Source organism: Silene latifolia, chromosome 11, assembly GCF_048544455.1.
Source record: "Silene latifolia isolate original U9 population chromosome 11, ASM4854445v1, whole genome shotgun sequence".
Classification (NCBI taxonomy): Eukaryota; Viridiplantae; Streptophyta; class Magnoliopsida; order Caryophyllales; family Caryophyllaceae; genus Silene; species Silene latifolia.
Window position 1 is genome coordinate 187,149,363 of NC_133536.1, and position 62,976 is coordinate 187,212,338.

The 62,976-nt window shown below is 36.5% G+C and overlaps 4 protein-coding genes and 1 non-coding gene across 5 annotated transcripts; 1 reads left to right on the top strand and 4 right to left on the bottom strand.

The window, feature by feature from the left end:
- Positions 1-10,863: 10,863 nt before the first annotated feature.
- LOC141614499 (uncharacterized) lies at positions 10,864-11,766 on the bottom strand. Its single transcript, XM_074433244.1, has 2 exons — positions 11,264-11,766; positions 10,864-11,173 (listed from the first exon to the last, which is right to left on the bottom strand). Exons 1-2 carry the CDS (start codon positions 11,764-11,766, stop codon positions 10,864-10,866), a joined length of 813 nt encoding a protein of 270 aa, XP_074289345.1.
- Positions 11,767-28,979: 17,213 nt separating this feature from the next.
- On the bottom strand, positions 28,980-32,565 carry LOC141612169 (protein NONRESPONDING TO OXYLIPINS 2, mitochondrial-like). Its single transcript, XM_074430888.1, has 3 exons — positions 32,363-32,565; positions 31,660-31,778; positions 28,980-29,266 (listed from the first exon to the last, which is right to left on the bottom strand). Exons 1-3 carry the CDS (start codon positions 32,488-32,490, stop codon positions 29,241-29,243), a joined length of 273 nt encoding a protein of 90 aa, XP_074286989.1. The 5' UTR covers positions 32,491-32,565; the 3' UTR covers positions 28,980-29,240.
- Positions 32,566-34,864: 2,299 nt separating this feature from the next.
- Positions 34,865-34,937, top strand: TRNAE-CUC (transfer RNA glutamic acid (anticodon CUC)). Its single transcript has one exon. It is a non-coding gene; the product is annotated as a tRNA-Glu (tRNA).
- Positions 34,938-35,115: 178 nt separating this feature from the next.
- LOC141612170 (SKP1-interacting partner 15-like) lies at positions 35,116-38,188 on the bottom strand. The gene is made up of 2 exons (XM_074430889.1): positions 38,017-38,188; positions 35,116-37,049 (listed from the first exon to the last, which is right to left on the bottom strand). The coding sequence occupies exon 2, from the start codon at positions 36,831-36,833 to the stop codon at positions 35,706-35,708; it is 1,128 nt and encodes a 375-aa protein (XP_074286990.1). The 5' UTR covers positions 36,834-37,049; positions 38,017-38,188; the 3' UTR covers positions 35,116-35,705.
- Positions 38,189-38,642: 454 nt separating this feature from the next.
- LOC141612171 (SKP1-interacting partner 15-like) lies at positions 38,643-40,389 on the bottom strand. The gene has a single exon (XM_074430890.1). The coding sequence runs from the start codon at positions 40,281-40,283 to the stop codon at positions 39,156-39,158; it is 1,128 nt and encodes a 375-aa protein (XP_074286991.1). The 5' UTR covers positions 40,284-40,389; the 3' UTR covers positions 38,643-39,155.
- Between the last annotated feature and the right edge of the window lie 22,587 nt (positions 40,390-62,976).

The window sequence follows — 62,976 nt, forward strand, 5'->3', positions numbered from 1 at the left end:
GGCCAGACCCATAAAAATTGTTATCACCTCGTAAAATGGGCCTAAATGTCGGGTTGTCATTTTAGCTAAATGAAATGCACATTTTGTAACGTAAACTTTAAGTTTAGCCCAAGGAAGTGGCATCAGACTCAAAATGAGATATACCCATAACATTTTATAACATCCTAACCTTAGGTAGACAAGCACATTGCTTTTTGACTCGGGATTTGACGGTTTTAGGAAATGAAGACGATTTTTGACCCGGACTCCAAATGTACTCTAATTATTGCCAAAACGACCGTAATGACACCTAGACGACAACCAAGAGGTAGACACAAGTGTATGCGTTACCTTTTTTTAACCGATTTACAAAACGTCATAAAATCGCGACATATGCTAAACATGCGGTCCAATCATCACTGGGTGTTTTGGCGGGAAGTGCAGAAACGAGGTGTCTACAGTCATGTGTGGTAAAATTTTAGTACTAATATATATTAGACAAACGAAATAGCAAATAGATATGGATTATATAATCAAAATATATCGTAATAATATGGATTACATAACTTACATTATCGAATTTTCATGAATGATCAATATATGGCCATTGGGCCGAGCAAGCATTAGTTTCATAATTCGAAAAGACAAAATATGCAAGCACCCGACCCATAAGATAACATAATTAACAACATTACTCATTTCCCCATATAAATTAAATAAGCCGTCAACAAACCCTACCCCTTCATTTTATAACACCTCTCGTCTGACCTCCCTCCCTCCCTTCTCATCACTCTTTTTCTTATCTTAGTTTTCCAGTTGACAACAATACCGCCGCCGCATTTCCTCGTCTTATTTCATTAATAATGAACTCAAATCATCTTCTCCTCTCTTTTATAATCTCGTCTAACCTCGCCCTTTCTCATCTCATCCTCTTATCACCGTTTAACTCACCCTAAATCTTCAATCTTCATCACTATCCCATGCAAGATTTCTGCCTCTCACGATTCTAGCTTGGTTTCTTAGTTAGATCCCCATCAAAGATGACATAATTGATTGATAGCTTTTTAGAGGTCCGATTTCTTTCATTTTTTACTCGCATGCATCATAATTATCACCATTCGTGTTTAATTATTTTTCAGTAGGTCTCGTGAGTCTCCCACTAAATTAGTGGGAGACATAACATGGAAAATAGAAATTAACTCTCTTCCTACCCTCATCATGTGAGAGGTCTCTTAATAACGTTATTGAGAGACCGTCTCTCTCAAGTTTTTGTGATTATTTTTAACTTGTTGAATTATTTTTACATTTCTTAAATTACTTTTCTCGTTTTTATTCGTTTCGTTCGATTATTTTTAATTTTCTATAAATTTTTAAGTAAATATCATTTACCTGATTATTATTGTTTTTTTTTAAAGTTGATCTTTTTAAAAAATTATTAGTGAGTTATTATTTAATACGGAGTATCATAGATCTACTTAATTTTAAATTATTATATTTTTTAATTATGTTTCTAATAGTAATTTCATAGACCTGATGATTTTTAAATTTCTATAAAATTATTTTCCGATTTAAAATTTGGTTATTTTTTTAATATATGTATCGAAAATATTGTGGAAATTGTTTCTTTTTTATACAACTATGATTAAGGACGTTCATTATTCTGATGAATTTTGTGGATTTTTATTAATTACTAAATATTGTTGTATTAAAATGTTGTAAATGCATGATTTTTGTTATCAATATTTGTATAAAACTAAATATTTGTATATTAAGATGTGTATTTTCCTGTCATCCCTTTTAGAAGGGATACCTTACAGGAAGAAGTGAGGAAGAAGCTTAATTCTGGAATATAGAACTTTGAGCGTAAATCCATACGGCGTAAGGAAGCTAATTGGCGGGATCCCCTTGCGGGTGCACCGTCGACCGACCTTGATCTTCTGAGAAGGGTTAATAATATCTACTAAGATATATAAAAAATAATATAATATAACAATAATAAAGATACTAATGGTAGAAGGAGTATCATGTTTGTTATGATTGCGGGCTTGATTTAGAGCATTTGGCCGTCAGGAACAATTGTGTGTCAGAAGGTTGTTGTAGCTGCTCCTAACGCAACAGTAAAACAAGTTGTTTTTGTTGATCCGGGAGAGAGTCGTTGGTATTGGTGGAAAAACTTTGAGCAAAAGAGTTGAATGGTTTGTGCGGGCTAGTTGATAGTTGATTTCTTTGAGGTATGTTAGTCAATGATTTGGGATAAGCCATACCTTAGGTTGTAATATGATCTTTTATTCATTAATGCAAGCTTACCTTATAATAAAAAAATAAGGGATATTCTCTCGTGTACCCTTTAACTTTTTCGTTTTCTAAAGTGTACCCCTCGTTTTTCACAAAAAAACTTTGACCGACAATAATTCTCTGTTACGAGTTCAGAAAATGGTAATTTTTTTTTTCAAACAAATTATCTCGTCAAGGCCTTGAATTTGAAAAAAAAAAATCACCGCATTTTGAACTCGTAGCCGGTAGTTATGGTTGGTCAAACAGTTTTTAATGAATAAACTTTGACCGACCATAATTCCCGACTACGAGTTGAGACGTCGGTGAATTTTTCCTCAAACTGAAGACCTCTTAAAGACGCTCAATGTGAAAACAAAATTTATCGTATTTTGAACTTGTAGCCAAGAGTTATTGACGGTCAAAGTTTTTTTGCATGAAAAGAGGGGTATATCGTAGAAAATGAAAAAGTTGAGGGGTACACGAGATAATATAAATACAAAAACATCAGAGCCTTAATCCAAAAATGATTTGGGGTCAACTAACATGAATCTTCCTTTAAAACCGTCCATGGCTGAACGCACACCTCAAAATGCGAAAATATAGAAAAGGAAAAGTGAAAAACAAAAGGGGAGTGAAACATAATACAAAAGTCAAGGTAAACTTATAGGTTTTAAAATCGAAATCTGGATTTCTTTTATAAAAATTTAGAGTTTAAATCGAGAATAAAGATTAAAACGATTTTGAAAAGCGAAGTAAAATTTAAGGGTCTGAAATACCTTAAAAGTGAACCAAGTATTAATATATAAGAAAATTGGTAAAACGTTTTAATAAATCCGAAAAGAACAAATAAATTTTTAAAAATTAAATAAAAACATTAAATATTTCAAATAACGTCAAATACTAAAAATTCACATGTATCATTTTTCTCCATTGTGCCCTCTCTGTCACCATTCCCTCATCAAGCCCGAGAAATCTCATATCGTGCTCTATCACTCTCGGCCATGTCCTTTTTGGTCTCCCTCTACCCCTAGCAACCTTTTTTGTTCCCCGGGTCTCGAGCCTCCTAACTGGTGGGTACATAGGTCCCCTTCTCACATGGTCAAACCATTTTAGTCTGTTTTCCATCATCTTGTCCTCTATTGGCGCCACTTTCACCTTTTCCCTAATCACCCCATTCCTTAATCGATCTTTCCTTGTATGGGCGCACATACACCTCGACATGCGCATCTCCGTCACACTCATCTTTTGAATGTGATAATGTTTTACGACCCAACACTCGGAGCCGTAAAGTAAGGCAGGCCTAATCGTCGTGCGACAAAATTTTCCCTTTATTCTTTGGGGCATATCTTTATCGCATAAAACCCTGTAACACTTTTCTATTTCAAACATCCTGCTTTAATTCTGTGAGCCACATCTCCGTTTTATTATAATAAATAAATGTATTAAATATAAAAGTAATAAATATATAATAAATTAATTAACACAACAACAACAACAACAACAACAACAACAACAACAACAACAACAACAACAACAACAACAACAACAACAACAACAACAACAACAACAACAACAACATTGAACTAAACTGAATTGAACTTGATGAGCTGAACAGAACTAAACTGAACTTAATAGAGCTGAACTGAACCGGATGAATTTATAAGAACTGAAATTAAGTCCAAAAGAACATGGCCTAACTTTTTTTTTTAATTACCACTCACTTAAAGACCAAAAATTGAGAGTAAGCGTATTCCACACTTTTCATATCTTCAAAAGAAATGAAGGTTTCGATACAATAAAGTAGAAAGATTCAGGGGGATTAGAACCGATAGTTCATTATCATATGAATCTTTTCGTTGTAATACTCTATCCGAGAGTTATAGTATTTATTAAATATGTTCTTATGTACTGGAACACTATTGGATCAAATGACAAAGACATTGTTGAGAAAAAAATGTCTTTTCCCAGATGAAATGAAAATTGGATTCATGTAAGAGAAGAAAACTTTCTCATTCCTTAGCCGGAAAGATATGTGGCCATGAAAGAAAGGGGGATTAAGTGGAACAGAATTGACTGAGTGGTAGAGGCGTGGAAACACTTATTTTTCCATATTTCGGACCTTAGCTCCATGGAACAATATGCTACTGCTGAAACATGGAAGAATTGAAATCTTAGATCAAAACACTATGTATGGGTGGTATGAACTGCCTAAACAACAATTCGTGAACAACGAACAACCGGAGCCTTTACACGCTACATCAATAAATTTCCATTGATGAAAGATGTAAATCCATTGGAAAACGAAAAAGACGCATGTCCGTTGAAATGGGTGTTGTTATCTGCTCCAATAAAGAATAGTCGTTGGTTTGTTTGAATGACTGAATAAAATCAAAATAAAATACCCTATATCGATGATACACATTACAATTGACTGAGCCAAATTTTAATTGTTTTGTGCCGAAGTAAAGATATCCACGGAGCGGTTCATCCTATTCATTCATATATTCACGACCAAGAAATACTGGATTCTCTTTCGGATAGGCCCTGAAAGTAGAAGAAAGACTGGAATGTCTATTATAGAATTCATCTGATTCGATAGTGCCTAGGGGAGGGCATAATCCAGTCCGGACCGGAAAAATGGACTGGTCCGAACCGGAATCTACCGGAACCGGAATTAAAAAATCTGGTTCGGTCCCCGGTCCAACATTTTTAAAGATTTCGGTCCGGTCCGGTCTTGGACTGGAATTTTTCGGTCCAGACCGGAAAAACCGGAATTATTGTATTTTTTTTAAAAAAAAATATTATATATAAAAAAAAACAAGTGTACGCCTATTTAATCCGGTCTAACCGGTCCATTCTGATCCAACCGGTCCGGTTTTTTGGACCGAAATTTGAAAAAGAGGGTATGTAAAAATAATTCCGGTCCGGTCCGGTGTTGGACCGGAATTTTTCTGGTCCGGTCTCCGGTCCATGATTTTTTTGGATTCCGGTTCTGGTCCATTCCGGACCGGTGCCCAGCCCTAATAGTGCCTATTTTGAAAACGTACAGTGAGAATGGGTAAGTCAACAATCCTTAGAACGGACTATGTAATTTATCTAGCTACTGAGTTACATTACGGGCAGCATCGGTTTCTATTATATCAATCTCCCCTTGTCAAATTTCTATTGAAGCATACACTCGAGGAGGGGAAGGGGAGGGGGGATGATTTCAAAGTAGGCTCCCTCTTTATTAGATAGAGAAGGTCGCCAAGATTTCGTGATCCACTGCCGAACGTAAAGATGTTGGATCAATATCAATCTGAGATCTTGTAATTCAATGAGCATTCTCGATATTATGCCTTGAAGAGGACTCTAACCTCCACGCTCTTTAGCACGAAATTTCGAGCCAAGACATCTTGAAAGTGATTCGTATTCAATGAATATGATATCTATCTAGTGTAATGAAGGGAATATATCATAAAGGTGGAGTGTTGGAGTATTTTTATTGATCGGGCATATAGGCCCACGCCGGACATCCAATTGCTTCGATTTCCATTATCCGGAGGATGCCTTATACCGATTGATTATATATATATATATGTGTGTGTGTGTGTGTGTGTGTGTGTGTGTGTGTGTGTGTGTGTGTGTGTGTGTGTGTGTGTGTGTGTGTGTGTGTGTGTGTGTATAAAAGATGGACAATCATACCTATTTTTCGATTCAACAGAAGCCTAAAGAGATGAATAGGGTCCCATATAACGAGAGATGAAAAAAGCAGGACCAATTTCGCCTCTTCCTAATCTTAGATGGAATGGGACGACGCAGGGATCCATATGTAAAGATAGTATCTATTTAGATATGCTCGAAGGACCCCTTCTTATGATGAGCATGTATAGAACCCTATTGTACATGGTTCGGTATGAAATTTATAATCGTGGAATAGGCTCGATCATCAAATTCTAGATTGTAAGTTCATAAACCTAGCCCATTACCATTTTGAGCGGAGGAACAAATATACTAATTCCTTGATTCCAGTTAGTAAGAGGGGTCTTGAAGAAAGAAGTAGACTTTAGAAGCTAGAAATGGGTATCCTGAGCAATTACTGTAACACCCTACGGTAATTGAAGAGGTCCAGTGATAGGCTTAAATGACTAGTGCTTAAAGGGATTGGAAGTACTACTCATATCAACAAAGTGCACTTTCTTTTATGGTCATCCATGTGAAAGAACTCCAAAGTTAAGCATGCTTGGCTGGGAGTAGTCTTAGGATGGGTGACCTCTTGGGAAGATTTCCGGGATGCGCATGAGTGAGGACAAAATGCGCTGTAAAGGACCCGTGTTGATCTGTGGGCCATGTACACAGCCTGGTGAGCTATCACAAGTAACCGCTCCCGACCCGGTTTGGGCCGGGGTGTTACAAGTGGTATCAGAGCAACCCTGCGACCGTGTGGTGATCGGAGGCAGTTGTTATACGCTCCTGGAGGCAGTGGTTATACGCTCCATTGTGATCACACACCTAGCGGGGGAGGATTCTGGGTTAGCGGTTATGCTCCCAGGCGCAACGAGGATGTTGCGTTCTTCAAGTGGGGGTGACTGTAACACCCCACGGTAATTGAAGAGGTCCAGTGATAGGCTTAAATGACTAGTGCTTAAAGGGATTGGAAGTACTACTCATATCAACAAAGTGCACTTTCTTTTATGGTCATCCTTGTGAAAGAACTCCAAAGTTAAGCATGCTTGGCTGGGAGTAGTCTTAGGATGGGTGACCTCCTGGGAAGATTTCCGGGATGCGCATGAGTGAGGACAAAATGCGCTGTAAAGGACCCGTGTTGATCTGTGGGCCATGTACACAGCCTGGTGAGCTATCACAAGTAACCGCTCCCGACCCGGTTTGGGCCGGGGTGTTACAATTACAATAATCCGGTTCATTGATATTTCTTGTATAGTAGATGATATCACACATACAATCATACTCAATTAGATGGAATTCTTTGAACTTAAGGGGGATTTTCTATAATTTCGCATGTGAGGGTTTATTTCTTGATTTCGTCCAGTCATTAATAACTTGAATATTTTTAGATAAGAGTAGATAAAAAGAACGCTCGTAAGGAGCCCTATTAAAACTAATATAGGTTTGTCTACCACCCACACCAGAATAAATATAGTTTTCCGTAAGAAAAAAACTTGTTAGTGGAGGAAGACCGTGTAGGGATAAGAGACATAGGCTAAAGAGAGAGCCAAAAAGGATCTTTCGTGTATAATCCTACATCATCTTTAATGTTATTAATTCTGATACGTAAACCAAATAATACAATACAAGTAAAAGTTCCTAGATTCATGGAGATATATAATAGCATATAAGTTATCATGTTTGCATATCCATCATTTGAGTCTCAAACAATTATTCGAATAATTACATATCTTATTTGACCTATGGACGAATATGCAAGCATACTTTTTATGCTTGTTTAGTAATAACAATCATATTCCCCAATATCATGCTAAGAATAGCTAGTATTTCGAGAAGAAGATGTCATTCATTTGATGAGAAATAAGAAAGGAATATCAAAAATTTGAGTGGCTGAAGATGAAGCAGCTACTTTCGAAGTAACGGAAAGAAACGCAACGACTGGAGTAGGAGAGTTAGAGTCGAAAAGAGGATTTCTCACTTATTTTTCTCATTCAAAACCGTGCATGAGACTTTTATCTCGCACGACTGCTAAGTGATAAAAGAAAGAAGATGAGTTCTTCTTTCTTTTTTGATTACCTTCCCTGCGTATGTATCCTTGCTCATTATCAGACAACACTTATTCACAAACCTCGCGTAGGTTAATAAGTTTCATTTCCCGTCTCATGGAAAACCTTTTTCGCTCCGCTTAGCCTTATCCCTCTCTAGGCGTATTTTAGTGATAGGTTCAGTAAGAACTGGACGATCCTATTTGGTCAAATACTTAGCGATGAACTCCAATGTTCCTTTTATTACGGTATTTTTGAACAAGTTACTGGTTAACAAACTTAAAGGTTTTCTTATTGATGCTAGCAACGACGATATTGATATTGATTCTAGTTACGATATCGATGGTGACCTTGATACGGAGTTAGAGATGCTAACTATGATGAATGCACTAAATATGGATTTGATGCCCGAACTCCACCAATTTTATATCGCCCTTAAATTCGAATTAGCAAAAGCAATGTCTCCTTGCATAATAAGGATTCCAAACATTCATGATCTAGATGTGAATGAGTCGAATTACTTATCTCTCGGCTTCTTAGTGAACTATCTCTCCAGGGATTATGAAAGATGGTCCACTAGAAATATTCTTATTATTTTTTTTTTTGGTAAAATGTAAGTATATAATATATAAGGATATCAATGTACAGAATTCATATGATCAGATTACAATAAATTCTTGCTTTGTAACCATTCCATATCATCTATTCTCAGCTGATTTTTATCCCTCTCTCTTAGCCTACCTTTCATATCATTCATGATCCCTTTTGCAAGCCACTCTGGACGGAGGAGAACCATTTCCTGTCTGCATTTATTGCACTGATGCCATATCATATAAACTGCACATAGCACCACACCATATTGGACTTCCTTTTGAAGCTTTGAGCCTTGTCTGTGTAAGCACCATTCCATGACATTCGTATCAGGATTACCCAACCCAGTGCGTTATTTTACCTGAGATATAACTTGGCTACTATATGGACAAGCAAAGAACAGGTGCTCCTGTGTTTCACTCCCCATTCCACATAGCTGACATCTATCTTCATCTATGACCCCATAGAGCAGCAGTTTACTTTTAGTATGCATAGCCTCATGAGCCCATATCCACCCCGGGAAGTTATGTTTAGGTAGACACCAACCAGTCCAAACTACACACTTCCAGTTCACCCTTGGAGCTTGTCCCTTCAACCACTCATAACATCTAGCAGAGGAGAAACCCTCCCGTTGATGCCATGTTCCATCAGTGTATCCAGCTGCTATGTCCTGCTTCACCTTGCATATTCTTCTCCAAACCCAACTAGAGTTGGAGCTACGTGTATAGTCCATCCATTGCTTCCCTCTCAGATAGTTGCACTCCACCCAATGGACCCAGATAGTGTCCTTTCTCTCAAACACCCAGTCAACTAATTTACCAACTAAAACTTTGTTTCACGTTTCCAGATCCCTTAAACCCAATCCTCCTTCATCTTTTGGCCTGCAAATTTTATCCGATGCCACTAATGGAGATCTCCTGTAGTCTGGACCAACTTCCCAAAGAAAGTTCCTGCAGATTGCCTCAGTTTTACAAATAACACCTTTGGGGAGAACAAAAAGAGATGCCCAATAGCCACATTAAGTTTTAAGCATGACTAAACTAACACCACCCTGCCTGCATATGATAATTTACTTGCTCCATATCCATGTATCTTGGCACAAATTTTCTCTACTAAGCAATCACAGTCTTTCTTCTGAAGACGAGTAGTTTGAATGGGCATACCCATGTATCTGAATGGCAAGCTCCCTTCTGTGAACCCAGATACCTGTAGTATCTCTTGCTTTAGTTGGTCATTAACCCCACAGAAATAAGCACTTGACTTAGCAGGGCTAACCCTTAGTCCTGTAGCTTTTGAGAACGTAGAGAAAAACTTCAGAAGCAACATCATAGAGCCTGCATCTCCCCTACTGAACATCAACACATCATCAGCAAACATTAAGTTAGTAACTCTTAACTGCTTGCACATAGGATGGAATCCAAACTCATAAGTATTTGCAGCATATTTGAGTGTCATTGTCAAGTAGCCCATGCATAGAGTGAAGACCAAAGGCAACAAGGGATCCCCTTGCCTCAAACCCCTCTTCCCTGGGAAGAAACCAAACATCTCACCATTCAGGGATAAGGATAATGAAGCAGTAGTGATGCATTGCATTACTTTGCTTCTAAAACCTTCAGTGAACTTCATCAGCACCATAATTTTATCCACAAACTCCCACTCCACTGTATCATATGCTTTATGTAAATCAATCTTATACATACATCTGGGTGACGTTGAAGGTTTTTCATAGAGTCTTATTAAATCCTGACATATCAAAATGTTTTCTTGAATGCTCCTGTGTTGGATAAAAGCTCCCTGGTTCTTATCAACAATTTGGGGCAGCACCTCAGCCAATCTAGCACACAACAGCTTGGAAATAACCTTGTAAATTACATTGCAACAAGCAATGGGACGGAATTGCATCACAGTCTGTGGTCTATCACATTTGGGAATCAGAGTAAGACTGATAGCATTCAACTGTTTTAAGAGTTTCCCATGATTAAAGAAATCCTGTACAGCTGCAATAACTTCCTTTCCTACCTCTCCCCAAGCATCTTTAAAGAATCTACTGGTGTATCCATCAGGCCCTGGGGACTTTATGTCAGGTATGCTAAAAACTGCCTCTTTCACTTCTTCCCCAGTGACAGGTCTTAGCAAGACAGCATGATGTTCCTCTTTGCATCTAGGACCCTGATCAACAATCTTATTATGAATCCTCTTTGTCCTTTGGCTTGAGCCTAGCAGGTGTTGATAGTAATCAAGAAAAGCAATTTTGACTTGTTCAGGGGTGTCACATAACTTCCCATTCATGTCTTCAATCATGATCGCCTTATTTTGATTTTTTTCTCTTCTTTATAGAGTTATGGAAATAAGCACTATTAGAGTCTCCCTCCTTAGTCCAAAGACTCTTTGCCTTTTGATAGAGAAAACTATCCTTTGCTGTGCTAAGGAATTTAAGCTCCTGAGAAGCCTCATACTCCTGTTGTATCAAAGCCAGGTTAGTAGGATCCTGCCCCAGTTGCTTTTGTAACCCCTCCACTTTCTTCTGAAGAATGCCAGTTGTTTGTTCAATGTCACTAAAACCATCCATATTAAATTTGAGCAATTCAGGCTTTAAGCACTTTAATTTGTTAACCAGTCTGTACATAGGAGAACCCCAGATATTTTGAAGTCAAACCTGCCTTACTATATTTAAGAAATCCTTTGAACTGCCTTACATATTAAAATACTTGAAACTATTTTTGCCCTTCATTCTCTGATTACTCCCAATCAAGCAAGGAGAGTGGTCAAAAAGACCTTCTGGAAGGAAGTGAGCGTACAGATTAGGGAAATGGTCACACCATGCTTTGTTGACAAGAAATCTATCAAGTCTACTATAGATTCTCTCCTCTGGCCTTTGCTTATTGTTCCAAGTATATAGAGACCCTATAACAGCTATGTCCACTACCTCACAGTCCTCCATACACCCCCTGAAAGGGTCCATTTCAGCAGCTGTAGCATTCCCTCCTATCCTCTCATTTGCAGACATAACACAGTTAAAGTCACCTGCTATGGCCCATGGTCCTTGAACCTGACCTGCAATCTTTCTTAAGTGATCCCACAGAGGAGCCCTCTCATGAATCCCATTAAAAGCATAGACCATTGTCAAGTAAAAAACTCCTTTATCCAGCAAAGAATCAATCTTCATATGAACATACTGAGCATTGTATTCCATGAAATGTACTCTGAACATTCTAGGTTTCCACGGGATCCATATTCTACCTCCATTGTGATAGCCATTGTTAGTAGATATGCACCACTCAGAATGAAAATTATTAGCTACTTTATTATAAACTCTACTCTTTATTTTTGTTTCCAAAAGACCAAATAAACCAACTCCCTTATTTTGTAAGAAAAAATTAATATGTTTCTGCTTACCTACTCTATTCATTCCTCTAATATTCCAGAACCCTATACTATCCATTCAAAACTTTCTGAGGAGACAAATTTCCATTACCTTGAGCCCCGTTTTCCTTAGACGGTGAACAAGAATGTGCTCCAAATTCAGTATTACTATATCCCTCTTATTATTGCTTTGGCTCATATTGCTCAAAAGGTGGATCATGCTCTAATAGCTCTGAATAAATTAAATACATGTATTAAAATATGAAGGCTTCTTATTTCACAACCATGAAAGCACTTTTTCACTCTTTCATATACCAGGGGATTTCACTTGGAAAAGAAAATGTTCCATACTAATGGATACGGATCCATAATCATGGGTTCCAATGTACGAGATCTTGTAGCACTTAATAATAAGGTCCTATAGATTAGTATTACAAAGAAGAAATCAATTATAGACATTAATACAATTAGATTCGCTCTTCATAGCCAAACTTGAGATTTTCAATCCCAAGTAAAGATCGGTTCAGGATCATGGAATCTTTTCTATGAGATAGGGAGCGTTGTTGCACAAAATGTATTTCTAAGGAATTGCCCTATAGATCCTATATCTATCTATATAAAGAAGAAATCATGTAACGAAGGGGATTCTTTTTTGTACAAGTGATACTTCGAACTTGAAACGAGCATGAAGAAATTAACGATACTTGTTTATCTTTTGAGTTGTTCTGCCGGATCGGTTGCTCAAGATCTTTGTCTCTACCCGGACCTAATGAAAAAAAAAGGGATCACTTCTTATGGACTCATTGAGAATGATTCTAATCTAGTTCATGGCCTATTAAAAGTCTATTTGATTATGATCGAGTGACAATGTTTCTTCGGCCCGGACTAAAGAATCGCTTAGTTCATTGGGATCTTTTCTATCTTTTTTTTTTTTTTGCAACCGTGAGAAGAGAGTTTTTATACATTTGGCATTTTACTCATTTTGTCAAATGCACTTATTTCAGTAATGCTATAAACTAAGACAACAAAGTAACAACATCGGGTACAATAAGAGTTTTCTTGTAACACCCTCATACACCAAGGTACCTTACTAGGGACCACCTTAGCATATCGAGGTGCTACCATCTCAGTTTCCCGAGGTAAAGTATATCAAGTGGACCATAATAGAACGTTTATAAAAAGTACAAACTGTTTAACCAAACTCAAGCTGAAAACCAAACCAAAACTGTTTACAACACCGAAAAGAAACCAAAAGAAAAACTAATGTTTAAGACAACAGAGGAAGCTAACTAAAGAACATGTGATGACTCTGCCCCGTCCATATCCTCCGAGCTACATCCATATCCAATATCTGCTAAACCAATTACTCATAATCCCCGAATGGATCACCACAGTTTTGAAAACAATAACGGGGTCAGCCAACTACATAATCAAAATAAGAAATCACAGATACACAATCCAATCCAAATTGTAGTAAACTAGTAACCACCCTCCAAACTCCAATAGTAACCAGTAACCGGCTACAATCGACTATACACCGATGTGTGTAGCCCTGTCAGGTTACCCATCACAACAGGTAACCCTTGCCGCTAGTGGGGACCGCAGTCGTTATACCTAAGCCCCACTCATCACAACGAGTGAACCCAGCTCATTGATGTGCACATCGCCCTTGTGATGGGAGCCACAAGGGGCGAACATGGGGCTGGAACCATCTTCCGAAAATGGTCCCACAACAACAACCGAACACAGTACAATCTCAATCACAATGATAACAATACCAACAATCAATTACAATCACATCTTATAATCAATTATACAACTGACTGAGTAGGGAACCCTTACCTTTTCGCAATCCGTTACACTATAGCCAATCATACAAATGCACAATGAGTACTACATCATCATCTACAACAATGATAATCAAACAATACTAATCACAACCAACACAATCAATCACTACCCCCAATCCAACCAAAATTAGGGTTTGCATCTTCTCTAAATAACAACCATAAACTAAAAAATAAACTAAAATAAGAAATACCTGACTTACCCACGCTATTGACACGGAAACGAGATGCAAGAATCCACAATTGATCAATCTAGGCTTAGGAGATGATGAGGATGATTAGAGAAGAATGAAACTGTAATACCCGGATATTTTGGGACCCGTAAAGGAACCTTCGAATGCGTGATAAGACCTTGTGCTAGACGAGAGACCACTCGGAAGTGAATTATGACTATAAAGGGGACCGAGAATAACCTATACTAGACTTAGTGGAGTTGTTATAATGTCCGCCTATAGAAGAGTCGTCTTAAAACTGTCATAACTTGATATCTAGACATGATATTGATGTAATTTCAATTGGAGGTGATAGCTTGTTCTCTTACAATTCCTACGGTAGGTCACATGCCAAAAATGACCAAAAAACGAGTGAGATATAAGTGTTTTACGAAAACTGGTCATTGCTAAGAAATGCGTCGCACTCGACCAAGTGAGGTTCACTCGACCAAGTGGACTAAGCACTAGATCGAGTGAGTAACACTTGCCCGAGTGGCACTGAATCAGAACACGGGATAAAGAAATCTTATCCCTTTATCCTCATTCATTCTATCTTCTTCCTTATCTCTCCAAACTCTCTCCCTTCTCTCTAAAACCCTCAGAAACACCATATTAGGGAATTCAAGCTTGTTCTAAGGGATTGTTCACCTTATTCATCACCCTTTCCACCTTGTAAGTCAAGATCTAACCTTTCTTATCTTGTAGTAAACCCTAACTTTTGGGGGTTTTGATTTGAGTAATTATTGAAACAGACGATCAAGACAAGCTGCATAAACTTGAAAATCTGTCTACAAATCCTCCTGTTTGATTTTGTTCTCAGTAAAAGCAATGATTTGAAGAATAGACTGAATAATAGCAAAAGAAAAACAATGAATAAAAATACAAATCCTCAAAATTATTAGGCATGGCTTTTAAGCAACATCAGAATTTCGTCAGACAAAAAAAAACTTGTCCGGTTACGCAAGCTTTATGCTAAGAAGTATGGACTCCCAACATTCCAAGTTCTGGCTGTCATCCATTACTGAGGCACGCAAAGACCAAGCTCTACAAAATCATGAAACCACAAGCCTTTGTCATATAACACGCTTCATAATGTATTAATTACGACAAATAGGAGGATATGATTATCGAATCGTGAACTCCAGAGAAAAAAACATGTTACTAGACTTTGTTCAGAAAAATATTTAATTAAGTGAAAGCTAAGCAGCTGAGAAAACAATACCTAGGAAAATGACGATCAATGAAAAAATTGAAAAATACCGGAAAATCGAAAATAAATCATCAAACAAAATAACACAAATGAATCCATTGCCTAAACTGCAAAACATATGCCATAATTTAACATTAGCCTTTCTTATGTAATACTATTAGATAGATAAGCTTATTGACAACACTAAATCATATGAGGGGTTCTTAAGGAATTTCACATATGATGGTTTTTAACGATCAAAGGATAACTATCTTAAACTATCACTAAATCATTGTGCCTGGAAGCCTGAATTCAGCAACTGGTCCTATCAGCATTAGCACAATTATTGACTAAATAACTACAGAAAGATAACTTAATTATTGTTCATGGTGACCTAGTGTTTCCGGTACTTTTAACACTTCACATAAACCTTCCAGGAAATGTACACATGTTTCATTACATGATAACAAGGCTACTATGCTACGAAAAATCAAACAGACTTAAACGCTCAAGTGATGATGGATACTTGCCCTCTAATGCTTCGATATGTCTTCATTAATATAATAATTTCTTCTATTACAACACAATCCCGACTCCTCGAGCTAATGCCAAGGCAGGGTAAAAAAGTTACTCATGTTAAAAAAACAAAGAGACGCTGATTCTGGATGACCATAATATAATTGCGTCAAGAACATTTCTGCTCTACAATCCAAGAGCCACAATCGGTTTAATGCGCAATTTTTTTTAGAATGATAAATAGATATAAAGCTTTTTGACAAGGTAAAATTAGTAAAAGGATTAAAGCAGGATTAGCAAAAAATTTCTCAATTAACATGAGTTACATGATAAAAGCTAACATTCCCTTCTCAAATCAACATCCATTCCTTGACAACTATATGCAGTCTCCTATTAGGCCTATGAAGCTCTAAAAAAAAGGGCAATATCACCTATAGGGAGGTAACCCATCGTAATCAATATAAGCTGATCTACGACTTATTAGCCTTTACAAAAAAAGTTTGTATTCTTCCATGCCCAATAATTCTGATATACCAAAGGGATGCTAAAGAAAGCTTGTTTTTGGCCCATATGGCCGATAATGTGGATAAAAGGCAACGGTAATAAAGCTGATGCAAGGCCGATATGACTTATATGACCGATTTAAAAATAAGCAGCGATTACACAACCCTAGCTCACGGCTGCTACCACAATTGCAACGGATACCGTGATTCTCCAATCTTCAGTTGGTAACTTTAGTAGGTGAATGCACCTGAGACACTCCATGTCTTCAAGATGAGAGGTTATGTTTATGCTCGTACAGTTTTGCCACAGTTTTACCAGTGACTTCAGATAAAGTTAAATGCATATTTCCACTTCAATATGAAGCAGATTAAGGCTTTGTTTAATATGGGAATGTGGAGGGAAAGGAAAGGGGGGAATTTGGACGATAGGACGAAGACGATATCCTTTGTTTTGGTAGCAAATTGAATACTCCCTTTCCCTCCTTGAAGGAAAATTATATCTCCTCCAAGAAAGAAAAGATTTGGAGGTAGACCAGCCTCCCTCCATCTCCCGTCTTGTTCCCTTCCCTCCCTTTCTCTTCCCGCTTTCCCTCCATTTTTTGTATCCAAACCAAGGGCAAGTGTGCCAAACTGCCAATGAGATATAAGACAAGAAGACTCTCTCTCAGTATCTACTATCTAGTCACATGGTCAACCGTCCCTACTCATCTCGTATGATCAACTAAGACTGAATATAAGACTTTCATAATCGCAATATTATTCCTCATTTCCCCTTCCATTCAGATTCCTCACCAAAATCTCTTTTTACACCACTCCTTATCACATGAGAAATTAAATAGAATCACTGTGGTGTGACACTATATAACGAATGAGTTAACTTCCTCAAAAACTATATTGATAAACTCAGATGGGAGTATCAGACACGGGTACATATCCAAGTGTTGGACTTTCCATGACTCAAATTTAGAGAACCAGGGACCTTATCTTAAAGGAGACGGATATGGGTAACAAATTCAAAACAGAAAATCAATCAAAAAAAGAAATGTTTACAGGTTCTAAAGTGAAATGACCAGATTTTTGAGACAATTGGCTAAAGTTGTCAAAGCTTTTATCATATGCTAAAAGGAAGAGTCGATGAAAAATAACTCAAACGACACAATGTCACCAAGGAAAGGCATTTACTAGCAAAATTAACTCCAAAAACTGCTAGTTGCAGTGCTCGAACACTAGACCATTTGTATAAAATGTCAAACACAAACCACTATGATAGCCACATTTTACTGCTTCAAATGATGGGGGCACACAGGACCAAATACCATATAGCTAGACTTAACAACTATTTTTGTACGAGGCAAACCCACTATGAAACAACCTAAACAATGACACTAGCAATAACTAAGAACATGACAAAGAGCAAGTAGCTTACAATATCTAATTAAAAAAAAAACAGATTTTTTGGAAAGTAGAAATCAAACTCCTGGGTTGGCAGTTTGGCACTGCAGAACATACCCTGAGACAGCGATCTAGAACTGCATGAATCGATGTCAAGACGTGACGTTAGCCGGGCTGACGATACTGATGAGTGAAGTAGGAGCATAGACTGTAGAGCAACCATTTGAGGGAAAGACCTAAAATTTCAAAACCAACCATCAATATTTGATTTCTATGGCAAGTTGCTAACATTTTGATCACCCAAAGAAATTCAATTTCTCAGTTACAAAAAGCACATAAAATTTGAAACCAACTTTAAAAAGCACATAAAATTTCACAGATAATGTCAAAAAAAAAAAAAAAAAAAAAAAAAAAAAAAAAAAAAAAAAAAGATGAGGGTGAAGAAGATTAATTAAAATTGGGAATATAAGAGTGGAAAGTTAGGTTAATATTACCTGGGAAATGAAGAAGATGAGGGTGAAAAATGAGGAGTAGGGATTGAATTGGAAGTGGGTTTTGAAGCGAAGCTTGATTTGAAGAGGTTAATAGTTGGTCTTGAGATAGAACGATAGCGGGAAGCCATGTTTGAGACTTGAAGGAGAAATTTGGGGGAATTTCTGTCAATTTAGGGTTTTTGGGAACCAATGTCTTATACGCTGGGGGTCTGGGTTTTGTAACAAAGTTACGCTTACAACTTTTTTTTCTTTTTTTTTCGCGGACTTGCATCTTGTTAAGACCCTGTTTTTTTGGACTGAAATGTCTCGAATCGAATTGAATCAACTTAATGGAGTGAATCAATCAAATTGAACTTAATAGAGCTGAATCGAATCGATCAATCAATCAATCAATCAATCAAATAATAATAAAAAATTATTATTATTATTATTATTATTATTATTATTATTATTATTATTATTATTATTATTATTATTATTATTATTATTATTATTATTATTATTATTATTATTATTATTATTATTATTATTAAATAATAATAATAATAAAAATAAATATTATAATAAAAATAATACCAATAATAATAATAAATATTATTATAATATTATTCATTAATAATAATAATAATATATTAATATAATCTAATAAGATATATAAAAAAATAAAAAATTAATATAATAATAAATAAAGTTATAATAATAATAATAATAATATATTAGTAATATAAATGATACCATTATTAATAATAATATAATATATTAATAATAATAATAACTAATAAATAAATAAATAATAATAATATAATAATAATAATAATAATAATAATAGGTCTAATATAATAACTTATTAACATAATAATATTAAATATAATAATAGTAATAAATATGTGATTAATAATATTAATAATGAGTATATTAATAAAATAATAAATATTAAATAATAACTTATTAATATAATAATTTTAAATATAATAATAATAATAATAATAAATATGTTATGAATAATATTAATAAGAATAAATATATTAATAAAATAACAAATATAATATAATAATAATAATAATAATAATAATAATAATAACAATAATAATAAATGTATTAAATATAAATATAATAATATAAGCAATACGAATTAATTATGAATAAATATAATAGTAATATAATAAATATAATAATAATAATAATAATAATAATAATAATAATAATAATAATAATAACAATAGTAAATACATTAATATAAAAATAATAAGAAGAATATCAATAAGAATAATAATAGTAATGTTGAAATAAATCAATCAATCGAATCAATCAATTGAGTGAATCGAATCGAATCGAATCTGAATGGAGCTGAAATCAATGAATCAATCGAATCGATTAAACTGAAATTAAGTTCAAAAGAACAGGGCCTAAATCCGTGCACCAATTTACAATTCCGCACCTTTTTTTTTTTTGTTCCGAGTATACATCTCTCATTTCTCACCCTGAGAGAGAGACCAGTAAAGAATGATAACCCCAAAAAAAATGAATCCCTTCTCGCCTCCCAATCACCATCCCCCCATCACCCTTCCCCACCACCCTCCCAACACCTCCACCATCACCACTCACCACACGGTTCGCCAAATCTATCAAACACTAACATGTCCGAACTCTGGCAACCATCACCCACCACACAGGCACCCTCGTCGCTCCCCCACACTTGATTTACCGTTGGGTTAACACAAATATATTCATAGGCAACTGGAGGAACCCTGTTGTACTGCTTAGAAGCAGACCACAAGAAATTTCTACATACCATGACAATTCTGTCTAATACAGTTACAAGTATAAAAAAAATCCTAGCACGTAATGTATAACAAAAATCCTAGCCCATAATGTATGCAAGTGAGTGAGAACAACTTTGATGAGGACCAATCTATCAGCATAACTGATTTTTTTGCCCCTCATCCTCTAATCCTCCCAACAACCTTCTCCACTAACCTAGTGCAGTCACCTATAACCATCCTTTTATAGGATATACGGATCCCTAGGTATCTGAAAGGAAATGTCCCTTCTCCGAACCCACAAACTCTTAGCACATACTCCACCTCCTTTGTTCTCATCCCGTTAAAATAGATCTCAGATTTATCACAGATCATTTCAAAGCCAAAGGCCTTACAGAAAGTTTCAAAAGCTCTCAAAATAGTTTTAATAGAAATTTTCTCTCCTCTACAAAACATCAAAGATCATCTGTAAAGCACAGATGATGCAATTTGAGTGCTCTACATAGGGGATGATAGTTAAAATCCATACAATCAGTAACCACAGCTAGCATTCTACTCAAATACTCCATACAAATGGTGACCAATAATGGTGACATTGGGTACTCATGTCTGATCCCACTCCTCCCTTAAAAATAACCAAAAGTGGAGCCATTTAGAGACAGAGTGAACCAAGGAGTCGATACACACACCATAATCCATTTGTATGATCTTATGATCTTAAAACATGAAAATATGCATTATTAATCAAGGTTAGTAAGGCATTGACTGTAACACCACCATTTAACCTTCCAAGGTAAATAAGGATGCTACCATCTCGGTTTCCCGAGTTAGTGCATCAAAACTCCAATTAAGAAACAATTAATATAAAGTCCAAATTTAGTGATCAATACAAAATAAAATCTTTAAAATACAAGATCTCAAAATTAAAGCGGAAGTCTATAGATAAATCTACGTCGTATCTATAACAATTGCTAAGCTGAACTCGGTATGTCAACGCCTCGCCTCATGCCCCCAAGCATTCCATAGCATCATCATCATCCAATACCTTTAAGTCTAGCTCCTCCCTAATATGACCGAAAATATCATATGGATCATCACAGTTTTAAAAATGACTTTAACACAAGCAACATAAATCAACACAAAGTTGAGTAAAGAAATTTCATACACAAATAAAATTCTAAAGCGACAACGATTAGTACATATTACCAACAATCTCAATCTGTGCCTTAAGCACAATCAAATTTCATTTTCTAAAGTCAAAACCAACATATAAAAACAACAAAGTAATTCTCAACGTATATGATTGACAAGGCAAATGGACATGGCATGTGCTACAACTCATACGGCAAACAAGTGGTATTCAAATCACACGGCGAACGTACTCGACCACAATCACTCTCCGGTTCATAAATTTGCACATCCTGTAATACTTCACTGAACCGAAAACGTTATTCGGGTGGAGTAACCCCTTGAAGAGGTTTATTGATAGGCTTAAAATCTGACTAGTGCTTAAAGGGATTGAAAGTACAACTCATATCAACAAAGTACAGTATCTTTTATGGTTATCCATGCAAAAGAACTCCACAGTTAAGCGTGCTTGGCTGAGAGTAGTCTTAGGATGGGTGACCTCCTGGGAAGGTTCCCGGGATGCACATGAGTGAGGACAAAATGCGCTGGAAAGACCCGTGTTGATCTGTGGGCCATGTACACAGCCTGGCGAGCTACCGTGAGTGACCGATCCCGACCCTAGGTTTGGGCCGGGATGTTACACATCCCCCTTGTGGCGAGCCCACAAGGGGAGTGTAATACCTAGATTTATGAGTTGTTGGGTACTCTATCGAGTAGGACTTACTCTGTCGAGTAAGTTACTTTTGTATTATGGAGTACGTTCTGCCTGATGGCAACTCGATCGAGTATGTCGGATTTTACGAGTTTTTGGCCGGGGTTTGATATATAGTAACGTGTGGAGAGTTATATAAAGAGTTTTCATCAGTTCCTTTTTACTTTTACCTTATTTCTAAACCTTTTTACAAAAGAAAAATAAAGCGACGTTCTTCTCTTCACTCATTGTTATCAAACCAAGGGTTAGGGTTGTTGGATTTCGGAGTTCATCATACCTTTGTGATCGTCGTATTGTGGGTAAGATCTTTGTACTGTTTTTATGTCAAATAGTTAATATTGTTTAAAACCCTAGTTGGGTGATTTGGGGTTATGGGGATTGTTTATGCGATAGATTGTAATTATGTGATTAATTGATTATAGGAGGTGATTTCGTAGAAGAAGGTTTTTGATCCGTTGCTTGTGGTTGATTATTGGTGATTTCATCACAGGTAGGATTTCCCTACTCAGTTGACTGTGTAAATATTATAAGATGGTTTGTTGATTGATTGGCATGTTGATTGTATCGTTAATTGGTATTGGCATTGTTTACATTTGTTTTGTGGTCGATTGTGTTTTCTGTAGTTCGCGAGGTGCGCCCTCGGATGAGTGGAGTCACTTGCGGGAGTGGCTTCACGCCTTTGATTCTCCCCTTGTGGTTCCCGTCACAAGGGGGATGTGCACATTAATGGACATGGGTTATTCGCTCGATGGAGATGAGTGGGGCTTAGGTGGGAGAGGCTGCGGTCCCTCACTGGCGGTGTGGAATATCTGTTGCGATGGATATTCTGGCAGGGCTACACACTTTAGTGTGTAGTCAGATGTTTGGTGATGTGACAGAGTTGGAGGATTGTGATTGTGTAACTGACTGTTGTATTGTCTTATATTGTTTATGCAGTAACTGACCCCGTTTAAATGTTTTGAAAATTGTCGTGATCCATTCGGGGATGGTGAGCAGTTGTTTAACGGGTATATCTTGGGTACGCGCGGGATGTAGCTGGGGATAGAGTCACCACGTGTCAGAGTTGTAGTCTTTCGTTGTTTTGTCATAACACTTGTTACCTTAGTTGGATTTTGGTTTTTGAGACTTTTATTTTACTTTTCAGTTGGTTTTGATGTACGCACATTTAAACTTAATTACTTAAATACGTTTCTTGATGGTCACTTTTAATTACTATGCCTCGGGTAACCGAGATGGTAGCATTCTCATGTGCTAGGTGGTCTTGGTAAGGCAACTTGGTGTATGAGGATGTTACAGGGAGACTCAACGGGTGGCCCTCCGCGTACAACGGTGTCATAGGACCTGGTTACCCGTACCAGTCCCCAACAAAACAAAATCCAATGCCAAGTCAATCCTCACAACAATATCTCATCCAATATCACATCCAATTACACAACAATATGATCCTCCATCAAAATAACAAGATTCATTGTCACAATTTACTAATAATCACAATAAGCACATAAACGCATGAATCTCAAGTATTGAGTAGAGAAGTCTCTACCTTTTAGCATTTCTTCAAAGCTGGCAACAATCAAAGCGCTCCATGAATTAACAACCAAGAAATCAAACTAATTCCTCACAAATTCGGCATTTATATGAACATATGAACATATAATCATACTTTATCCTTAATCAATTGCCCAATTATACACTAGTTTTCCCAAAATCCCCAAATTGTAGGGTTCAGTCTCATAAGACTCAACAACATAAAAAAATCCCCAATTTCTAGGTCAAAACTCAAGAACTCAAAAACATGAGAAGAAATCCTAGATCTTTAGTCTAAATCTCATAAAGATGATTAGAATGAGAGTAGATAGCATAAGCTTAGAAACTAGATGAAGGTTTGAAGAAAACTTACCGAAAGATGACTTAGGATGAACAATCCCTTGTTAGATCTACTAATCTTCTCCTTAGATGTGTTTGGGGTGAGTATAGAGTTTTAAAATGTGTTTGCAATGATGGTGGTCTTGCAAGCTATTTATACGAAACCCTAAACCTAGCCTTAAAATAGAAGAAACCCGAGCGAGCTCTCCATGACCAGATCGACTCGACCGAGCAAGTTACCACTCGGTCGAGTGAGTTACTCCCTTTGATGAAGGTATTATTACACTATCTGAGGAGTATCTTCCCATTTTTATCTTCAACCTCCACCACTTTCCTCCATTTTTTAGATCATTTAAGGTCCATTACTCAAGTAAAAGTTACCTCCATTCCAAACGAGTCACCTTAGTCCAGGGGCGGATCCAAGGGTAGGCTACTCGGGCTGAAGCCCGAGTAGTTTCTGAGGAAAACAAAAATATATAGGTTAGGAAGTATTAGAGAATCACATGGTAGCTTGTAGACTGCTGGTTTGATGCTTGGTTTTCATAGAAGTTACTCGGGTTCGACTCTCAGTAATGACTTTTCTTTAATTATGCGCCCTACGCCCCATAGTCTACTGTAGGACTATAGGCTTAGGATTCACTTTATTTTACATTGTTCGGTTCACATCATTAGCCTACTTTTATATAGATACAATATTTGGTGGGGTTTTTTTTTCCATTATAGATGGACTACTAATTATTTTCTCTCTTTATTTATTTACAAAGTTATGCTCTTTGTTCTATTTGTTGTAGACTTGTGGACGTTGTGGCTATGTCTTTTACTACTAACGAGTAAAATATGATATGAAAAATATTTTATAATATTACCTCCATTATAATTATAATAAATTGTATACTCTCTACGTCCCAAACATTTGTTTACTGATTAAAACACCCCTTATAAATAATAAAAATTAAAGAAATATTCGGAAGGAGGGAGTATCATTTTTTAAAATTTACCTTATAATTTTTTTAAAAAAAATGTCTACATTCTTTTCGAATGCAGTATGACTACAAGTCAATTTAAATGAATTTCGCTAAGCTTCGTCGCTATAATTATAAATTAGCTCCATTCATGATTCAACATGAAAAGTATCTTACCGATAAAAAGTAATTTTTATGTTTGGTTAAATTGCTACATAAATGACACGTAAATTTAATGTCCTTACAAATTTTTAAAAGGTATCGACTTACAAGGCTTATATCGAGAAAAAAAAATTACCACTTTGTATAATGTTAAAATTTAGCCTAGATAGACGAAATTCCTGGTTCCGTCCTTGCCTTAATCTTAAAATGAAAACATATAATCTGTTAAATAGTATTGTACTTTCGTATGGTCACATGAATTTAAAGATGAACAAAATTGTATGGTTTTTAATAACTGAAGTAGTCACATATTCGATAAAATGGCGTAATATTTGTTAACGTTCATGTCTATAAAATACTATTAAAAGGCATCCTAAAAAATGTCAACTAGACAAAGCCACGTAGGATGTGGAAAAGCCACATAGACATTCACATTGCCACCTTAGTTAAGATTGACACACGCCTACCCAACGATTCTTCACGCAGACATCTATACTTAGGAGTGCTCATTGGGCTTGGCCGGGCTGGTGCAGGCCAAGGGCGGGCTGGGCTGGGGTAGAGCAGCACTGGCACGACACTACCATAGGACCGGGCTGGGCTAGTTTTGGTCAGGCCCGGGCACAGCACTATAGGGGCGGGCTAGGCTGGGCTGGTTACTTTTTTTTTTTTAAAAAAAAAAACTGGGCGAAAACCGGTTGGTTTGAAAAACCCAACACTAGCACGTCCCGTAGTCTTGACGGCCGGCCAGCCGAGCTATGTCTTGCCGACCGGCCGTTGAAATCGCCCATGAGATCGGGTTGGGCTGGGCTGGCCCGCCATGTTGTCCACCTCTATCTATACTATATAGTTAAAAGGCTACTTATACCATTTAATTTTATTCCACGTGTCATTTTTAGATTGATTAATACTCCCTCCCATTCACCATTTTCTTCCCTATTTCCTTAAACGGATTATTCAGGTTTTCTTCCTCTTTCCTTTTTTGGAAAACTTTTACTCTTATTTTATTCATTCCTCTCTCCTATCACCAAACCCCACCCAACTCACAATTCCTTATTTAATTCTTATTTATTCATTCCTCTCTCCTATCACCAAATCTCACCCAACTCACAATTCCTTATTTAATTCCTATTTATTCATTCATTTTTTCTATCACCAAACTCACCCAACTCACACAATTCATACTTTATTCCCCTCCTAAAATCTTGTGCCCACAACAAAGGGGCTAACTCTTGATTAATTTTAATTTATATTGCTTACTTGATTAGTTTTAATTCCCCTCCTAAAATCTTGTGCCCACCACAAGGAGGGAGTATTAATTAATTTTAATTTATATTGCTTACTTGATTAATGACAATTGACAACATAACATTAACTTATAAAATTAACATTTTAATTGAATATTTTGTAATAAAACATGTTAATGAATTGATTAAAGTTTATCATAGTTTTTTATTTATTTATTTTCATATGATGAAATATTGGTTGAAAATGTTGTATATTTTTTTTGGAAAAAATTTAAACTTAACTTTCCTGAAATTGTACCACTTAAAATTTACACCTACATCTATTTATTTAAGATCGTTATACAAACCCTTTTAATTAAAAATAAAATCATTGTGAAGTTTAATAATATTCTTAAAAGTAAAGGTATATCATTTTATTTCAACCGCTATTTAAGATCAATAATAATAATAGTAATTTTCATTAACATTTCTTCCTATTTGTTTTACCTCTTGAGCTCCTCACTAATGGATTATCTTATTTAATAATACTTATAACTCAAAAATAAATAAAAAGACAAATTAAAAGATGGGAATCAATAGTTTATAATGGCTATTAAACCTACAATAGTTTTCATTCACTAATCCTCCGTTTAATAACTATTACTCATGAACTTCCAAATTACAAACTACTCCCTCCAATTCGTTATAATGTTCTCCTTTGTCTTTGGCACGATATTTAAGGAATACTATTAAAAATAAATAAAGGACATTGGTGGGGTTGGTGTTAGGAAAGAGGGATGAATTATTATGAGTTAAATAAGGAGTTGTGGGACCAAAATATTAAGAAAAGTAATAAAATAGGAGTAAAAGAGTTGTGTGGGGTTTGGTGAATAAAATAAGAGTAGAAGTTACCAAAAAAAGAAAGGGGAACATTACTTGAATAATCCGTTTCGGGAAAGAGAGACCATTATAGCGAATACGAGGGAGTATATTTCATGGTTGAATTAAAAAATTCCAAAAAAAAAATGTAACTTACCAAAATTCACATCAAAATTTCTTAATTTACAATTAAAATTCCCATTTTACAATAAAAAAAATGTTAGTGAATCGATTAACATTTTTCATAGTAATATAGCTCATAAAAGTTATGCATTTATTTATTTATTTATTTATTTATTTAAAATTACACAAACTTGAAAAGAAAAACAAATGAGTAGCTTAATAATATTCTTAAACGTAAAATTATGGCATTTTATATTCAACCATTATTTAAGTTCAACCCACGATAATTTTCACATAAATCCAATGATTTTCTTAATGGCATCGTCGAATTTTCTCACAAGTCTCTTCTAATTCCCTGCCCTAGCCTAACCGTTACTCCATTAACTCTCATACTAATTTTGCAATAATTCCTACCACCATAAAGATTTTTTTTTTGGTGCAAACCATAAAGATTATTTAAAGCAACCATTATACACAACCCTTTGAATGCTTTTGTTATTTTCCTAATTAATATTTATGTCATTTAAAGTTTGTGAACACTAATTTTAGTGTACATCATTTAACTTCCAAATTTGCATTATTTAGCTTCTCCTATTTAAGACCGTCTCATTTATTTTCCTCCAAAACAATCATTTGGGGTGGTAAAAATTTGCAATATTTTCTTTAACTTGAATTTAGAACGACGAATTACTAATTTGTGTATTGTTTTTTGTTGTTCTTTTGTTTTGTAGGCGGTACTAAAGAAAGACCTTGTGGTGAAGCCGTATGGTTAGCGGCTAACTCTTGATGACATGCACACTCCACACGTAAATTCACTTTTTATACAACTAACAACTTCAATATTTCAATTTGGTTTTAAAGTTTTCTAATTTATACATAATCAAATTCTAAAATTTATGAATATTTAGGACTTGTTTGGTTGCCCATCAAAAACACATGAATTGTAATTCATGGGAAGTGAGAAAATAACTAGTTGTTTGGTTGCCCCAATTTATGTGAATTGGAACTTCCTAGGAACTCTAATTCCTTCATAATGGAGGAAGTTGCTTACCTAGCCCCCCCTAGGTAAGTGGAAGTTCCTATGGAATTGGAGTTCCCACATGCAACCAAACAACTTTTTCAAATTCACATGAATTAAAGCATAGTAATTAAAACTTCCCGTGCATTGCATTTTCCCATTGCAAACCAAACGACCCCTTATTAGATGATGATCAAAGTTAAAGAATAAGAATATGTATCAATGATGAAATAAATTCCTATTTCATTTGATATTCACAAAAAAAATCAACTATCTAAATTTTTAATTTTTCTAGAGATAACCCGTGATTTTCACGGGTAACAAAACTAGTTGACAGTTCAAATAGAGACTGAATGACACAATTAAAATAGATAGCGATGCTTTTGCATTTGGACACTCCATAATTTTATTATTGTTTATTGTATGAAGTCAAATCAGCCTACTCTACTCACAAAATCTGGAAAGCAAAATGGGTCACATTTATCCATATATGGTTTGCAACCCGTCCCGTCATTCGCTTGTGACGGACACTATGTCACAAGGGAGACTTATTGCTCATATATAAGCCGACAGTTTATCTTCAACAAATAATCCCCACTCCCTCACGTCGACTTCATCCGCAACAGAGACACGTCATAAAGACTTAGCATAATAAATAGAGTATGTAAAGCAAGATTGATACATGTAAATGCCAATTAGATGGGTATGAAGCAGGTACAAACAATGTACAAATCGGCAAATAGGCCACCACTCAGTGAATGATTCCAAAACACTACGCTCTTGCACAATCCTGCTGGAGGGGAGGGTGCAATCTTTTATACTCGTCTCATCATCAACCCTACATGGATATGTGTAACTTACAGATTAGCCTCTAGGGGGAAGGAGGGAAAGAAAGAAGGTGCACCATCCATAACCGTTCAAATAAAGGGGACATCACAAGGGCCAGGATCAATGCAGAATACTTGGTTCAAATCCCGTCAACAACATATTGCCCTTGTGGCTCCCTTTACACCCAAAAAAGTAAAGCTTGCGATAGGCGTGGGAGGCCAGTGGTTATCATGACTGAAACAGACAATAAAGAGTAAAGAGACAAGCTATAATTAAACTTGAAAATTTGTCTACAAATCTTCCTGTTTGATTCTGTTCTCAGTAAAAGCAATAAATTGAAAAAATAGACTGTATAATAGCAAACGAAAAAATGAAGGAAAATACAAGATATCCTCAAAATTATTAGGCATGGCTTTCAAGCAACATCAGAATTTCGCCAGACAAAAATAACTTGTCTACGCTATGAAGTATGAACTCCCAACACATTCCAAGTTTTGGCTGTCATCCATTATTGCGGCACGCAAAGACCAAGCTCTACAAAATCATGAAACCACAAGCCTTTGTCATATAACACGCTTCGCAATGTATTAATTACGACAAATATGAGGATATGATTATCGAATCGTGAACTCCACAGAAAAAACATGTTACTAGACTTTGTTCAGAAAAATATTTAATTACAGTGAAAGCTAAGAAGCTGAGAAAACAATACCTAGGAAAATGACAATCAATGAAAAAATTGAAAAATTAATCATCAAACAAAATAAGACACAAACAAACCCATTGCCTACATAACTGCAACCTATGCCATAATTCGACATTAGCCTTTCTTATGTACCTAAAATACTCCCTCCGTCTCGGTCAATTGTTGTCCTTTCGTTTTGGCACAAAGACCAAGGAATGAGGAAAAGGCCAATAACTAAATGACAAGTGGAACAAATTGAATGAGAATGATCAAATTACTCATTAAGTTCATTCTTAAAATAGAAAGGACAACAAATGACTGAGACACCCCAAAATGGAAAAGGACAACAAATGACCGGGGACAGAGGGAGTAGTATTTAATGAAGGCAAGTTATTTTGCACAAGATAGATAAGCTTATTAGCAACACTAAATCATATGAGGGGTTCTTAAGGAATTTCACATATGACGGTTTTTAATGATCCAAAGGATAGCTATCTTAAACGATCACTAAATCATTGTTCCTGGAAGCCTGAATTCAGTAGCTGGTCCAATCACCATTAGCACAATTATTGACTAAATAAGTAAAGAAAGGTAACATAATTATTGTTCATAGTGAACTAGTGTTTCCGGTACTTTTAACACTTCACATAAGACCTTCCAGGAAAAGCACACATGTTTCATTACATGATAACAAGGCTACTATGCTACAAAAAATCAAACAGACCTAAACGCTCAAGTGATGAAAAGAAACAGTTTACTGGATACTTGCCCTCTAATGCTTCTATATGTCATCATTAATACTCCCTCCTAGTCGCTGTTTTGTTCCCTTTTCTTTTGGACACAAAAATTAAGAAAATGAATTTGGACCACACAAAACACTATTCCCCGCATAGAATTGAATTTGGACCACACAATCGCAATATTGTTCCTCATTTCTCCTTCTATTAAGATCCCTCCCCAAAATCTCTTTTTACACCACTCCTTATCACATGAGAATTTAAATAGAATCACTGTGGTGTGACACTATATAACGAATGAGTTAACTTCCTCAAAAACAATATTGATAAACTCATATGGGAGTGTCAGACACGGGTACATATCCAAGTGTTGGACTTTCCCTGACTCAAATTTAGAGAACCAGGGACCTTATCTTAAAGGAGACGGATAGGGGTAACATCTTCAAAACAGAAAATCAATCAAAAAAAAGAAATGTTTGCAGGTTCTAAAGTGACATGACCAGATATTTGAGACAATTGGCTAAAGTTGTCAAAGCTTATATCATATGCTAATATACATGTCCCCTCTTGTACTTATGTCCATGGCTCTTATATTCAGCTGGGAGGAGAAGAGTGGAACGGGTGAGTGTCGAGTAAAGACTCAAAAACCATATCCTGAATATCATGACAGACAAGATATGGCTCTTATTGATGTAGAGTGGCCAGTTTGTTATAAAATTAGTTGTAATATCTTTGGAGTTTCTTAAGTCGGTTAGAGGGTTAACAGGGTTAAAAGAGTTAGTTGGCAACTTACTTACAAGCTGTATAAATATTGGAAAGATGTAACAAACTCATATATTCAATCATAATACACATTTACATTTTACATTTTACATTTTACATTTTACATGTTACATCTTACATCTTACATCTCTCTTCTCTCTCTCTAGGGTTCTCTCTAATTCTTCAAGTTGAGCTTGGCTCCTTTGAACATAATTGTCGAATTACAGTACCAATTCTGTTGTACTGTAACACTTATCTACTGACCACTCAACCTATAAAGCTTGATCAATGCAATGAGAACGTATACTATGTCAATGAACAAAGGTTGCTTAACTCAATATGAATATGTTATAACTTCTAACTTCTAAGTCACATCGGATACACCCATACACAAATGGCTCTTAAGTCAAGATATATAAGTCATAATAGCTATGTAACTTGGACTCGCTTGGGAAGTGTCATATCTGACATGTTTCATGTTGTATGACATGCAAATTTGAAAATTTAGGGACACGGGGATTGGAGCAAAAGTAACATATAGTTCCCCGATTTACTGTTTTTCAAAAACTTCGGATATGGGAGTTCTGAAATGATGGGGGCACACTGGATCAAATACCATATAGCTAGACTTAACTATTTTTGTACGAAACAGCCTCAATGACACTAGCAATAACTAAGAACATGACAAAGATCAAGTAGAAATCAAGCTCCTTGATTGGGCAGTTTGGCAATGCAGAGCATACCCTGAGACAGCGATCTAGAGCTGCATGAATCGATGGCAAGACATGACGTTAGCCGGGCTGACGATACTGCTGAGTGAAGTGGCAGCATAGATTGAAGCGCAACCATTTGAGGGAAAGACCTAAAATTTCAAAACCAACCATCAATATTTGATTTCTATGGCAAGTTGCTAACACCCGTGTAAATATAAGACTACAAATTCATGATTTAGAGGAACATTTTGATCACCCAAAGAAGTTCAATTTCTCATGGCAAATGGGAGCACCCATACAAGTAACATTAGAGAACCTAAGTTATGACGGGAGAAGGCCCGACCCCTGATCCGATGATCTAGGGTAAGTATTCACACATAAGATTAGGTGTTCAAATCTTGGCCCCCTTATATTTTTCAAGATCCGCCACTGCAAGTAAAGGCATATTGAGGTCACCCTTCTGAAATATTCAACTGAAAACTCAATAAATAAACACCTTAAAAGTTCAAAGATTAGTGTCAAGATTCAAACTTGACCAGAAATGCCTGAACCCAACTTAAAAAAAAGCACCTAAAAATTCACAAATGATACCAAAAATAAAGAAAATAAACACTACCCAACTGAAATAAACACCTATAACTTCGAAAATTAGCATCAAACTTAACACATTCATGAAAAATAGAAGATTAATTAAAATTGGGAATATAAGAGTGGAAAGTTAGGTTAATATTACCTGGGAAATGAAGAAGATGAGGGTGAAAAATGAGGAGTAGGGATTGAATTGGAAGTGGGTTTTGAAGTGAAGCTTGATTTGAAGAGGTTAATAGTTGGTCTTGAGATAGAACGATAGCGGGAAGCCATGTTTGAGACTTGAAGGAGAAATTTGGGGGAATTTCTGTCAATTTAGGGTTTTGGGATATTCTCTCATCTACCCCTCAGCTTTTTCATTTTCTATGATATACCCTTCTTTTTATGCAAAAAACTTTGACAGTCAATAACACTTGGCTATAAGTTCAGAATACGATAAACGTTTTTTCCAAACTGACTGTCTTTCAGAGGTCTTCCGTTTGAAAAAAAATTCACCGACGTCTCAACTTGTAGTCGGGAATTACGGTCGGTCAAAGTTTATTCGTTAAAAAATGTTTGACCAACTATAACTAACGGCTACGAGTTCAAAAAGCGGTGATTTTTTTTTTTCAATTGAAGGCCTTAACGAGATAATTAGTTTGAAAAAAAAATTACCGTTTTCTGAACTCGTAACAGAGAATTATTGTCGGTCAAAGTTATTTTTGCAAAAAACGAGGGTACACCATAGAAAACGAAAAAGTTCGGAGGTACACGAGAGAATATCCCTAGGGTTTTTGTTCAGCAACTTTGGCCTATGGGTCTGGGGTTTTGCAACAAGGTTACGCTGTGTTAGTGTGCAACAAAATATGGCGAGCATTTGTTTTGGTTTTTTATTACCACTACCACGAAGACCAAAAATTAGTTTTCCGGCTCCAATGGTTAAACCCCAACCATAAAATTAGGGGATATTCTACATTGTATTTCCGAGTTTTTCGGTTTTACTATGTTGTACTCCTATAATTTTGAAATCTTATGATGTACCCTTAAATTTTTTACTTATTTCTCTATCATGATCTCCTTCATATCTCCATTAACCTTATCGCTATTAAACAACCGTATTTGAACCTTTATTTTGACTCATTATTGCTGTATCACCATCTTATATGAGAAGTAGCTAGCATAAATCACTTTTAATAAGTACAAACTACTATTAAAAACCTTTGTTATGAATCATGATATGATAATGGAGATTTGATGAATTTGAGTTAAATTCGTATAATATTTGGTGGGTCTATGGGTAATTCGACAAACTAATAAGTAAATGAGTAGATTATCGAGTAATTGAAATGGTAAATAGACGATTTAAAGATCAATTAAGAAATTAAGTTAGCAAAGACAATAAATAAGGTCATGTTATAAACTAATGTATAGAGTATAGGGGTACACCATACAATTTCAAAAATGTAAGGGTACAACATAAAAAATCAAAAAACTCGGGGGTATACCGGAGAATATCTCAAGTACTTTTACAACTCCAATGGTTAAACCCCAAACATAGTCAATATGTTCAAGGTGATAACGAGCCGAGTTGAGCCTGAGCTAGCCTTGCTCGACTTGTCCTCGTGAACAAAATTCAAGCTCAAGCTTAATCTCGAGCTCACTCGAGCTTGAAAAAATTTAACTCATTACCATGCCCGCGTGTATTAAACTGAGTTCGAGCTCAATTTGAGCTCATATATAATTATTGTTATTTTATTTTTTACCCGATATTTTCAGAAACATGATTCCGAGATTATATATAATTTTTTTGCAAAACCAATGAAAACATTTAATATTGTTAGACAAAGATATAATCATCATAAATATTTTTTATAAAGTAAGAGCGAGATATCATCATATCACACATGTTCGAGCCGCTCACGAGCATTTCGAGCCGAGCCAATGTTAACTCAAATTGACTCGTTAAGTTATCGAACCGAGGTCGAGTTGATCGTGAGCTGTCTCGTCTCATTTTAATGATATTAATAAATGATCTAGTACAAAGATAGTACTCATTAGTCATTACTCTATAATCGTTCTTATACAAACCGAGTGATAAAAGAATAATAGTCCGTATTGTGAAAGAATAAATGTAGACCCCTACAACTTGTAGCATGAACACACCCGTCTTAAAACTTGATCTCTTCTTAAGTAGAAGCGTATTATTTATCTTTGTCAAAATCATATTTTTCTGAAGATTTCATCCTAAATGTAAATGTCTAACTTTTCCTTTTTTTTCTACGTATTTACAATTTTTTAAAATTTAACCTCATAAGATAAATCGAAATATTGAAATATGACATTATGGGACTGGGGAGAGTAATAGAGAGCAACATTTTGCTCCTTGGTTTTAGTCACGACAGAGTACGTCTTCCTTAACACGCGTATATCCGTTTTAATAAGAGTAAAACGTGTTAAATAACAAATTAACAACTTAATTGAATAGATGGGATAAGCTTTTTACAAATTACAAATGCATTTTCCTTTTGTCTTATCTATTTTATTTGACCAATTTTAAGGGTAAAACGGATATATCGGTCTTAAATAAGGTTGTGGAAAAGACGTGCTAGGAAAATGAGCATACTTTTGTGTCTATATATTTATCTATTCTGGTTAGTTCTAACAACAATCCGTTGTAGTCTAGTTGGTTAGGATACTCGGCTCTCACCCGAGAGACCCGGGTTCAAGTCCCGGCAACGGAATTTTTATTTTTATTATTTTTATTAACCACTGCACAACCCTCAGGCCTCAGTCCTCAGTCCTCGCCAGCAAAAAAGACACCGGTTTAAACACGGCACTTTTGAATAAAACCCACCTATCTAACCCTTTCGGACAAATAATGAATTATGTAAAATTTACAAACTGAAACAAATTGCGAAATAGTCTACAAAACAGCTACTTTATTAACCAGTGATCCTCATATTGTACAACAGAAAAGGGCTATACTGCTATACAATCTCCACTTCATACAACTGAAACAGAATGAAACTCCGAGAGCAGGAAATGTACTACCATGTTCAAATATCAGCTCCCACAACTTTCTCAACTCTATCGACTTTTGAAACATATAGAATTTTCATCAGTCTATACGAATAAAACGTGTTTAAACAATGTTTTTTAGACGTCAACCGACAAATATAACGAATCTGACAATTACAAACCTACACAAACCACAAACTCTTACACGCATAGGCCAACATATGACTGATAACTTCCTCATATTGTCATGCATCCAGAACACTTGATCTGGCAAATAGGTCATTCTGGTTGAGAATGAGTTTGGCCTTTCGGGACAGAACGGATAAGGTCAATCATAGACGAATCATTTCAGCCTTTCGGGACAGAACGGATAAGGTCAATCATAGACGAATCATTTCAGCCTTTCAGGTATATTATACCTTGAGACTTGGGTCGGACTGCGAGGGTTTGGTAAACCTTCATCATTTCCGAAGTTCTACCTTGAAAGTAGATCAGGGAATTGCATCCAGTCGAGCATCAAACATGAACCCACGATACACCCCGTCACCAAACCCAGGCGCTCCGTCAATCCATCTCCATTCTCCACAATCCCACAACGCCAACTTCCCTACCCTTTTTGCAGAAAAACACACCTTGTCACCACCTCCGAACACTTTAAATTTACTACTCTCCAGAAAACACCTGTACATATCCAGCGGCATTCGACCTGCCTCATCCCATGCCAAACTCACCAAATCCAACCTAAGTATCAATATTGTTGAGCATGGCGCTGTCAGAGAAAAGGAAGATTTTAACCCTCCAACCATCAACAGTTTGTTCTCCACTCCTTTAACTAACCTGGGCCGTTTTAATATGTCAAACACATCACCCCACTCGCTTCTCTCCACTCGACTCCACCCTAATTTTGCTGTTCTGACCTCAGATACCGGTAAGTCACACGTAAACAATTTCCAGACACTCCTCCAGGGTGACCCCAAGTCGCATAAAGCATACAACCTGTTGGCCATAATCACTGGACTCCTTGGCTTTGATGGCAAATTCGATGAGAATTTCATCCAATATTTCATGACGGAACCTGACCCATTGAAATACAAAGTCGCTAGCTCAGTGATTACTACAATGCGGTTTCCAGAACCAGAGAGAACAGATCCATGTTTTGACCATGCAGACCCAAGCTGGGGTAGGACCCGGTAAGAACGGGTTAGAGGGTTGCAGACAACTAGTGATTTTGGAGCCTCGGGAGCACGTGCTGAGTTTGCCCAAAGGTAAACAAGGCCAAGGGTGGAAGTGACGGGGGATATAGAGTAGTAGGGAAGGTATGAGAGGTCAAATCGAAGCCAAAAGTTGGTGGAGATATCGAACGCAAGGAGAGAGAAAGTGGTGGGTCCATAAGTGGAAAGAGAGTGGCGGTGGCGGGAGTGATGGTGGTGGGAAGGGCGGAGGGCAAGGAGAGAAAGCGGTGGGCGAGAGGAGAGAAGTGAGAGGAAAGAAGGGGAAGTGAGGAGCTGATGGAAGGGTTTAGACACGGATCGACATATTAGAATTTGGCGGAGTGGGAGTGAGAGAAAGATCATGTGAAAGGTGTCTTGTGGAAGCCGGTAGATAGGAGGGCATTCCATGGGAAATCGGTACGGGAAAATAGATTGTACAGTGGATGTTGGCTCTTATGAGAAGGAAGGTTGGATCGAAAAGATGGTATGAGCAAAAGGAACATAAACAAATAAAAATGAGCAAAGTAATCCACAGCTTTCATTCATCTACATATATGTTGGTTCAATCTTCAAGAACATGAAACGCAGAGTAATCCACAGCTCCTGATCATGCAACCAAAGTGCCTGTATGGTAAACATCAAAACGAGAATAAGCGGAGCTTACACAATCAACAATGCAATGCTTCTTGTTCAAACAATATAATCAGCAGACAAAACCCCTGGTCTTGTCACATTTCTTTGACTATTATCAGAAGTAATTTTGCCGTCTAGATACACTAGTCCGTAAGTCCGCACATATATACACCATGCAATTTTATGGAACTTGATAGTTAAGTTCAGTCCACCATCTGACCCAAAGTTTTACATACATCTGACCTTAAATGTGCAAACCAGCATACTTCGAAAAGTTTTAAACCAAAGTTCAAATCTCGGACCCCTTGCAAAGTTTACAACAAAGTTTAGAACTTTCTAGACAATCTTCAAAAAGTCCCAGCAATGCCAGCATATTCCCAAACCAGTAATTCAGTAAACACTGCCCATTTTCAAGCGTTCTCAGTTCTGACTATCTTCTCTTTAACACTTGTTTTTGGTCAATGTTATTTCAAGATTAAAATTTCTATCATGTTGTCCCTTCACTCCAAAATTGAAACGGTTCTATACTCGTAACTTCTCTAGTACTCTCGTATTTTGTTGAATACCACCCAATTTCTACTTTTCGCCAATTCAATTGGATTTTGCCATTTCTAAATTGGCAAATGTTTATATCCCCGAAACCATTAACACAAATCAGCGAACTTATTCCACTAACGTTATCCATTATCTAAAATCTGTTAGACTGTTACTGCTATTTGCCAAACAGGGCTTATAACCCAAAACCGAAAAGAAGAGCTCATACTGAGCTATTAACGATCAACTGAATCAGACTTTACAAAATCTAAGCAGAAAAATCTATTGCTGCAAAACATGTAAAATGAGCTCAAATTACACTTGATCAATAAAATCTCAATCAACAATAATAAATTCTTAGAAAAATGATTAATACAATCAGCAAATAATTCAGCTAACAAATAAATTCTTGAATTGAAATTACCTTTGAAGAAAAATAAATATGAGTAGGAGATATGTATGCTGCAACTGGAAGCTTTCTCTCTCTCTTTCATGGAGATAAGTGTGGAGTATAGACATAAATGGGGGAAAAGACAGAGTATCAAGTGAGAAGCTGACTATTTGTTTATGCTGTGGGACACGGAGTATATTGGAACGCTAACTTATTCTTTTACACTATCTATATAAGTCACGTTAATCTTGTTAGACTTGTACCAACTGCCAAATACGGAGTACATGTGATACATTAAGTCTCTCTACGGTTTCTGTGCGTGGAGAGCGTGACATTTGTGTCGTTTTGGGTTACTAGAAAGGCTAATAGGCTATACACTACAAAGATGGGTCTGGATACTCGATCCTCACCCGAGAGACCCTGGTTCAAGTCTATGCAACATAATTCCATTTTTGAATAAAACACACTACACCCGTCTAATCCTTTTGGCAGAATAACAAAAGTTACGAGCTTTCAAGGTAAAAGAAAAAGAATACGCGACTAACGTGCAAATTGTCTATAAATCCGCTACTTTAATCACCAATGATCCTCATCTCATACAGCAAAAGAGGGCTACGCCACAAGTCCACAACCTCAACTTCTACAGAATTGAAACAACGTTTTAAGTCCACGAGCAGGAAGTACATTCCCGTGTAAAAACGTAAAGGACCTCATCTCCTCAACTCTAAAAGGTAACCAATGTCATCAGGCTATACAAATAATAGAAAGCAACAGACATGTTCATTGTTCAAAATGTCTCTCAGACAAATATACCGACTTTGAAATTGCAAACCAGGACATACCACCAACCCTTATACTTACAACCCCTAATACATGAGCGGTGATTTTCAAATTGTGATAAAAGTTGAGCCATGATCAATCACCCTAGCAATAAGTCATAACCCCCTCTCTCGTAGCAAGTTGTAACTAGGAAGTAGCAAGCACATCCGCAATTCTTGATCTGGCAAACAAGTCATTCCTGCAAGTACGTGTAGGATCAGTTCAGGACAATCATTTCGGGTATCATATACCTTTCAAAACGGGTTGGTGTAAACAAGTCATTTTTCAGGTGTATTATACATTTTGGGTACAATAAACCCTCATCCTTTGCCAAATCCCGCCTCGGAAGTTGATCATGGAATTGCATCAAGACGTGCATCAAACATAAACCCACGGTACATCTCGTCACCAAACCCAGGTGCCCCATGAATCCACCTCCAATCTCCAGAATCCCACAACACCAACTTCCCTAACCTTTTTGCAGAAAAACACACCTTGTCTCCGAATCCAAACACCTTGAATCTACTACTCTTTTGAAAACAGTTGCACATATCTACTGGCATTCGTCCTGCTTCATCCCATTTTAGAGTCTCCAAATCCAACCTAAGTATCAATATCCTTGAGCATCCTTTGTTCAGTTTGAAAGTCGATTTTAGACTTCCAACCACCAATAAATTGTTCCCCCTTCCTTTAACTAAGCTAGGCAATTCCAATATGCCAAACACGTCACCCCACTCGTTTATCTCCACTCGACTCCACCTTAATGCTGCTGTTTTGACCTCAGGAACAGGCAAGTCACAGGTAAACAACTTCCAGACACTATTCTTAGGTGTCCCTAAGTCACATAAAGCGTATAAACTATCGGCCACAATCAGTGGACTCCGTGGCTTGGATGGCAAATTCGACGAGAATTTCATCCAACTCTTTGAGGCGGAACCCAAGCCATTCAAATAATATGTCACAAGTTTAGTGATAACTACAATGCGGTTTCCGGAACCTGAGTAGACAAAACCATGTCTTGACCAGGGAGGCTTAATCTGGGGCAGGACTCGATAAGAGCGGGTTAGAGGGTTGCAGACAAGTAGTGATTTTTGGGACTCAGGGAAGCTGGGTGAGTTGGCCAAGAGGTAGACAAGCCCAAGGGTGGAGGTGATAAGAGATAGAGCAGAGAAGGGAAGGTATGAGAGGTCATATTGAAGCCAAAAGTTGGTGAAGATGTCGAATACAAAAAGAGAGCAAGTGTGGGATTCATAGGTGGAAAGAGACTGGTCGTGGCGTGAGCGATGGTGGTGGGGAGGGCAGAGGAAAATGAGACGGTGAGGTGAATGAGAGGAGATAAGTGAGAGAAAAGAAGGGGATGTGAGGAGTTGATGGAAGGGTTTAGACACTGATCGACATATTATGATTTGTCGGAGTGGGAGTGAGAGAAAGATCATGTGGAATACGTCTGGGGGAAGACGGTAGATAGGAGAGTCGTCCATGGGATTGGGAGAAAAGAGTGTACAATCATTACGAACATAAGCAATTAAAAATGATCGAATTAGCAGAGTAATCCACAGCTTTCATCAACATATCTATTGGTTTAACCTACAAGAACAAAATACAAGTGCTTTCAGTCAAACAGGAATGATAAAGAGAATAACAAGAAGCAAGCTGGAGCTATTTTACCACAGAAATGGATTCAAAAATGAGAGTAACTCATTCTAATAATATCTGAATATCGATTCAAGAATTAAAGGTGAGGTATATAACAGAATGCAATGTCTTTCTGGAAAACATGCAAACAAGTAAACAATACATAAATGATCAGATCCAACCCATTTCCGCCAACTTTCTAATCTATTTTTTGTAGCTGTATTCTGCTATCATAAGTCACTGGAGTAACAATTGCTCGTAAGTCGTAACAAATTACATTTGTAGTCATGTTGTTTAAAGCACAACACGATATGCAAACATGTGAAAAATACAAGAGTGATCACATCTAACTCATTTCCGTCTCATGTTTATAATCTATGTTCTGTTGATGGATCCATCGATTCCCCTCCTCCTCCAAAACCCTCCTATCTCTTTGCTATCCAAACAAGTAATTTCGCATCCCTCAATCACTCCCCTTTCCTTTCCCTCCAAATCCGTGATTCCAAACAAGGCCTATTAACATAAAATATCGATGAAAAATGATTTACAAGTATACCCAAAAAACCACAAATATTTTACTTCCCAAGTTATTTTTCACTACTAGAGGATTTAACACGATTTCGTCACATTTCTGTGACTATTAACAAAAAAAGAATACTCAATATATCCTGGTCATTTCTTTACCTTTAGTTTTGGCACAAAACGGGGGCAATTATTAGATGACAAGTGGGTCAAAATGGGTGTGTAGATCAAATTGCTATCAAAATTTCAAAAGTATTCCTAAAATAGAAAGGTAAACAATTGATTAAGACACCCATAAATAGAATAGGTAAACAAATCACCGGATTGAGTAACTTATTAAAGAAAACATCAGAACAAGGTGAATACTATCGAACAAAAACCCTAATCTTGTCATTTGCTAAATTAAAACAAACCTTAATCAGACTAATCGATCAAAAATGATAATTACGAACATAAATTGAAATATACAAGCAAACAAATAAATGAAGTGAAAACAGGAATTTGAAGATTTTAATTTACCTTCAAACGAAATTATAGAGTTGAGTAAAAGAATTACAGTGCTATAACTAGAAGCTTTCATTCACTAGATTTCATGGAGCGACCAAGTTTCAAAGTCTACTTGTAGGGTCAACACAATTTTAACCACTTTTTCAAAACGGAAATTTCCCAAGTTACTTGAGCCCATGGTACCTCTTAGGGTAACCGCTGTTAAAGGGGGCGTTAAATTGTGATGACGTGACAATATTAATCATAGATTGTTGTGAAATAAAGAGATGAGAGAATTGCAGAGAGAAGTTAGAGAGAAAATAAGGGAGACAAAACCATATTCTTATTCCATTATAAGGAGTATATATACACATACAATGGGAAAAGTTTTCATAAGATAATATACTCTAGAAATATTCTAAGATATGGACATCCATATAATAATATTTTATAACACTCCCCCTGGATGTCCATTACTGAAGAAAATGCCTCGTTAAAAACCTTCCTACAAAAACCCTGTGGGAAAAACGCTAGTGAAGGAAAATAGTACACTAATCTTCAAACACGCATAATATAAGCTGTCTCGTTAAAACCTTTCCATGGAAAACCCAGTGGAACAAAACCATGAATAAGGAAAAAGAGTACAACGCGTGTCTACTCCCCCTGATGACTACATAACTTGATGTATCTTGAAATGATCCATGCTTTGACTTAACTTCTCGATCGTTGAATAAAATCCATCGTAGTTGATAAACTTGATATCTTCAAATCCTTCATAATTTCAATCTTCATATTTCTTTAATTCTCACAATCTGGGTGTAGTCATTTGTGATGACTCTTGGATCATCATTTTAAATAATATTTCCACAATAATGATAGGGAACTTCTTGATAGATGACATAACATTATATGTTAAGAATAACTCATCTTAATAATCATAGCGTATCAATGCACTTATTGTGCTACCTCGTTAAAAACCTTGCTAGGAAAAACCCATCGGGACAAAAAACCTAGTCGAAGGGAAAAAGAGTGTAGCCATCATTCCTTAATTCCTTATCTTAAAGAGAATCAATACGATAATTATTGAATAAATCATGCAATACTTTTGAGCGCTTTTCTTTGCTAAACCACATATGTATGAATTGACATTCTCATTGTAGGCTTTAACTACATTATTTTCCAATCGTTATGGTACTTTTGGACCATAAACTAATTTCACATGTTTAGCATGAAGCTCATTTAAATCATTATTCTCATATCTTCAAACTTCAGGTTGAGACAATAATAATTTCCTTCAAGTAAACTCTACATGAATTTAAATATTCCATTTTGGAAATAATCACGATAACATTTCAATCGTGTCGTAGAGATTCATATATAATCATGAGTTCCCAAAACTCAAGAGGCTCCTATAGGGAGTTATCCTCATTGGAGTATCTCGTAAGATAACATTTCTCCTTTTTTAAAAATTTATCCATTTAAAACAATATTATAAAACATGTTCATACATATGATATAAAACTAATTCTAAACAACAGTTATATAACAATGCAATAATTTATATAAAATAAAACTAATTAACATGCAAATGATGAACTTAATCTCTAAATGCACAAGATGATGACTCGATAATGCAAACTGTACAATTTATTTTCCAATATTCATAGCTTCAATTGACTTCAGGTCAATAGTTGGACATTTAGTTCATGAGCTCATTTATAATCATAGATTATATGTCGACAATCAAAATTGGACTTACTTATAAGATCCTCATTTTCTAGTCCATTAATTTTCGCGCGTAAATGCATATCGGTTCCTTAAACATATCAATATAATTTCAATATCTTGTGATATTGTGAGTACTGAATCAGTGATATCTGAATATATTTGGTACCGTTCATTTTCTATATAGGCCATCTATTATCATTCAGATATTTATGTCACTTCCGGGACATCCAAATTTCTTTACTCCATAGGAGTACCAACTGCCTAAACTTGCCATTTCTTATTACTAGAAATATGTGAACCGATATGACTCTCACACTATATTTCACGTGTGCTTTATTGTTCAATTTGGCAAGAGTCTAATTTTTCATTACATATATTTTCTATGACTAATGTATATCTCGCTATACCACATATAGGGCTAATATGTCTATATTTAAATCATAGATTTTAATGTAACATATCACATTTTGATAAGGTGATAAAGTAGTATCATAATACATCTTCATAACCAAATGAATACCATCATTTTTAATTCCATGAATCTCTATTTGATGTATTTTATATTGAAAACAAACCGCTGAACTTCTGGTTCAGTTGGGGATAATATACCTGTTTGTTTTTACCAACTTTTCCTTATCATTCTCCTTCTAAGGTGGTAAAAACTATCTATACCAGATAGATTTAATGGGCAATAGATCATTATATCCACCTTAATTGTCTTATGCAGTTGGTTTTTCAATGTGCTGAATCACAATGCCCAATTCGGAGACTAATGATTCCATATAATAATCAAACTGTGATCTCCAATATCAGATATACTCAGTCTTCGTGTATTGTCTTGCCTTTAATAAATTAACATGAGAGAGTTTCAGCACTTATATTTTCCTTAGGATAAACTTCAGGTTTATCAAAACAGGTATAATAGGAACCCAGATGGCCTCAAATTTAACCATTTCATGTCAACTTTCTTAATTTGCCCACAATCCATGGCAAATATTCATAAACATTGGCCGTGTTTTGAAAATTCTCTTATCACACGCCACTTAATATAGTTGACTATGAGACACAACGTGTGTCTCATATATGTAGGCAAGACTCATTGTTCCTGCGGGGAACATGATTATATATTACTCTTTTAGTACTTTTACATACAATTATATCATAAGATAAATAATTATAATTATTAACATTTATAATGATGATATACACATGTTCATATAATAAGAAAAAAGGAACATAACTAAATTAACCTAGTTTCTTTAAGAACGTTTTATTGTTACTAACAACGGCTTATCATATAAAAACCATGACCAACAAAAGTCAATTCTTGAAAAAAAAAACGTACAATTCTAACGTGCACAACTCTATGACATAATTATGCAAGATTGATAAGCAAATATATAGATAATTCCTATCATATAATAACAGCCAAACAACAAAATTAAGTCCATTGAATAATCTCTATTTTGGCCATATGTTTAGTTTTTCATTCTTTTGGATTGCATCATATTTATTTAAGTTAAGATATATTTAAGCATGTTATTCATATGTGTCAAAAATAAAAGCATCACAATTAATGAACAGTAAAATACAATTAGTAGTAAATGACTACGTAATAAAGTATATGGAATTTTATTCAACTATGAACTTCATGCTATAGTGTGAACGTCAAAATTTTAACCCATAAATAATTTTTCCTTTCTCATATCAAACTTTGAGCATATATGAGTCTCACACGACTTTTATGAGATATTGTCATTTCTTCAATAAACAAATTTTGGCTCAATAAGGCCACACCATTAAGCTCAATTAAGGCTTCTTTACTTGGCTCATCAAATGCCACATTATTAGGCTCAATTTAGGCCGCAACATTAGGCTTATCATAACGCCATGTTCTCGATCTCTGTCACCGGCAGAGTCTTTATGAGATGTCACATTCACTTCAAGGAATGGATCACATTTCATATCTCATTATACTGTTCAACTTCAAGTGAACAAGAATCAATTCGCAAATAAATTTGTCTTCGTAAAGACCGCTTTAAATTGAACAGCGGTTCATATACTTATAGACGTGGATTTTTGGCCACTTACACTTATACAATATGAATATATTGTAATGATGAGATGGTGTTAAATTATTACACACCTGTAAAACTTTGAACTTCTGGCCAAAGTTATAATATGAGCATATATCTCATCTTTATAAAATAGATCTTTTGGAACTTCAAGTCCAAAACTATATGATATGTCATTTGTTAAAAATTGTTGACCAAAGGAACTTCAAATCCAATAACAACCAAAACTGTCAAATAAACATTAATAGTTGCAAAATCACTACATAACTTACAAGTTCATGATTCAATTAATTAACACGATATTTGATAAATAATAATCATATTTCATGTTACACTAAAAACAATTCTTTACATATTGATGGTTACTAGTCTACTACATATGCAAATTGCCAAATTTGCTTTTTAACGAAGACCATGATTATGCTAAATTAACTACTGATATTATAAATTCCTACCGCTTTTTATTGCTAGACCATTCTCAATCAGTTCCAAAACCAACGTGCACAAAAGAGTTGGATAATTAGTACTTGGCGGCGGACAATAGTGTACAATTCTTTCATTAAAGCCAAACTTAAATAAGTTGTTATGTCTATGTACGACACTACTGTATCAACATGATTTCAGTCCATCTACTATACTTAAACAATTGAAAGCAAGTCTGGGTTATCGGCTTATGGCCAACAATCAAGTTAGATTTAACCAATGATAAATAGTACAATTATTATGTTATATGTATATATACTCCCTCCCAGTCGTTATAATGTTCCCCTTTGATATGGGCACGATACATAAGGAAAAGTATTAAAATATTAGTAAAATAGTTGTGTGGGGTTGGTGGTAGGAGAGAGGGATGAATTATTAGTAGTTAAATAAAGAATTGTGGGGCCAAAAGATAAAGGAAAGTAATAAAATAAGAGTAAAAGAGTTGTGTGGGGTTTGGTGATAGGAGAGAGAAGTGAATAAAATAAGAGTAAAAGTTTCTAAAAATAGAAAGGGGAACATTACTTGAATAATCCGTTTTGGGAAAGAGGGAACATTATAGTGACTGGGAGGGAGTATATAGTATGTTCCAATGAAACAAGATATATCACGTATGTGACTTCCAAGTATTTGTATCAATTCATGAGACTATGCGTGATTCAAATTGCGGGTATATAATAATTGCGAGAGCGTACCTGAATTAGTTATATAATAGAATAAGATCTGATATGAACCTTCTGATTATCAGATCTAAATAATAGATGATTACCGTTATTAATAAAACCAAAACGAATGTATAAAATTCCCGATAGTGTCATTGTATATGTTATATAGAGTCTCGTGCTGATACCGTGTTGTGAAATAAAGAGATGGGAGAATTGCAGAGAGAAGTTAGAGAGAAAATAAGGGAGACAAAACCATATTCTTATTCCATTATGAGGAGTATATATACACATACAATGGGAAAAGTTTACATAAGATAATATACTCTAGAAATATTCTAAGATATGGACATCTATATAATAATATTTCATAACATAGATTAGTTTGTTGGGAAAATCAATTTAATATTCATAATTTGTTGAAAAAATAAAAATTTGTGTATTTTTTCCACGGCCCTGTAATTTATACATTCTTTTCCAGATATCCCTTTAAATTTAAGAATTTTCCCAAGGTACCCTTGAGTTTATACAGTTTTCCCACCAACTCTTAATTTGAGCAATGTAATAGCGTGATAAGGGGTCATTTTGCTATCATTCCATTTGTCATCTCGATTTACTCTCTCAACATCAACACGTAAATAATCAAATTGTTACTTTTTTTTTGGGTACATATGAGGGGCGAACCCCGATAATCAATGTTACTTTTACGTTAAAATAAAGTATGATTTTGGACAGAAGTTTAATATTTGCCTTCATGTCATCATAATTAACTTTATTCTACAAATTTTTTTAGCTAACATAGTCATGTTGGACATTTATTGAGCTTCTTCTACTGGATCAACATATCCAAAATAGCCAGGACTTATTTTCTACAAAAACTCTTTTCAAATACATGAACCTGTTATATTGGTTGGTGAGTTGTAATGGTAGAACATGATTCTTCTTTTTTATAACTTAAGATATTTGGGGAAAAATTTATAAAACATAGGGGTACCATGAGAAATGTCCAAATTTTTATTTTTATTTCATATTTATTACTAATTTTTAATTACTAATTATTGCCAGCTAACAACATTTAACGTCACTATAACGGCGGTTACATTAAGGGGTATCATGGACACAAAAATGAAATCTAGGGGCACCATGGGCAGAGTCTTAAAAGTAGTACCATGAGAAATCTGACAAAATTTAGGGGTACCATGAGAAATTTCCGTTTTCAAAATGGGTCACCAAACATTTGTTAAGATTTTTTTGTTGAATCGATGGATTAATTTTTTTTTTTTTTGGGTGCTAAAGAGGGGCAAGGCCCCATACAAAAACAGAAACTAAATAGAACCTAAACGGGGAATTGCAACCCCAAGTATATCTTCATGAAGAATCGTACGGATGCCATGTGGAGGAGTGTCGAAGAAAGTTGTGGTCGATTCAGAAGCATTGTTGTCAGAATCGCAATTCGATCCAACGATTCTACGATTTTACGATTCAAAAATGCTTGACCGATCCTGGATCCTACGATTCTATCATCGTTGTAGAAACTTACGATCCTATTAATTTGAAAAATTTCTAGAGCTAGGATCATAATACGATCCTACGATTTTACGATCCGATTTCATAAAAAAAAATATTAATATATATTTTTATATAATGAAACCGTAAAACCCAAATTTCATGTAAGTTGTAGAAACATGTTCATACAATGATACTAAAATCATTAATTACGATTATTTTATGAATAAATATTAATAAATAAGTGTTTTGATCTTTCATTATATGTTTTTACCAAATAAAAAATTATATTTAGTCAGTTCGTAGATTCTTACGCTTCTACGATCCTATTCTATCGATTCGATCCTACCATCCCTATCTCGAAGTAGAATCCCGCTCCTAACAACATTGTTCAGAAGTAATTATGGCATTAGCCATCCAATCCGCTGCTCGGTTAGCTTCCCGAAAGACATGTTCGACTTTTAACGGTCCAGTTCTCCAAATTTATAAGTTTGATACAACGTTGTACCAAAGGACGGAGGCTATTACTTAGCAGCTGATGGCGATGAATAAAATCCACACATGATGAATTGTCCATATGAACAATAATTTTGCGAAACCCAAGTTGCCTTGCTCACTCAAGAACGACGACCAAAGCCCGCATTTCTGCTCTCATTGAAGAGCATATACCACAGGAGAACATATAAGCATTAACGAAATTTCCGATCTCGTCCCTAAAAACTCCGCTACACCCCGCCGGGCCTGGATTCCCTTTAGATGCACCATCCGTATTTAGTAAAATCCAACCGTGAGGGGAGCATTCCACCGTATAAAACGCTCTTTCTGTACAGTACCCGGAATCAGGATAAAAATAGAGAAAGGGTCGAAAATCGACTTTGTCGTCTCAAATGCGGGCTCGCTAGTGAGCAAGAATTGTTACACTAGTTAAGGGGGTCGGTCCATAATAAGGATTAATGAGTATTAGTTGATTTTAACTTAATGCTTAGCTAAATCGATATGTCCAATTTTTTGACCCGGAAAACTTTGGAAATCATAATTGGTGTTTAAGAGTTCAAAAAGTGACGACTTTTTTTCCAAATCGATCATCTTTCCAACTACTACGATTAGAAGAAAGAATTTGTGACTTTGGAACTTGTGACCAAAAGATATAACATTCGAAGTTTGTTCGGTCAAAAAAACTTTGACATACAAGAACTCCTAGCTTCGGGATTCAAATACGACAGTTTTTTTTTTCAAATCATACTTCTTGAAATATAATCGATTTGAAAAAAAAAATCGTTACTTTCTAATTTCGTAAACATGAGTTATGACTTCTTAATTTCCGGATAAAGAAATTGGCTATTTTGTGCAAAATGTCAAATGTCAAGGTACCGTGTGAACATTTTTAGAGGAATTAAGTATTTATAAATTAGGATAACCGAATCTTTATTTTAATGTAGATGATAATAAATTTGAATTTAAATCAATTATTTGAAGTCTTTTTTTTGTGAACTTGAGTTTTTTTATGGGATAATTTTTGGATTGGCCCAGACACGAGTCAAGAAAGCTAGGTCAAGTTTGAGGTCATTTAGGGTTTCAAACCAATTTCAAGTTTTGCAAGTAGGACTAATTTCGAGCTTGAAGTAGCCTTTTTAGGTCAGGTTAATTTGATTAAGTTAGTTTTGCCAGCTCTACACATATTTATACATAACAAAATTTACCCGGCCTGAATAACTCGTCTCGACACCCGAATTGAGGATCCGAGATTAACATGTAACTTGATTACCAAAAAACATAATTGACATTTTAAGAAGTTGAGGCTAAATGTTATTAATAAAGAAATTACAAAATAACATCATTATTTTCTCGGTAAAAGAAATAATTTCAATAAAAATACTCAATTCATGACTTCTTACGATTTTAATTTTAATTTTTTAAGTCAAATTATAATGAAAAGAAACATGAAAAATAAATTGACAATTTAAAATCTATAAATAATACTCTAAAAAAAGTAAAAAACTATATATATTGTGCATATGCACGTGGTCTATACTAATTTGTTATAAGATGTTTTTGCTGAATCGATGGATCAAATGATCAATGATGTAGTTTTAAATTACTCTACCTCGCAAGTAAGCGAGCAATAGTTAAGAGTCGATTAATAAAGATCAATGAGTGTTAGTTGGTTTTAACTTAATGCTTAGCTAAATCAATATACCCTGTTTTTTGAAAACTTTAAAAAGTTATAACTGCTGGTCTGGCGTTTTGAGTTCAAAAAATGACGTTTTTTTTCCCAAATCGATCATCTTTCTAAGTACTACACTTAGAGAAAACATTTGTCGAGTTTGGAAATCGTGACTAAACCTGACAAATGGGTTATCCGGGTCAGTCACTTTGGATCGGGTCATTTTCGGGTTAACAATTTATCTAGTCACTTTCGGGTTGGTTCGCTTTGGATCGGGTCGTTTGATTAGGTCAGGTCATTCTGGGTCGTTTGGATCATTTCAGGTCACAATTTTGCCTAAATTAATTCATTTTCGGTCATTTTGGTCAATCGGGTCATTTTCGGTCACTCAAGTCGGGTCGCTTTGGGTTGGGTCTTTCGTGTCATTGATGAGTCATAATTATATACATATTTATGCCTCCCCTTAATTGCTTTTGATACGGTTTTCGTGCTAGTTTATATCAATTACATGCCTTTTATGTTACAATGTCGATACTTCCGCTTTTTTATGTTTAACGTAGGAATGATGCATTTGAGGAGCAAAGGAATGAAATGGGCCTCGCGGAGTAGGCATGAAGGGATACACAGAGCATGATACGGGAATCTATAAGAATGAAGGAAGACAAGTTAAGAAGAAAAGAACGAAGAAAAGAGCTTCTTATTACAAGTGCCTAATTTGAAGAGCCATATATCGAGTTATACAACTGATATCCAAATGATTCCAACTGGAGGTGAAAGCTTATCTTCTTATATTTCCAACGCCGGAAAAATTGCTTATTTCTGATAAGTAACGAATAAATGGCGGCCGTTTGAAGTTCAGTGCGCGAAGCAGGAACTTGGTTACTCGATCGAGTACACCTTGGGCTCGATCGAGGAACCAACCTAATCAATTAAAATATACAATGTCGAGAGTTGGGGTTCCTGAACTTTGGTGCCTCGATCAACTAGAGCTGGGCTCGATCGAGGAACTTGGTGACTTGATCGAGTACATTGGGGGTCGATCGAGGAACCACTTGGTTCTAGAATATTCCGCAATTTTCATTAAGTCGGTTATGCTTTGCTATAAATACCAAAACTCGTACCCTAGTTTATTTACGCTTTTAATTCCGTAGTTTTGTATAGCTACCTTAGAAAACTCTCTCAAATACCTAGTTTAGTTTAATCATTGTTCTTATTTCTGGATCTAGCTATTTACGGTATTGTTCTTAATCTTTCCTCGGTAATTATTAATTCAGTTCATGCTATTATTTCTTTGTTCTTATTTATCGTCTTTGATTATGTCTTATATTGTTATTGTTGTTATTATAATTAGTATGAGTAGCTAAACTTATCATCTAGGGTGAAAGGGGATCTAGGTTGTTAGAAAAGGGATTATTATGAATTGATTGTTAAATTGCTTTCTATTTTTTTTTTGGTACGAATGAGGGGCAAGGCCCCTAAATTAATTGTTATTAGCTACTACACGGGGAATAGCGACCCCGAAAATATTTTCCCGAAGGATAGACTGTAAAAGAATTGAAGGAGAATCTAAAAACGTAGGAATGGTACTAGAATTAACACCACAATTAGCTAGAAGACCAGGTGCTCTATTGGCTTCTCGATAAGTGTGTTGTATTTTAACTGTCCAATGGCTTTCAGCGATAAGATCTCTGCATCTTCTGACGATGAACTTCAGGCTATTACTCACCAGCTGCTCCTCTTGAACAATATTGACAAACGGAGAGTTATCCATGTGTACCAAAAGCTTCTTAATCCGGAGTGATTTTGCTCTTTCCAGCCCCACATGAGAAGCAATAAGCAGAAATAAAATTACCCGTCTCATCACGAAAAATTCCACCTCCTCCTGCTAAACCTGGATTGCCTTTCGACGCACCATCCGTATTTAATTGAATCCACCCGTGTGGCGGTGGAACCCATCTAATAAATATTTCCACACTTGGAGCTCTTGGAATAGGTGTAAAGAGATCAAAACGATCAAAAGCCAATTTTGAGTTTTTGTATTGTTGTAACAGGAATGTACGAGGATCCGTATGGTTTTCATTATCTCGCTCGAACACCATATTATTACGCCACTTCCATAGCCACCAACACGTGATAGCAAACAAAGGAGGCCAGTCTACATTGGTTGTATCAGTAGCATTACCAGCGGTCATAGTTAGCCATTCGAAAAAACGAGTATTATAAAAGGAGGAGTTGGAGTAATCGATACCTAATAAATTCCATATTTGTTTCGAGATAGGACATGAACGGAGAAGATGTTCAGTAGTTTCTTCCTCTTCTTCACACCGCGGGCATAGCGGATTATCTCCCATATTTCTACGAACCCGATTCACATTAACCATTAAACGACAGTGGGCTGCTAGCCACAAAAACATACGGATGCGTTGTTGCACAGGGAGTCGCTAAATATTCCTCCATAAAGGAGTTTCCGTCGTGATGGAGGGCTCGGTTCCCTGAATAAACTCGAGAGCAGACTTAATGGTAAATTTACCTATTGAGGTGCCTTGCTAATAGAGCGTATCCTCCACATCAGGGTCATCGATTAGCGAGATAGACGCTATCCTTTGAAGGAGCTCTTGGGGTAGAAAGTTAGAAAAGATATCCCATTTCCATCCGTAGCTTTCACACCACATGTCACTGACCGTCGCCTTCAATATATCGTCGGGAATTGGAAGTAAAGCGTGATCATTGAGACAACAACTGTAGACCCACGCATGGTCCCAAAATAGAGTTTTGCGCCCATTTCCTACTGTCTTAGCTGTTCCTCGAACAATAGTTTTTGCCTGAGAAGAGATTCCGGACCATACATTCGACATATTCACCTTGGCTTGAAATATGTCAATATCAAGGTGATTATTACAATATTTAGCTCTGAGAACTCGCGACCAAAGACTATGTGGCTCTGCGAGGACTCTCCATCCTAATTTCGTAAGAAAAGCCGCGTTTGCTTGTTTTTCGGATGGAATGCCGAGACCACCAAGCGATTTGGGTTTTTGAATGTTCTCCCATGAAAGAAGATGTATAAACTTTTTTTTTCATCTCCACTCCAAAGAAAACGGCGAGATTTCCTATCTATGGAATCGCAGACGGACCTTGGAATTTTTGCGGACTGCATACTATAATTAGCTATGGTAGTCAATGTTGATTGAACTAGAGTGGCGCGTCCTACTAGGGAGAGTCGTTTAGTCGACCATCATGCGAGCCTATTATTCATCTTATCTTCCAAATGAGCGAAGGTATGTCGAGTGACTCGACCATTAATGGTTGGCATTCCAAGGTAAGTTCCCAGGTCATCCGTTTCTTCAAACCCGAGCATATCACTCACCGCATCTCTATCTTCTTGACTCGTGTTACATGAATAGAAAACACGAGATTTTGCAGCACTGATTTTTTCACCCGAAACTTGACAGAATTTTTCGAGAACACCCTTCATAACCAGAGCCTGTTCCTTACTAGCTTCACCAAATAAGACCATATCATCCGCAAAGAAGAGATTAGTAATTTCCGGACCATTTCGACACAACACTATTGGCTTCCAATTTCCATTTCGAACTTCTTGATCGATAGCTTGTTGTAATTTCTCTAAGCACATGACAAAAAGATAAGATGATAGTGGGTCACCTTGATGGACTCCTCTAGTCGGAATGAATTGTTCAGTAGGTTCTCCGTTCCATAGAATTTGCATACGAGGTGAAGTGACACACTCCATTACCACATCAGTAAGAAGGATAGGGAAGCCCATGTCACTGAGGGTAGCTCGAATAAAGCTCCAACGAAGACGGTCATAAGCTTTCTCTAAATCGATTTTGATGGCCATGATACCTGTTTTACCTTTCTTCTTTCGCATAGAGTGAATAACCTCTTGGAAAACGACGATGTTATCCGTTATTTAGCGACCTGGGACGAAGCCGCTTTGTGTTTTAGAAATTACGTGAGGAAAAACCTTCTTTATCCGGTTGGCGAGAGTTTTACTTATAATTTTATAAGCAACATTACAAAGGCTAATCGGACGGAACTGAGTTATAGACTCTAGAGCGGTAACTTTGGGAATGAGAAATAGATGGGTATCATTAAGGCCCTCTGGCAATCCTTTTCCTTCTAAAGCATTAATAACCATACCACATAAAGAAGGCTCGATAAGGGGCCAGTTCTTCTGATAAAAAAGAGCTTGAAACCCATCGGGTCCTGGGGCTTTGAGAGAACCCATATGATTAATAACATTCTCAATTTCAGCTATTGTAAACGGCCTGGTGAGCCACTCCCAATCCTTGTTACTGAAGTCTTGAAATAAGTCCCAAGGAACGCCCTCAAAGTTGCTCGGTTCTTGTTCATCAGTATAGAGATTTTTGAAATAATCCACAATAATACGCTTCACATTAATAGGATCGTCATGCCACTACCCATTGCAATCTTTTAAGGTAGTTATCTTATTTCGCCAACGACGGACGAGAGTACTGACATGAGAAAAGGAAGTATTACGATCCCCATCCTTAATAAAATATAGCCTCGACTTTTGGTACCATAAAAGCTCTTCTTGTGCAAAAACTTCATCTAATTCTTTCCGTAACTTGGCCTCCAACTTAATCATATTATTAGTTCGTGCTAATGAGAGCTCTCTTTGGCAGCCTCTGATATATGCAATGAGAGTCTTTTTTCGTTTAAAAATGTCCCCAAAAACGTCTAAATTCGATTGCTGTAATTTACTAGAAAGCAATTCAAGACGAGAAGGAAAATTATCAGTCAAAGGCCAATTGTTATCAACAAAGTCCTTAAAGTTCTCATGAGTAAGCCAACAAGCTTGGAAGCGGAACGGTATGTTAATAGCAGTGAGAGGAGCAAATCCGTTGGGTGAGATAAATAAAGGACAATGATCCTATTGAAAGGCGGGAATATGGCGGACCATAGCATCTTCAAATAAGGTACCCCAATCAGAGTTACAAAATGCTCTATCAAGTCTAGCACTATGTCTCGTTTCAATAGAATTCCCCCTTGACCAGATATGTAAAGAACCCGTAAAGGCTAATTCTAACAACTCGCAATTCTCAATCCAGCTATTAAAATTCTCACATCGTCAGGCCATATTAGAATCTCCTCCATGCCTCTCGTTCAATGATCTAGTTTCGTTGAAGTCACCCGCAATGAGCCATGGTGTTGGGGCTGGTGTCCTCTACAGTTAGTGCAATGACATATAAATCTCTAAAAGGATTAAAGGGTATACTTTTGTATTATTATCAGTTGGTCCACGTTTATCAATAACGGTTGGCTTGCTAGATAAGTTTGACGTTATTGTCATACAGATGGCGGTGATCAACTGGTCCCTAAAAGTCACACCTATAGGATACGTTTGAGAGATGTGACAGTATGAAAATACAGTCATGTTGATGCCTAATATGACTAAGCAGTTAGTAGGAGTTATTGACTAATAATTAGTCAAACGCGATGTTGAGATAATTATTTAATACGGATTAAATAATAACGGCTAAGGTGAATTAAGCAGTTAATTCGTAAATTGAATATAAACGATTATATTTAATTAATGTATATTGAATTAATTAATTATACAATATTGTCATTATCGGATAAGTATTAACATGTCGACTGATTCATATTATTAGTCGATATTTTAATATTCGATAACGGATGACGATTTATAATTAAAACCCGTCATATACATTTTAGGAAAACGAGTTTAAATAAGGAGAAAGTGGAAAGCCCATTTCCCCCTTGGAGCTCTCGGTTTGGACGAGTGAAACAAAAGGAGAGGCTTTCTCTCCTTTTGACCTAATCATTGTCATTTGCACAAAAATTAGGGTTTTGGAGGCACTCTCTCTGAAATCCTAGATCTCACATCAGAAAACTCACAAAAACTCTCTCAATATTGCAAGGCAATTAGAGAGTACTTTCTAGCACAAGGGGCATAGTCTCAGACGATCTTGGGTGCAACAATTAGGAGGAAATCTACATTGATTTCTGTTCATTAGGCCGAATTGCACAAGGACCCGAGGTTGATTCTTATTCTTTTATCGTTTCTCTTGTTTTTCGTTTATGACAATTAATCACATGTTAAAATTGCGTTATAGTCCTTAATTTTAGGGGGTTTTATACGGATATTACCCTACAAGTGGTATCAGAGCGAGGCCACGTAAATTTTTCATTGTGATTTTCATTAAACGATTTGAATCGATAATTTTTTTTTGCATAGAAAACCGTGCGGCCGAATTTTTTTTTTTCAGCTGTTTTCTGTTTTTTTCTTGAAAACCGTGACATGCTAGCTCACGGCTGATCAGTCTCGATCGTCTGATTTTGTTTTTCGATTTGTTTTTACATATTGTTATTATATACGATTATTAAAAGCAATATGTTAAGATTATATCAATTGTAGATTTAATTTTATACGAATTAGATCAAAGTTGTTATTGGTTTCCTTTGTCAAATCGTTTTCACGAGGTTTTGGTCGCGCTGAAAATTGAGCCGCTGATTTTTTTTGCTCTCTTTTGCTCTCGGCAAAAACCGCTGAAAAAAAAATTAATTTTTCTTTTTCGTGTTTTTCCTTCTTTTGGCTGAGCTGAATTTTTTTTTTGTTCGAAATTTTTCTCTTTTGGCCATAAAATGTACATTATACGGATGTTGTACACTCGCTTGATAGTGAAACGGTTCACTCACGTACCATTAAGTTATTTTAAAGCAATTTAAAGTAACGGATTATCATGAATTAAAATTAAGTTGATAGAAGCGGTTTTGTCACATAATTTTAATTGTTAAAAGGTGGTTTGGATAAATTTAACATAATTACGGAATTATGTCACGAATAAATTTTTGTTTTAGTTGATGCATTCTTTTTATTTATCGTTACTTTTGAATGATATGAATGTTTTTAATTACGTATTTAATTTTACAAACGGTTGTAACTTAGTGTGGCCTTAGTAGAACGTGTTACCGTAATGATGGAACACGGTCTTGGTTGTATTTTGAGATCTCGCATCTCCGTTTTGGATTTTTCTTTGTAATTACAGTTTTAATTTAGAATGTAAATAGGTTTATATTTTGTAAATTTTAAATTGTAATTTTGAGAAGACCAAAGATGGAGATCGGATGCTCACTCCCGCTGCATGGACAAAGATGGAACATCAAGACAAGCTTCTCGGGTCCAACGGTGGATTCCAAAGTTGTATTATGTTCATTTTACTAGGATAGGCCACACTAGGACTTTTATTTACGTTTTGCATTCTTTTATGTTTTTCATCGTAACGATAGTTTGCATCATATTCCGCCTAAAACCAAACCACCTAATAATTGCATGAAAACTGACTTATATAGAGGTTACGCGTTAGTTTTCTATGATATACAGATATCACACGTTTTTACTTAAGCCATCACCTAAGTCAATTCATTCACGTAATGCTAGATTTTCGTTCACTTAAGATGAATTAAAACTAAGTTGATGGGATCTTCCTCGTATAACCAAAAATTGAGAATAGTCTTTATAGGTCAAACTCCAATAAATCCCTTCTTCGTCGGTAGGCATAATATGACCCCTTCTACGTCGGGTAAGTTGGAACTGATTGACCTATTTTATCTCAACACTATAGTCACTCGTACGATCCTGTGATTATGGTGGACTAAAGATAGGATTTACGGAGATCTATCGACCAAGAGTTCTAACGGTAGAACTAGCTAAACAGTTGGCTTATCAATTTACAGAAATTGAGTCTTGGGATCATTTGTATAATTCTTGAGGTAGATCGATTATACAAGTGCAATGAGTCTACACGTTAAAATGAATTTTAATTAGACTTAATTCACCTCGATGAGTTGCTTATTTCGTTTTGTTTTTCCTTTTTTTTTCAGTGTAGATCACGATCATTTAAACTGCTAATAACAAAATGGCTGGCCGTATGAACGACCCAATGCCAAGTGCCACATTGGACCGTGAGTCCTGGCTTCGGATCTTCATGAATCAGATGAATCACCCACTCGATCAAAGAATGATGGATCAAACTTCGCGGACTGGGAGGCGGCATTACGGAATGCTGCCATTGCTGACGGGAAGCTCAAATATCTGGTAGAGCCCATCCCGCCAAACCCAGGCCCCACGGCTGGAGCTAACGAGATCGCCACGTATAGGGATTTCGTCATGGAAGTGGGTGCGATAAAGAATGTACTCATTTTTGCAATGGAATCCAATTTGCAGAAACGCTTCATAGCCCAAGGTGCAAACAAGATTTTCACCACGCTCACTAAGGAATTCTCGAAAGCACCGAGAATCGTGACCTATGAGCATACCTGTCGCTTCTTTGAGGCAAAACTCCAGAAGGGCCAACCGGTTAGCCCACACATTCTCAGCATGATTGAGAATGTTGAGAAACTGGAGGCACTTGATTGCAAGATCAGTGAGAACATCGTGATTGACCGCATGCTTCATTCACTCCACGATGGTTTTGCGCTCTTTAGAGCCAATTACTATATGAATGATTTGAAGAAAAGTCCTCATGCACTACACTCCCTTCTCGTACAGACCAAGAAGGACATGAAGTTTAGTGGGAGCCTGAAACAGGATGTTCTCGTTGTGTCAAACAAAGGCAAGGGTAAGGGCAAAGCTCAGACAGACCTAGCAGTAGGTAAACCGAAGTTTAAGAAGTCGGGATCGGGTAAGAGTGGGCCTGGTGAGTCGAGCACCTCACCAGGCGCCACAAAGAGAAAGACCGGTAACATGGAATGCCACCATTGCCACAAGACTGGGCATTGGAGGCGTACATGTCCTGTATACCATGAGGACATAAAAGCAGGTCGCGTTACTCCTGTTGGTATGTCTTCTTCTTCTTCTTCTACTTTTATTCATATGATTGAGATTAACCATGCAAGTTACGGAACTTGGGTACTAGATACTGGTTGTGGTTCTCATCTGTGCAATCATGTGCAGGGTCTCCGAAACATCGAACCCCTCGTAAAGGGTGAGGTGGACCTACGTGTTGGGAATGGAGCACGAGTGGCTGCCGTCTCAAGGGGAACATATGTGATCCAGCTTCCTAGCGGATTTGAGTTATTTTTATATAACTGCTATTATGTACCCAGTCTATCCAAAAACATTATTTCAGTTTCTGCACTTGACAAACTTGGTTTTTCATTTGTAATAGAGAATAATAGCTGCATTTTCTCATTACACGATATGATTTATGGCAAGGCAGTCTCCATGAATGGAATTTATGTTTTAGATCAGACCACTGAAATATTGCACGTAACGAATAAAAAGTTAAAGGTTGGTGACAAAGATCAAATTTATCTATGGCACTGCCGTATGGGACACATTAATGAGAAACGCGTTAAACAGCTCATACAGAATGGAGCTATCTCGGCCTTTGATTTTCAATCATTTGGCACGTGTGAATCATGTCTCATTGGTAAGATGACTCGAATTTCCTTCAAAGGTGTTGGAATGCGCGCTGCTGACCTATTAGGACTCATACATACGGATGTGTGTGGACCTATGTCAATCACCGCACGAGAAGGCTATAGGTATTTCATCACTTTCACGTACGATTTAAGTAGATATGGCTATGTCTACTTAATGAAGCACAAAAGTGAGTTCTTTGAGAAATTCAAAGAATACCAGAATCGGGTACAAAACCAACTGGGTAGAAAGATCAAAACACTACGATCAGACCGTGGTGGCGAGTATCTTTCACACGAGTTTGATCAACACCTCAAGGACTGTGGGATTGCCTTACAGTTAACTCCACCTGGAACACCTCAGTTGAATGGTGTGTCCGAACGGAGAAATCGAACACTACTTGATATGGTTCGATCCATGATGAGTCACACCGTATTGCCTGATTCATTGTGGGGTTATGCTCTTTCTCACAATCGCTCTAATACTTAACCGAAGTCCGTCTAAAGCTGTTGACAAAACTCCATATGAACTATGGAAGGGAACGGTCCCTAACTTGTCCTTTATACGGGTTTGGGGCTGTGAGGCTTATGTCAAGTGGAGACACGAGGATAAGCTCGGCCCGCGATCGGTCAAGACATACTTTATAGGTTATCCTAAAGGAACAATTGGTCATTACTTCTATTCGCCAACCGAACAACGTGTATTTGTTGCAGCTAGTGCGACATTCTTAGAGAAGGAATTTCTCAAGAACGCGAAGAGTAATAGAACCTTCGAGCTGTCGGAGATTCCAGAACCAAATACCGAGCAACCATTGGAGGAACCAGTTCCTTCAATCCCGGCTGCGGTTAATATTCCTGAGGAACCTAGGAGGTCGGGAAGAGTCTCTATTCCTCCGGACAGATACATTGGTATGATCGAGGAACATGACATAGATGACATTTTACTCTTAACGAGTAGTGAACCCGCAACCTATAAAGGTGCCATGACTAGTTCCGACTCAAAGTTATGGCTTGAGGCCATGCAATCCGAGATGGACTCCATGTATGAGAACAACGTATGGGATCTTGTTGACTTGCCTGCTAAGGTTCGTCCCCTTCAATGCAAATGGCTTTACAAGATAAAGCATTCTGTGGAAGGTCAACAAGATATCTATAAAGCACGACTAGTTGCTAAAGGTTTCACCCAAGTGCCAGGTTTGCACTACGATGAAATTTTTGCACCCGTAGTCATGCTGCGTTCCATTCGGATTATCTTAGCGATTGCCGCTTTTCATGACTATGAAATTTGGCAGATGGATGTGAAAACCGCCTTCTTAAACGGTTATTTGGAGGAAGATTTGTACATGGTACAACCCGAAGGTTTCATCGATCCTGAACATCCTAAGAAAGTGTGCAAGCTTAAGCGTTCCATCTATGGACTTAAGCAAGCTTCTCGGAGTTGGAATCATCGTTTCGACCAAGTGATAAAAGAAAATGGATTTACTCGATCGGTCGAGGAACCATGTCTATATATCAAGTCGAGTGGGAGTAAGATTGTCTTCCTAATATTGTATGTTGATGACATACTCCTGATTGGGAATGACATACCTCTCTTAACTTCGGTAAAAGTATGGTTGAAGAACCATTTCCAGATGAAAGATCTGGGTGAGGCACAAAGAATTTTGGGCATCCGTATCTATCGAGATAGATCACGTCGGATGTTATCTCTCAGTCAGGAGTCTTATATAGACAAGATACTAGAGAGATTCAGCATGACTAACTCCAAAAGGGGTTTCTTCCTATGGCTCCAGGGGTGCATTTGAGCAAGTCTCGGCACCGAGAGACACCGGAAGAGAAAGAGCGCATGACACGGATTCCTTATGCCTCGGCTATAGGATCAATCATGTATGCCATGATATGCACACGTCCGGACGTGGCATATGCATTGAGTATGACAAGTCGATTCCAACAGCATCCAGGTGAATCACAATGGATGGATGTCAAGAACATTCTTAAGTACCTACGGAGGACTAAAGATTGGGTATTGACTTATGGAGGCGAACAAAAGCTATGCGCAACCTAGTTTCTGTGCAGATGCTAGCTTCCAAACGGATCGAGATGACTCGAAATCTCGGTCTGGATTCGTTTTCCTCTTAATGGCGCTGCATCACCGGAAGAGTTCCAAACAAAGTGTTACAGCAGATTCTACGACTGAGTCCGAGTACTATGCCGCGTCTGAAGCTGCAAAGGAAGCGATATGGATGCGTCAATTCTTACAAGGACTATCTGTAGTGCCTAGTTCGAATGACCCGATCACCATCTATTGCGACAATAGAGGTGCCATCTTCCAGGCTAAGGAGCCCAAGTCTAGCAACAAGTCTAGACATGTACAACGGAAAGCTCATCTAATCCGAGATTACGTGGAGCAAAAGGAGGTGGTGATAGAGAAGATTTATACAGATGATAATATAGCAGATCCTCTCACTAAACCATTACGACAAGATAAGCATGAAGGGCATGTTAATTCCATGGGAATTAAACGTGTTCCTGAGTTGTAGTACTCTTTTATGGATTAGATTCATTTTCTTGTGTACTCTATACGACATCATCGTTTTGATATTTATATATTTTGTTTTTCATGTGGAGTTGTACGACAATTTTGAACACCACAAAGTGAACTGAACAAACATTATATTTTTGGTCCTTAATTGCCCAAGTGAGCTGATAACTCTGGCAATTATTTTGTGACGTTGGTTGATGGTGGGTTCAACGAACTATAAGTCAAACGGTTGACTGACCAATCACAGAGGCGAGTTATACGGATATCTCGTAGGACACAATTGTGACAACGACATGGAGTCCTAAATGTTTTATAACATTCGGTGCCAGGTCGTGGATAGGACCTCCATGGTGATCCTAAAAGTCGATTCTTTTGACTATCGACTGTCTCTTGAGATTAAGGCATATTTTGGGTGACTTTGGTTTCTTTCTCACGGTCATCCGTAACAGGGGGCCAAGTAGATTGTTTCTGGGTCACTTCATGCTGTGCTTAGATCGGCAGGAGTCGAGTTGAAGGAAATATTCAGCCTTTATCTGGTACTCGATATTTCTCAGGGCCACTCGAGGAGTCAGAATCGAAATGCATGGCCATGCTCGAATACGGATTCGTTTTATCAGTTAAGTTACTCTCTAGTCGGGGAAACCACTCTTGATACAGATCGATTGTAAAATACGACCTTTGCTGATCAGGATCTGCAAATTGTTTTACATTGAGTGGGAGAAATTTTAAATGGATATGAGAATCGGTTATCGCACATACACTTTTACGGACAAGTGGGAGTTTGTTGGAGCTGGTGTCCTCCAGTTAGTGCGGATAACGTTATTGCACGTACACTTGTACGGACAAGTGGGAGCTTGTTGGGGCTGGTGTCCTCTACAGTTAGTGCAATGACATATAAATCTCTAAAAGGATTAAAGGGTATACTTTTGTATTATTATCAGTTGGTCCACG

Excerpts from the sequence above, each read along its gene's own strand:
- LOC141614499 (XM_074433244.1), bottom strand. The coding sequence starts at position 11,766 with ATGTTCAGAGTACATTTCATGGAATACAATGCTCAGTATGTTCATATG. Across the intron at positions 11,174-11,263 it reads AAGGGCAAAAATAGTTTCAA|ACTGGTTAACAAATTAAAGT; the intron begins GTATTTTAATAT and ends TCCTATGTACAG.
- LOC141612169 (XM_074430888.1), bottom strand. The coding sequence starts at position 32,490 with ATGGCTTCCCGCTATCGTTCTATCTCAAGACCAACTATTAACCTCTTC. Across the intron at positions 31,779-32,362 it reads TCATCTTCTTCATTTCCCAG|GTCTTTCCCTCAAATGGTTG; the intron begins GTAATATTAACC and ends TTGAAATTTTAG. Across the intron at positions 29,267-31,659 it reads CTCTAGATCGCTGTCTCAGG|AGCTTGGTCTTTGCGTGCCG; the intron begins GTATGCTCTGCA and ends ATGATTTTGTAG.
- LOC141612170 (XM_074430889.1), bottom strand. The coding sequence starts at position 36,833 with ATGGAATGCCCTCCTATCTACCGGCTTCCACAAGACACCTTTCACATG.
- LOC141612171 (XM_074430890.1), bottom strand. The coding sequence starts at position 40,283 with ATGGACGACTCTCCTATCTACCGTCTTCCCCCAGACGTATTCCACATG.